General features: G+C 41.1%; 2 long non-coding RNA genes across 7 annotated transcripts in view; both read right to left on the reverse strand.

Annotated features, from left to right (window-relative positions):
* Window positions 1-855: 855 nt before the first annotated feature.
* On the reverse strand, window positions 856-59232 carry LOC149747463 (uncharacterized). Of its 4 annotated transcripts, none has more exons than XR_016387873.1 (4): window positions 57269-59232; window positions 44293-49768; window positions 43467-43706; window positions 856-42015 (listed from the first exon to the last, which is right to left on the reverse strand). It is a non-coding gene; the product is annotated as an uncharacterized LOC149747463 (long non-coding RNA). The 4 variants fall into 4 exon arrangements; XR_016387875.1 differs by having other exon boundaries at window positions 856-39086; window positions 40286-42015; window positions 43467-49768; window positions 57269-59231; XR_016387872.1 differs by having other exon boundaries at window positions 43467-49768; window positions 57269-59231.
* Window positions 59233-71741: 12509 nt separating this feature from the next.
* The window catches only part of LOC149747464 (uncharacterized), a 30601-nt gene continuing 30253 nt past the window's right edge, over window positions 71742-72089 (reverse strand). For all 3 annotated transcript variants that reach the window (XR_016387878.1, XR_016387877.1, XR_016387876.1), the window contains one exon: window positions 71742-72089. This exon is cut by the window's right edge and continues 7431 nt beyond it. This is a non-coding gene — a long non-coding RNA (uncharacterized LOC149747464).

The raw sequence follows: 72089 nt of genomic DNA on the forward strand, positions 1-72089 counted from the left end.
GGAACTTCCTAAGAGGCAAGAGACCATTGTTTCAGGGTGCGTGAGGAAAGGGGATTCAGAGCACCACCTAAACGAGCTCCAGAGATGGGCACAAGCTGTGGCTATCAGCGCAGACCCCAGAGATCAGCATGAGATGCTAAGGCTTCTGCTGCAGCCACCAAGAAGCCTGTGTGAAAGCACAGGTCCCTATCCACACCTCCCCTCCCGGGAGCCTGTGCAGCCCGCCACTGCCAGGGTCCTGGGATCCAGGAACAACAACCCCGGGAGAACGCACGGTGTGCCTCAGGCTGGTGAAATATCACGCTGGCCTCTGCCACTGCAGGCTCGCCCCAAACTCTTTACCCCTCTCTCCCCCTGGCCTGAGTGAGCCAGAGACCCCAAAACAGCTGCTCCTTTAACCCCGTCCTGTATGAGTGAAGAACAGATGCTCTCAGGTGACCTACACCCAGAGGTGGGTCCAAATACAAAGCTGACCCCCAGGAGCTGTGCGAACAAAGAACAGAAAGGGAAATTTCTCCCAGCAGCCTCAGGAGCAGCAGATTAAATCCCCACAATCAACTTGATGTACCCTGCGTCTGTGGAATATTTGAATAAACAATGAATCACCCCAAATTGAGGAGGTGGACTTTGGGAGCAATGATATATTTCTTTTCCCCATTTTTCTCTTTTTGTGAATGTGTATGTGTATGCTCCTGTGTGTGATTTTGTCTGTATAGCTTTGCTTTTACCATTTGTGCTAGGGTTCTGTCTATCCGTCTTTTTTTGTTTGTTTGGGTTTTGGTTTTAGTATAGTTTTCAGCACTTGTTATCATTGGTGGATTTGTTTTTTGGCTTGGTTGCTCTCTTCTTTCTTTCTTTTTCTTTTTTTATTACTTCTTAAAATTTTTTAATAATTATTTTTTTATTTTAATAAATTTATTTTACTTTTATTTTATTTTATCTTATTCTTTCTTTCTTTCTTGTTTTTCTCCCTTTTATTCTGAGCCATGTAGATGACAGCCTCTTGGTGCCCCAGCCAGGTGTCAGGTGCTCCAACAAATGCCTCTAAGGTGGGAGAGCCAAGTTCAGGACACTGGTCCACAAGACACCTCCCAGCTCCACGTAATATCAAACAATGGCAAAAATCTCCCAGAGATCTCCATCTCAACGCCAAGACCCAGCTCCACTCAATGACCAGCAAGCTACAGTGGTGGACACCCTATGACAAACAACTAGCAAGATAGGAACACAACCCCATCCATTAGTAGAGAGGCTGCCTAAAATCATAATAAGGCCACAGACACCCCAAAACACAGCACCAGACGTGGACCTTCCAACCAGAAAGACAAGATCCACCAGAACACAGGTACTAGTCCCCTCCAACAGGAAGCCTACACAACCCACTGAACCAACCTTAGCCACTGGGGACAAACACCAAAAACAACGGGAACTACGAACCTGCAGCCTGCAAAAAGGAGACCCCAAACACAGTAAGTTAAGCAAAATGAGAAGACAGAAAAACACACAGCAGGTGAAGGAGAAAGGCAAAAACCCACCAGACCTAACAAATGAAGAGGAAATAGGCAGTCTACCTGAAAAAGAATTCAGAATCATGATAGTAAAGATGATCCAAAATCTCGGAAATAGAATGGAGAAAATACAAGAAACTTTTAACAAGGACCTAAAAGAACTAAAGAGCAAACAACCAGTGATGAACAACATAATAAATGAAATTTAAAATTCTCTAGGAGGGATCAGTAGCAGAATAACTGAGGCAGAAGAACGAATAAGTGGCCTGGAAGATAAAATAATGGAAATAACTACTGCAGAGCAGAATAAAGAAAAAAAAGTGAAAAGAATTGAGGACAGTCTCAGAGACCTCCTGGACAACATTAAGCACACCATTCGAATTATAGGGGTCCCAGAAGAAGAAGACAAAAAGAAAGGGACTGAGAAAATATTTGAAGAGATTAAAGTTGAAAACTTCCCTAATATGAGAAAGGAAATAGTTAATCAAGTCCAAGAAGCACAGAGAGTCCCATACAGGATAAATCCAAGGAGAAACATGCCAAGACACATATTAATCAAACTATCAAAAATTAAATACAAGGAAAAATATTAAAAGCAGCAAGGGAAAAACAACAAAAAACACACAAGGGAATCCCCATAAGGTTAACAGGTGATCTTTCAGCCGAAACTCTGCAAGCCAGAAGGAGTGGCAGGACATATTTAAAGTGATGAATGAGAAAAACCTACAACAAAGATTACTCTACCCAGCAAGGATCTCATTCAGATTTGATGGAGAAATTAAAACCTTTACAGACCAGCAAAAGCTAAGAGAATTCAGCACCACCCAACCAGCTTTACAACAAATGCTAAAGGAACTTCTCTAGGGAGGAAACACAAGAGAAGGAAGAGACCTACAATAACAAACCCAAAACAATTAAGAAAATGGTAATAGGAACATACATATCTATAACTACCTTAAATGTAAATGGATTAAGTGCTCCAACCAAAAGAGATAGCCTAGCTGAATGGATACAAAAACAAAACCCGAATATATGCTCTCTCTACAAGAGACACACCTCAGACCTAGGATACATATAGACTGAAAGTGAGGGGATGGAAAAAGATATTCAATGAAAATGGAAACCAAAAGAAAGCTGGAGTAACAATTCTTATATGAGACAAAATAGACTTTAAAACAAAAACTATTACAAGAGACAAAGAAGGACACTACATAATGATCAAGGGATCAATCTAAGAAGAGGATATAACAATTGTAAATATTTATGCACCCAATATAGGAGCACCTCAATATATAAGGCAAATACTAACAGCCATAAAAGGGGAAATTGAGGGCTTCCCTGGTGGCACAGTGGTTGGGGATCTGCCAGCTGATGCGGGGGATGCGGGTTCGTGCCCCGGTCTGGGAGATTCCCGCATGCCGCAGAGCAGCTGGGCCCGTGGGCCATGGCCGCTGGGCCTGTGCGTCCAGAGCCCCTGTGCTCCGGGACGGGAGAGGCTGCAATGGTGGGAGGCCTGTGTATTGCAAAAAAAAAAGGGGGTGAAATTGACAGTAACACAATCATAATAGGGGAAATTAACACCCTACTTTCACCAATGGCCAGATCATCCAAAATGAAAATAAATAAGGAAACAAAAGCTTTAAATGATACATTAAACAAGATGGACTTAATTGATATTTATAGGACATTCCATCCAAAAACAACAGAATACACATTCTTCTCAAGTGCTCATGGAAAATTCTCCAGAATAGATCGTATCTTGGGTCACAAATCAAGCCTTGGTAAATTTAAGAAAATTGATATCATATCAAGTATCTTTTCTGACCACCACTCTATGAGACTAGATATCATTTACAGGAAAAAAACTTTAAAATATACAAACACATGGAGGCTAAACAATACACTGCTTAATAACCAAGAGATCACTGAAGAAATCAAAGAGGAAATCAAAAAATACCTAGAAATAAATGACAATGAAAACACGACAACCAAAAATCTATAGGATGCAGCAAAAGCAGTTCTAAGAGGGAATTTTATAGCAATACAATCCTACCTTAAGAAACAAGAAACATCGCAAATAAACAACCTAACTTACACTTAAAGCAATTAGAGAAAGAAGAAGAACAAAAAAAATCAAAGTTAGCAGAAGGAAAGAAATCATACAGATCAGATCAGAAATAAATGAGTAGAAATGAAGAAAATGACAGCAAAGGTCAATAAAACTAAAAGCTGGTTCTTTGAGAAGATAAACAAAATTCATAAACCATTAGCCAGACTCATCAAGAAAAAAAGGGAGAAGACTCAAATCAATAGAATTAGAAATGAAAAAGGAGAAGTAACAGCTGACACTGCAGAAATACAAAAGATCATGAGAGATTACTACAAGCAACTCTATGCCAATAAAATGGACAACCTGGAAAAAAAGGACAAATTCTTAGAAATGCACAACATTCTGAGGCTGAACCAGGAAAAAATAGAAAATATGAACAGATCAATCACAAGTACTGAAATTGAGACTGTGATTAAAATTCTTCCAAAAAACAAAAACCCAGACCAGATGGCTTGAAAGATGAATTCTATCAAACATTTAGAGAAGAGCTAACACCTATCCTTCTCAAACTCTTCCAAAATATAGCAGAGAGGAACACTCCCAAACTCATTCTACAAGGCCACCACCACCCTGATACCAAAAACAGACAAAGATGTCACAAAGAAAGAAAACTACAGGCCTATATCACTGATGAACATAGATGCAAAAATCCTCAACGAAATACTATCAAACAGAATCCAACAGCACATTAAAAGGATCGTACACCATGATCAAGTGGGGTTTATCCCAGGAATGCAAGGATTCTTCAATATATGCAAATCAATCAATATGATACACCATATCAACAAATTGAAGGAGAAAAACCATATGATCATCTCAATAGATGCAGAGAAAGCTTTTGACAAAATTCAACACCCATTTATATAAAAATCCTCCAGAAATGAGGCATAGAGGGAACTTCCTCAACATAATAAAGGCCATATATGACAAACACAGCCAACATCATCCTCAATGGTGCAGAACTGAAACCATTTCCACGAAGATCAGGAAAAAGACAAGGTTGCCCACTCTCACCACTCTTATTCAACATAGTTTTGGAAGTTTTAGCCACAGCAATCAGAGAAGAAAAGGAAATAAAAGGAATCCAAATTGGAAAAGAAGAAGTAAAGCTATCACTGTTTGCAGATGACATGATACTATACATAGAGAATCCTAAAAATGCAACCAGAAAACTACAAGAGCTAATCAATGAATTTGGTAAAGTAGCAGGATACAAAATTAATGCACAGAAATATCTGACATTCCTATACACTAAGGATGAAAAATGTGAAAGTGAAATTAAGAAAACACTCCCATTTACTTTTGCCGCAAAAAGAATAAAATATCTCAGAATAAACCTACATAAGGAGACAAAAGACCTGTATGCAGAAAATTATAAGACGCTGATGAAAGAAATTAAAGATGATACAAATAGATGGAGAGATATACCATGTTCTTGGATTGGAAGAATCAACATTGTGAAAATGACTCTACTACCCAAAGCAATCTACAGATTCAAGGCAATCCCTATCAAACTACCACTGGCATTTTTCACAGAACTAAAACAAAAAATTTCATAATTTGTATGGAAACACAAAAGACCCTGAATAGCCAAAGCAATCTTAAGAAAGAAAAGCGGAGCTGGAGGTACCAGGCTCCCTGACTTCAGACTATACTACAAAGCTACAGTAATCAAGACAGTATGATATTGGCACAAAAACAGAAATATAGATCAATGCAACAGGATAGAAAGCCCATAGATAAACCCACACACATATGATCACCTTATCTTAGATAAAGGATGCAAGAATATACAGTAGAGAAAAGACAGCCTCTTCAGTAAGTGGTGCTGGGAAACTGGACAGCTACATGTAAAAGAATGAAATTAGAACACTCCCTAATGCCACACACAAAAATAAACTCAAAATGGAGTAAAGACCTAAGTGTAAGGCCAGACACTAGAAAACTCTTAGAGGAAAACATAGGCAGAACACACTATGACATAAATCACAGCAAGATCCTTTTTGACCCACCTCCAAGAGAAATGGAAATGAAAACAAAAATGAACAGATGGGACCTAATGAAATGTAAAAGCTTTTGCACAGCCAAGGAAACCATAAACAGACGAAAAGAGAACCCTCAGAATGGGAGAAAATATTTGCAAATGAAGCAACTGAGAAAGGATTAATCTCCAAAATTAGAAGCAGTACATGCAGCTCAATATCAAAAAAACAAACAACCCATCCAAAAATGGGCAGAAGACCTAAATAGACATTTCTCCAAAGAAGATATACAGATTGCCAACAAACACATGAAAGCATGCTCAACATCAGTAATCATTAGAGAAATGCAAATCAAAACTACAATGAAATATCATCTCACACCAGTCAGAATCACCATCATCAAAAAATCTACAAACAGGGCTTCCCTGGTGGTGCAGTGGTTGAGAGTCCGCCTGCCAATGCAGGGGACATGGGTTCATGCCCCTGTCCAGGAAGATCCCATATGCCGCAGAGCAGCTAGGCCTTTGATCCATGGCCGCTAAGCCTGAGCGTCCGGAGCCTGTGCTCTGCAAAGGGAGAGGCCACAACAGTGAGAGGACCACGTACTGAAAAAAAAAAAAACAAAAAAAATCTACAAACAATGAATGCTGGAGAGGGTGTGGAGATAAGGGAACCCTCTTGCACTGTTGGTGGGAATGTAAATTGATACAGTCACTATGGAGAACAGTATGCAGGTTCCTTAAAAAACTAAAAATAGAACTACCATATGACCCAGCAATCCCACTACTGGGCATATACCCTGAGAAAACCATAATTCAAAAAGAGTCATGTACCAAAATATTCATTGTAGCTCTCTTTACAATAGCCAGGACATGGAAGCAACCTAAGTGTCCATCAACAGATGAATGGATAAAGAAGATGTGGCACATATATACAATGGAATATTACTCAGCCATAAAAAGAAATGAAACAGTTATTTGTAGTGAGGTGGATGGACTTAGAGTCTGTCATACTGAGTGAAGTAGGTCAGAAAGAGAAAAACAAATACCGTATGCTAATAATACATTTATATGAAATGTAAAAAAAAAAAACCATGAAATCTACACATAAATTTGGCAACTTAGAGTGAAATCGGCAAATTCCTTGAAAACCACAAACTACCACAAGTCACTCAATATGAAATGCATAATTTGAGTAGCCCTTTAACTGTTAACACAATTGAATTCACAATTTTAAAACTCCCAGAAATCTACAGACCCAGAGGATTTTCACTGTAGAGTTCTAGCCAATGTTTAAAGAAGAATTAACATCAATTTTAGACAATCTCTTCCAGAAAATAAAAGAGGAAGGAACATTTCCCAATTCATTTTATGGAGTTAGTATTACCCTAATACCAAAAGAAGACAAAGTATAAAAAAGAAGACAAAGTACAAAAAAGAACACTATGGATCAATATCCTTCATGAATATAAATGTAAATATCATGTTTAATGGTGAAAAACAAAGCTTTTCCACTAAGATGAGAAAGAAGGCAAGGATGTCTGCTCTCACCAGTGCTGTTGAACATAGTACTGGAAGATCTAACCAGCACAAAAAGGCAAGGAAAGGAAATAAAATACATACAGATTGGAAAGAAATAAATAAAACTGTCCTCTATTTGCAGATTACATGATTCCCTATGTAGAAAATCCCAAGGGATCTACAAAAAAACAAAACAAAAACAAAACAAACTTCCAGAACTAACAAATGAGTTCAGCAAGGTCACAGGATACAAAATCAACACACAAAAATCAATCATATTTCTTTCTTTTTAATCTCCATGCCCTTAGAGAATGTATTGGAAAAACAAAACATTTGCCCCTAAAAATATAGCAGACAGTATATGTGTATGTGGTAATTATCAAATGAATGGGATAGGTAGTAATTCTTGAGAAGTTCATGGAAGGGAAGATATTATGGGATATAGAAGTCAGAGAAGATTTCTTGGAAGAGATAGACAAAAAAAAAAAAAAAAGCAGTATTGTATAGGAGAAGAGAAAGCTGTCAGGCAACACATATAACCATCGGACTTTGAAGTCAGATAAGCCTGGGCTCAAATCCTTTTCCTTGAGCTCTGCCACCTATTAGCTGTGTGGCTCTAACCAAGTTTCTTAATTTCTCTAAGCCTTATCTGTAAAATGGTAATAATTGTTAGCACCTATATCATAAAGTTATCATTAATAATAGATGAGATAATGTTTTATAATATGATAAAGTGTATAGTACACTGGCTGATACAGAATCAGTATTCATTACTAGAATTGCTTAACTAAATGGATAGAGATGAGATATAAGAAGGATTGCCCAAAAATAATGATTAAGTTACTCAGACCTAAGCAAAACTTTGTGAAAAAGAGTAGTGAGGAAATACTAGAAAAAATTAAGACCAGATTGTGGGGGTCCCTGTGTGCCAGAATAACAAGTTTTCCCCAGTGACTTTCTATTTCTATTTGTAATTCAGAATCCTTTCTTGAAAAAAAGCTTATTTTCAATATTTAAAAAAGATACAAGTAGAACTGCTCTGGTTGGAACAGATGTGGAGAATCCAGAGCCCAATCTGCTCAACATCCCCACCATTCCCAACGTCCCTTGGAAGGAAACCCAGGTTGGAAACCATGTTTTCTTTTTTTACCTTTTGACCCCCTTCACCCACTTCTCCTATCACCTACTGCCCACCTCTGGACATTACCAATCTATTCTCCATATCTTTCAGTTTGGTTTTTTGTTTCGGTTTTGTTTTGCTTTTTTTTTTTTTTTTTTTTACATTCCACATATAAGAGAAATAATACAGTAATACAGTATTTGTCTTTCTCTATCTGACTTATTTCACCTAGCATAATGCCCTTGGGGTCCATCCATGTTGTTGCAAATGGCAGGAATTCATTGTTTGGTGGGGTTTTTTTTTAACATCTTTATTGGAGTATAATTGCCCCACAATGTTGTGCCAGTCTCCACTGCACAACAAACTGAATCAGCCACATGTATACATATATCCCCATATCCCTTCCCTCTTGTGTCTTCCTCCCACCCTCCCTATCCCACCCCTCTAGGTGGTCACAAAGCACTGAGCTGATCTCCCTGTGTTATGCAGCTGCTTCCCACTAGCTAGCTATTTTACATTTGGTAATGTATATATGTCAATGCCACCCTCTCACTCCGTCCTAGCTTACCGTTCCCCCTCCCCATGTCCTGAAGCCCATTCTCTACATCTGCGTCTTTATTCCTGTCCTGCCCCTAGGTTCTTCAGAACCTTTTTTTTTTAGATTCCATATGTATATATATGTGTGTGTTTTTCTCTTTCTGACTTACTTCACTCCGTATGACAGATGACAGACTCTAGGTCCATGCACCTCACTACAAATAGTTCAATTTCGTTTCTTTTCATGGTTGAGTAATATTCCATTATGTATATGTGCCACATATTCTTTATCCATTCATCTGTCGATGGACACTTAGATTGCTTCCATGCCCTGGCATTGTAAATAGTTTTGCAAACGAACATTGTGGTACATGTCTCTTTTTGAATTATGATTTCCTCAGGGTATATGCCCAGTAGTGGGATTGCCACATCATATGGTAGTTCTAATTTTTAGTTTTTTAAGGAACCTCCATACAGTTCTCCACAGTGGCTGTATCAATTTACATTCCCACCAACAGTGCAAGAGGGTTCTCTTTTCTCCATACCCTCTCCAGCATTCATTGTTTGTAGATTTTTTGATGACGACCATTCTGACTGGTGTGAGGTGAATGCCTCACTGTAGTTTTGATTTGCATCATTCTGTTTTATGGCTGAAAAATATTCCATTGTCTATAAATACCACAATTGCCTTATCCATTCATTTATAGATGGGCACTTAGGTTGTTTCCATATCTTGGTTATTGTAAATAGTGCTGCAACAAACATGGAGGTACATATATATCTTTTAAAGTTAGTGTTTTCATTTTCTTTGAATAAATAAATTGGATTTATTCAAAGAAAATGAACTTGGAATTGTTGGTTCCTATGATAGTTCTATTTTTAACTTTTTGAGGAGCCTCCCTAGTATTTTCCATAGTGGCTATACCAATTTACATTCCCACCAACAGTGCACAGTTGTTTCCTTTTTTCTGTATCCTTGCCAACACTTGTTATTTCTTGTCTTTTTGATAATAACCAATGTAACAGGTGTGAGGTGATATCTCATTGTGGTTTTGATTTGCATTTTCCTGGTGATTAATGATGTTGAGCATCTTTTCATGTGCTTGTTGGCCATCTGTATGTCTTCTTTGGAAAAATGTCTATTCAGGTCCTCTGCCCATTTTTCAGCAAGATTGTTTGGGCTTTTTTGCTTTTAGGCTATATAAATTCTTTATATATTTTGGAAATTAACCCCTTATGAGATATTGCAAATATTTTCTCTCATTCAGTAAGTTGCCTTTTTATTTTGTTGATGGTTCCCTATGCTGTGCAGAAGCTTTTTAGTTTGATATAGTCCCACTTGTTTGTTCTTGCTTTTGTTGCATTTACTTTTGGTGTCAGATTCAGAAAACATCACCAAGACCTATGTCAAGGAGCTTACTTCGTATGTTTTCTTCTAGAAGTTTTATGGTTTCAGGTCTTACATTCAAGTCTTTAATCCATTTTGAGTTAATTTTTGTGTATGGTGTATGAGAGTGGTACAGTTTCACTCTTCTGTGTGTGGCTGTCAATCATATTTCTATATATTAGCAATGGACATGTGGAAAACAAAATTTAAATGCAATATCATTTAATGAATTCAGTTAAGTTCCATGATACAAAAGCAATATATAAAAATTAGTTGCATTTCTATACCCTATCAATGAACTATTCAAAAACACAATTAAGAAAACAATCTCATTAACAATAGCATCAAAAAGAATAAAATACTTAGGAATAAGTTTAACCAAGGAAGTGGAAGATCTGTACACTGAAAACTATGACATCAATGAAAGAAACTGAAGAAGACACAAGTAAATGGAAATACATCCTATGTTCATTGTTAAAACGACCATTCTACCCAAAACAGTCTACAGATTTGAAGCAATCTCTATCATAATTCCAATGGCATTTTTCACAGAAATAGAAAAACAATCCTAAAATTTGTTTTGAACCATGAAACACCCCAAATAGCCAAGCAATCTTGAGAAAGAAGAACAAAGCTGGAGGCATCACACTCTCTGATTTCAAACAGAGCTGTAGTAATCAAAACAGTATAGTACTGGCATAAAAACAGATACATAGACCAATGGAACAGAATAAAGAGCCCAGAAATAAACCCACTCATATGCAGTCAACTAATCTTTGATAAGGATGCCAGGAATACACAATGGGTAAATGATAGTTTCTTCAATAAATAGTGTTGGAAAAACTGGATATCCACAGACATAAGAATGAAATTGGACCCTTATCTTATGCCATACATAAAAGTTAACTCAAAATAGATTAAAGACTTAAATGTAAGGCCTGTAACCATAAAATTCCTAGAAGAAAAAATAGGGAAGAAATCTCCTTGATATTGGTCTTGGCAATGATTTTCTGGATATGGCAACAAAAGCAAAAATAAACAAGTGGGACTACATCAAACTAAAAAGCTTCTGCAGAGCAAAGGAAACAATCAGCAAAATGAAAGGCAACATACAGAATGGGAGAAAATATTTGCAAACCATATATCTGATAAGAGGTTAATATCCAAAATACATAAGGAATTCATACAATGTAATATCAAAACAAAAACAACCCAATTTTTTAAAAAGGGCAAAAGGGCCTGAAGAGACATTTTCCCAAAAAAGTTATACAAATGACCAACAGGTATATGAAAATGTACTCATCACTAATCATCAGGAAAATGCAAATCAAAATCACAATGAGATATCACCTCACACCTATTAAGATGACTATTATAAAAAAATAATAAAGACAAGAGATAACAAGTATTGGCAAGGGTGTGGGGAAAATGGAAATTTTGTGCACTGTTGATGATAATGAAAATTGTTATAGCCACTATGGAAAACAGTGTGGAGTTTCCTCAAAAAGTTAAAAATTGAACTACCATACAACCCAGCAATCTCACTTCTGAGTATACATCCAAAGGATGTGAAATCTGTATCTCAAAGCGATAACTGCACTCCCGTGTTCATTGCAGCACTATTTACATAGTCAAGATACAGAAATAACCTAACTGTCCATTGACAAATGAATGGATTAAGAAAATGTGGTATTTATAAACAATGGGATATCAGTCAGCCATAAAAATGAAAGAAATCCTACCATTTGCAACATGAATGAAACTAGAAGACTTTATGCTAAGTGAAGTAAGCCAGACAGAGAAAGACAAACACTGTACTATCTAACTTAACAGGTAGAGTTTTAAAAAGTCAAACTCGGGCGTCCCTGGTGGCGCAGTGGTTGAGAATCTGCCTGCCAATGCAGGGGACGCGGGTTCGAGCCCTGGCCTGGGAAGATCCCACATGCCACGGAGCAACTGGGCCCGTGAGCCACAATTACTGAGCCTGCGCGTCTGGAACCTGTGCTCTGCAACAACAAGAGGCCACGATAGTGAGAGGCCCACACACCGCGATGAAGAGTGGTTCCTGTTTGCCGCAACTGGAGAAAGCCCAGGCACAGAAACGAAGACCCAACACAGCCATAAATAAATAAATTTAATAAGTCAAACTCATAGAACCAGAGAGTAGAAATGTGTTTGTCAGGGGGTATGGAGGGTAGAGATAGGCAATTTGGGAAGATGTTGGTCAAAGGATACAAACTTTCAGTAATAAGTTTAGTAAGTTCTGGGGATCTAATTTACAGCATGGTGATTATAGGTAGTAATACTGTATCGTATACTTGAAATTTGTTGAGAGTATATTCTAAATGTTCCCACCACACACAAAAAAACAGTAACTACATGAGGTGCTGGATGTGTTAATTAACTTGATTGTGGTAATTATGTCACAATGTATATGTATTATTAAAACATCATGTTGTACACCTTTAACAAATGTTGTACAACCTAAATACATACCATTTTTATTTGTCAATCATATCTCAATAAAGCTGAAAAATACAATACCATTTACAACTGCTAGGGGAAAAAATGAGATTTTTACATATAAATTTTTTTAAAAAACATGTACAGGGCTTGAATTTTTAAAACTACAAAACATTGACTGAAGAGGAAATCAAGAAAAACTAAATAAATGGAGAGAGATAATGTGTTCATGGACTGGAAAATTTACTATAGTAAAGAAGTCAATTGTCCACAGATTGATATATGAGTTTAATACAATTCCTATTAAAATCCTAGCAAGATGTTTTTTATGTAGACAAGATTATCCTCAAATTTATGTGGAAAGGAAATAACAATTTTGAAAAAGAATAATAAAGTGAGAAGAATCAATTCTACTCAATATTAAGGCCTGCTGTATCGCTACAGTAATCAAGAGAGTCTGTTACTGGTGGAGAGATAGACACATAGATCAATGGAACAGAATGGAGAAGCCAGAAATAGCCCCACATAAGCACTGCCAAGTGATCTGAGGTATTCAGTGGAGTCTTGTCAACACATGGTTCTAGAGCAATTGGATATTCATGGGCAAAAGTATGAACCTAGACCTGAACCTCACACTTAACACAAAAGAGTACCTCAAAATGGATCACAGATTTAAATGTAGAACTATAAAACTTTTAGAGGAGAAAATCATCAGGACCTAGGGCAGATGACTAAAGAGTTCTTAGATATGTCACTAAAATCATAATCCATAAAATCAATAAACTGGACTTCATCAAGATTTTTTCTCTGCAAAGGATGTAACAAAGGATACACACAAGAATCTATAAAAATTGCTCAAAACTCAAAAGTTAAGGGACTTCCCTGGTGGTCCAGTGGTTAAGACTCCATGCTCCCAATGCAGGGGGCCCAGGTTTGATCCCTGGTCAGGGAACTAGATCCCACGTGCATGCTGCAACCAAAAAAAAAAAAAAAAATCCCACATGCCACAACAAAGATCCTACACATGGCAATGAAGATTCCATTTGCAACAACTAAGACCCAGTGCAGCCAAATAAATAAAAATAAATAAATATTTTAAGAAACCTCAACAGTTGAAAAAACAAACATTTGAATTAGAAAATAGCAGAAGAGAGGTGGAGTCAAGATGGTGGTATGGGAAGATGTGGAGTTAGCATCTCCCCACAACTAGGGCGCACGCCAGCCACTGGTGAAGGACTCTGACACCCAAGGAGACGGGAGGAACCCCAAAGTGAATGGGTAGGATGCAGGGAGACTGAGGGGGGAGGGGAAGTGGAGGCCAGACAGGATTGGCGCCCCTGAGGCTGGGGAGATCAGGAGAGACAGGTGAGAGGGACTCTCCAGGAAGAGCTGGAGAGGAGTGGAGGGTAATCGCCTGGCCCACTCTGGCCAGGGAGTCTGCTGAGCTCCCAAGCTGGTACCCCACCCCTCCAAAGCCCCATCCATGTTGTGTGGGTCCAGGGACATAAGAAGGAGGCTGGGGAGATCAGGAGAGGCAGGCTGGAGGAGCCATCCAAGAGGAGCAGGAGAGGAGCAGAGGGCTATTGCTTAGCCCACTCGGCCCAGGGAGACTGCTGAGCTTCCAGGCCAGTCCCCTGCCCTCCAAACCCCCTCCAGACCACATGTGTCCTTGGGGGCATTGGAGGGAGGCTGAGGGGAGATCAGGAGAGTCAGGCAGGAGGGGCCCTCCCAGACTGGAGGAGCAGGAGAGGACAGGAGGTCATTTGCCCTGCCCACTCGAGCCCAAGAAGCCTGCTGGGCTCCCAGGTGAGGTCCCCTGCCCTCTAAGCCCAAGAAGCCTGCTGGGCTCCCAGGTGGGAGGCACGCCTGGGCCCCTTCTGTTCCTTGAGCCTAAGCCCCACCCCCCACAGCCCCCATGACCTTTTCCAGCCCTGTGGGTCCTGAGAATTGGTCCCGCCCACAGCCCAAACCTCGCCCTTGCTTAGGCCCCACCCTCCGCAGCCAAGGCCTTTACCCCACACACACCTTTTTTTTCTTTTCCCTCCTCCTCTTTTTTACTATTGTGGTACTGATGTACCTTCTGGTTATTCATCCATATTTTTATTTTTATATTCTTCCTAACATATCTGTTAGTTTCTTAGTATAATTTTATTTTTTACTTTGTTATTGTTCTTTTTTTTTTTTTTTTTTGCCACCCCAGGCAGCTTGTGGGATCTTGGTTCATGAGCCTCGGGTTGGGGCGATGCTCCTGTGGTGGGAACACTGAGTCTGAACCAATGGACTAACAGAGAACCTCAGACCCCAAGGAATATTCATCAGAGTGAGGTCTCACGGAGTTCCTCACCTCAGCACCAAGACCCAGCTCTACCCAGCAGCCTACAAACTCCAGTGTTGGAAGCCTCAGGTCAACCAACCAGTAAGACAGGAACACAATCCCACACATTAAAAGAAAAAACAATGAGATGGTAAAAAATATGTCACAGATGAAGGAGCAAGGTAAAAACTTACAAGACCAAATAAATGAAGAGGAAATAAGCAATCTACCCGAAAAAGAATTCAGAGTAATAATAGCAAAGATGATCCAGAATCTCAGAAATAGAATGGAGGCACAGATGGACAAAATACAAGAAATGTTTAACAAAGATCTAGAACTAAAGAATAAAAAACAAAAAACAGAGATGAACAACATGATAACTGAAATGAAAAATACACTAGAAGGAATCAGTAACAATAACTGAGGCAGAAGAACGAACAAGTGAGCTGGAAGACATAGTGGTGGAAATAACTGCCAAGGAGCAGAATAAAGAAAAAAGAATGAAAAGAATTGAAGACAATCTCAGAGACCTCTGGGACAATACTAAACACACCAACATTCAAATTATAGGGGTCCCAGAAGAAGAGAAAAAGAAAGGGTCTGAGAAAATATTTAAAGAGATTATACTTGAAAACTTCCCTCACATGGGAAAGGAAATAGTCATCCAAGTCCAGGAAGCACAGAGAGCCCCATACAGGATAAGCCCTAGGAAAAACACACCAAGACACATATTAATCAACCTAACAAAAATTAAATTCAAAGAAAAAATATTAAAAGCAGCAAGGGAAAAACAAGAAATAACATACAAAGGAATCCCCATAAGGTTATCAGCTGATTTTTCAGCGGAAACTCTGCAGGCCAGAAAGGACTGGCAGGATAAACTTAAAGTGATGAAAGGGGAAGACCTACAACCAAGATTACTCTACCCAGCAAGGATCTCATTCAGATTCAATAGAGAAGTCAAAAGCTTTTCAGACAAGCAAAAGCTAAGAAAATTCAGCACCACTAAACCAGCTTTTTTTTTCTTTTGAATTTTATTTTATTTATTTTTTTATACAGCAGGTTCTTATTAGACATCCATTTTACACACATTAGTGTATACATGTCAACCCCAAACTCCCAAATCATCACACCACTACCCCCGCCTCCCACTGCTTTCTCCCCTTGGTGTCCATACGTTTGTCCTCTACATCTGTGTCTCAATTTCTGCCCTGAGAAACAGTTCATCTGTACCATTCTTCTAGGTTCCACATATATGCATTAATATATGATACTTTTTTTCTCTTTCTGACTTACTTCGCTCTGTATGACAGTCTCTAGATCCATCCACGTCTCTACAAATGACCCAACTTCGTTCCTTTTTATGGCTGAGTAATATTCCATTGTATATACGTACCACATCTTCTTTATCCATTCATCTGTCGATAGGCATTTAGGTTGCTTCCATGACCTGGCTACTGTAAATATTGCTGTAATGAACATTGGGGTGCATGTGTCTTTGGAATTATGGTTTTCTTTGGGTATATGCCCAGTAGTGGGATTGCTGGGTCATATGGTAGTTCTATTTTTAGTTTTTTAAGGAACTTCCATACTGTTCTCCATAGTGGCTGTGTCAATTTACATTCCCACCAACAGTGAAAGAGGGCTCCCTTTTCTCCACATGCTCTCCGGCATTTATTGTTTGTAGATTTTTTGATAATGGTCATTCTGACCTGTGTGAGGTGATACCTCATTGTGATTTTGATTTGCATTTCTCTAATAATTAGTGATGTTGACCATCCTTTCATGTATTTGTTGGCAATCTGTATACCTTCTTTGTAGAAATGTCTATTTAGGCCGTCTGCCCATTATTGGATTGGGTTGTTTGTTTTCCTGATATTAAGCTGCGTGAGCTGCTTCAAAACTTTGGAGATTAATCCTTTGTCAGTCGCTTCATTTGCAAACATTTTCTCCCATTCTGAGGGTTGTCTTTTCCTTTTGTTTATGGTTTCCTTTGCTGTGTAAAAGCTTTTAAGTTTCATTAGGTCCCATTTGTTTATTTTTGGTTTTATTTCCATTACTCTAGGAGGTGGATCAAAAAAGATCTTGCTGTGATTTATGTCAAAGAGTGTTCTTCCTATGTTTTCCACTAAGAGTTTTATAGTGTCTGGTCTTACATTTAGGTCGCTAATCCATTTTGAGATTATTTTTGTGTATGGTGTTAGGGAGTGTTCTAATTTCATTCTTTTACATGTAGCTGTCCAGTTTTCCCAACACCACTTATTGAAGAGACTGTCTTTCCTCGCTTGTATATCCTTGCCTCCTTTGTCACAGACTAGTTGACCATATGTGCGTGGGTTTATTTCTGGGCTTTCTATATTGTTCCATTGATCTATATTTGTGTTTTTGTGCCAGTACCATATTGTCTTGATGACTGTAGCTTTGTGGTATAATCTGAAGTCAGGGAGTCTGATTCCTCCAGCTCCGTTTTTTTCCCTCAAGACTGCTTTGGCTGTTCGGGGTCTTTTCTGTCTCCATACAAATTTTAAGACTTTTTGTTCTAGTTCTATAAAAAATGCCATGGTAATTTGATAGGGATTGCATTGAATCTGTAGATTGCTTTGGGTAGTACAGTCATTTTCACAATATTGATTCTTCCAATCCAAGAACATGGTATATCTCTCCATCTGTTGGTATCATCTTTAATTTCTTCCACCAGTGTCTTATAGTTTTCTGCATATAGGTATTTCATCTCCCTAGGTAGGTTTATTCCTAGATATTTTATTTGTTTTGTTGCACTGGTAAATGGGAGTGTTTCCTTAATTTCTCTTTCAGAATTTTCATCATTAGTATATAGGAATGCAAGAAATTTTGGTGCATTAATTTTATATCCTGCAACCTTACCAAATTCATTGATTGGCTCTAGTAGTTTTCTGGTGGCATCTTTAGGATTCTCTATGTATAGCATCATGTCAGCTGCAACCAGTGACAGTTTTACATCTTCTTTTCCAATTTGTATTCCTTTTTTTTTTTTTTGTGGTACGTGGACCTCTCACTGTTGTGACCTCTCCCGTTGCAGAGCACAGGCTCCGGATGCACAGGCTCAGCAGCCATGGCTCACGGGCCTAGCCGCCCCATGGCATGTGGGATCTTCCTAGACCAGGGCACGAACCCATGTCCCCTGCATCGGCAGGCGGACTCTCAACCACTGCACCACCAGGGAAGCCCCTGTATTCCTTTTATTTCTTTTTCTTCTCTGATTCCCATGTCTAGGACTTCCAAAACTATGTTGAATAATAGTGGTGAAAGTGGACATCCTTGTCTTGTTCCTAACCTTAGAGGAAATGCTTTCAGTTTTTCACCATTGAGAATGATGTTTGCTGTGGGTTTGTCATATATGACCTTTATTATGTTGAGGTAAGTTCCCTCTATGCCAACTTTCTGGAGAGTTTTTATCATAAGTTGAATTTTGTCAAAAGCTTTTTCTGTGTATATTGAGATGATCATATGGTTTTTCTTCTTCAGTTTTTTAATATGGTGTATCACATTGATTGATTTGCATATATTGAAGAATCTTAGCATTCCTGGGATAAATCCCACTTGATCATGGTGTATGATCCTTTTAATATGTTGTTGGATTCTGTTTGCTAGTATTTTTTTGAGGATTTTTGCATCTATATTCATGAGTGATACTGGTCTGTAATTTTCTTTTTTTTGTAGTATCTTGTTCTGGTTTTGGTATCAGGGTGATGATGGCCTCATATAATGAGTTTCGGAGTGCTCCTTCCTCTGCAATTTTTTGGAAAAACTTGAGAAGGATGGGTGTTAGCTCTTCTCTAAATGTTTGATAGAATTCACCTGTGACGTCATCTGGTCCGGACTTTTGTTTGTTGGAAGATTTTTAATCACAGTTCAATCTCATTACTTGTGATTGGTCTGTTCATATTTTCTATTTCTTCCTGCTTCAGTTTTGGAAGGTTATACCTTTATAAGAATTTGTCCATTTCTTCCAGGTTATCCATTTTATTGGCATCGGGTTGCTTGTAGTAGCCTCTTAGGATGCTTTGTATTTCTGCAGTGTCTATTATAACTTCTCCTTTTTCATTTCTAATTTTATTGATTTGAGTCCTCTCCCTCTTTTTCTTCATGAGTTTGGCAAAAGGTTCATCAATTTTGCTTATTTTCTCAAAGATCCAGCTTTTAGTTTTATTGATCCTTGCTCTTGTTTTCTTTGCTTCTATTTCATTTATTTCTGCTCTGATCTTTATGACTTCTTTCCTTTTGCTAACTTTGGGTTTTGTTTGTTCTTCTTTCTCTAGTTCCTTTAGGTGTAAGGTTAGATTGTCTACTTGAGATTTTTCTTGTTTCTTGAGGTAGACTTGAATAGCTATAAACTTCCCTCCTAGAACTGCTTTTGCTGCACCCCATAGGTTTTGGATCATCGTGTTTTCATTGCCATTTGCCTCTAGGTATTTTTTGATTTCCTCTTTGATTTCTTCAGTGATCTCTTGGTTATTTAGTAACGTATTTTTTAGCCTCCATGTGTTTGTGATTTTTACATTTTTTCCCTGTTGATTTCTAATCTCATAGCATTGTGGTCAGAGAAGATGCTTGATATGATTTCAATTTTCTTAAAATTTACCAAGGCTTGATTTGTGACCCAAAATGTGATCAATCCTGGAAAATTCTCCATGTGCACTTGAGAAGAAAGTGTAATCTGGTGTTTTTGGATGGAATATGCTATAAATGTCAATTAAATCTATCTGCTGTATTGTGTCATTTAAAACTTGTGTTTCCTTATTAATTTTCTGTCTGGGTGATCTGTCCATTGGTGTAAGTGAGTTGTTAAAAGTCCCCCACTGTTATTGTCTTACTGTTGATTTCCTCTTTTATAGCTGTTAGCATTTGCCTTATGTATTGAGGTGCTCCTATGTTGGGTGCATATATATTTATAATTGTTATATCTTCTTCTTGGATTGATCCCTTCATCATTATGTACTGTCCTTCCTTCTCTCGTAGCATTCTTTATTTTAAAATCTATTTTATCTGATATGAGCATTGCTACTCCAGCTTTCTTTTGATTTCCTTTTGCATCGAATATCTTTTTCCATCCCCTCACTTTCAGTCTGTATGTGTCCCTAGGTCTGAAGTGGGTCTCTTGTAGACAGCATATATATGGGTCTTGTTTTTGTATCCATACAGCAAGCCTGTGTCTTTTGGTTGGAGCATTTAATCCATTCACGTTTAAGGTAATTATTGATATGTATGTTCCTCTTACCATTTTCTTAATTGTTTTGGGTTTGTTTTTGTAGGTCCTTTCCTTCTCTTGTGTTTCCCACTTAGAGAAGTTCCTTTAGCATTTGTTGTAGAGCTTGTTTGGTGATGCTGAATTCTCTTAGCGTTTGCTTGTCTGTAAAACTTTTGATTTCTCCATTGAATCTGAATGGTTTCTCCATTGAATCTGATCTTTTTGGAATCCTTGCCAGGTGGAGTAATCTTGGTTGTAGTTTCTTCCCTTTCATCACTTTAAGTATATCATGCCACTCTCTTCTGGCTTGTAGAGTTTCTGCTGAGAAATCAGCTGTTAATCTTATGGGAGTTCCCTTGTATGCTATTTGTTGTTTTTCCCTTACTGCTTTCAATAATTTTTCTTTGTCTTTAATATTTGTCAATTTGATTACTATGTGTCTCAGTGTGTTTCTCCTTGGGTTTATCTTGTATGGGACTCTCTGTGCTTCCTGGACTTGGGTGGCTATTTCCTTTCCCATGTTAGGGAAGTTTTCAACTATAATCTTTTCAAATATTTTCTCCAGTCCTTTCTCTCTCTCTTCTCCTTCTGGGACCCCTATAATGAGAATGTTCTTGTGTTTAATATTGTCCCAGAGATGTCTTAGGCTGTCTTTATTTCTTTTCATTCTTTTTTCTTTATTCTGTTCTGCAGCACTGAATTCCACCATTCTGTCTTCCAGGTCACTTATCCATTCTTCTGCCTCAGTAATTCTGCTATTGATGGCTACTAGTGTATTTTTCATTTCATTTATTGTATTGTGCATCTCTGTTTGTTCTTTAATTCTTCTAGGTCTTTGTTAAACATTTCTTGCATCTTCTCAATCTTTGCCTCCATTCTTTATCTGAGGTCCTGGATCATCTTCACTATCATTATTCTGAATTCTTTTTCTGGAAGGTTACCTATCTTCACTTCATTTACTTGTTTTTCTGGGGTTTTATCTTGTTCCTTCATCTGGTGCATAGCCCTCTGCCTTTTCATCTTGTCTATCTTTCTGTGCATGTAGCTTTTGTTCCACAGGCTGCAGGACTGTAGTTCTTCTTGCTTCTGCTGTCTGCCCTCTGTTGGATGAGGCCATCTATGAGGCTTATGCAAGTTTCCTGATGGAAGGGAATGGTTGTGGGTCACCAAACCAGCTTTACAACAAATGGTAAAGAAACTTTTCTAAGCAGGAGACACAAAAGAAGAAAAAGACCCACAAACATAAACCCAAAACAATTGAGAAAATGGTAAGAGGAACATACATATCGATAATAACCTTGAATGTAAATGGATTAAATGCTCCAGCCAAAAGACACACACTGGCTGAATGGATACAAAAACAAGACCCATATATATGCTGTCTGCAACAGACTCACTTCAGACCTAGGGACACATACAGACTGAAAGTGAGGGGATGGAAAAAGATATTTCATGCAAATGGAAATCAAAAGAAAGCTAGAGTAGCCATACTCATATCATATAAAATAGACTTAAAATAAAGACTGTTACAAGAGATGAGGAGGGACACTAGATAATGATCAAAAGATTAATCCAAGAAGAAGACATAGCAATTATAAATGTTTATTCACCCAACATAAGAGCACCTCAATACATAAGGGAAATGCTAACAACCATGAAAGGAGAAATTGACAGTAACACAATAAAAGTAGGGGAATTTAACACTCCACATATACCAATGGACAGATCATCCAAACACAAAATAAATAAGGAAACACAAGCTTTAAATGACACAATAAACCATATAGATCTAATTGATATTTATAGAACATTCCACCCAAAAGTGGCAGAATACACTTTCTTCTCAAGTGCACATGGAACATTCTCCAGGATAGATAACATCTTGGGTCACAAATCGAGCCTCAGAAAATTAAAGAATATTGAAATCGTATCAAGCACCTTTTCTGAATACAATGCTTTCAGACTGGAAATCAATTACAGGAAAAAAACTAAAAAATCACAAATACATGGAAGCTAAACAGTGTACTACTAAATAACCAAGAGATCACTGAAGAAATCAAAGAAGAAATTTAAAAATACATAGAAACAAATGACAATGAAAACACAGCTACTCAAAATCTATGGGATGCAGAAAAAGCAGTTATAAGAGGGTACTCTATAGCAATACAATCTCACCTAAAGACACACAAAAAAATCTCAAATAAACAATCTAACCCTACACTTAAAACAACTAGAGAAAGAAGAACAAAGAAAACCCAAAGTCAGTAGAAGGAAAGAAATCCTAAAGATCAGAGCGGAAATAAATGAAATAGAAAAGAAGAAAACAATAGCAAAGATCAATAAAACTAAAAGCTGGTTCTTTGAGAAGATAAACAAAATTGATAAACCCTTAGGCAGTCCCATCAAGAAAAAAAAAGGGAGAGGACACAAATCAATTAAATTAGAAATGAAAAGGGAGAAGTTACAACGGACACCACAGAAATACAAAGCACCCTAAGAGACTACTACAAACAACTCTATGCCAATAAAATGGACAACCTGGAAGAAATGGACAAATTCTTGGAAAGCTACAATTTTCCAATACTGAAACAGGAAGTATTAGAAAATATAAACAGACCTATCAAAAGTGATGAAATTGAAACAGTAATTAAAAATCTTCCAACAAACAAAAGTCCAGGACCAGATGGCTTCACAGGTGAATTCTATCAAACATTTAGAGAAGAGCTAACACCCATCCTTCTTAAACTCTTCCCAAAATTTGCAGAGGGAGAAACACTCCCAAATTCATTCCATGAAGCCACCATCACCTTGATACCAAAACCAGAAAAGATATTACAAAAAAAGAAAATTATAGACCAATATCACTGATGAACATAGATGCAAAAATCCTGAACAAAATATTAGAAAACAGAATCCAACAGCACATTAGAAGGATCATACACCATGATCAAGTGGGGTTTATTCCAGGAATGAAAGGATTCTTCAATATACACAAATCAATCAATGTGATAAACCATATTAACAAATTGAAGGAGAAAAACCATATGATCATCTCAATAGATGCAGAGAAAGCTTTTGACAAAATTCAACACCCATTTATGATAAAAACACTGCAGAAAGTAGGCATAGAGGGAACTTTCCTCAACATAATAGAGGCCATATATGACAAACCCACAGCCAACATCATCCTCAATGGTGAAAAACTGAAAGCATTTCCACTAAGATCAGGAACAAGACAAGGTTGCCCACTCTCACCACTCTTATTCAACATAGTTTTGGAAGTTTTAGCCACAGCAATCAGAGAAGAAAAGGAAATAAAAGGAATCCAAATCAGAAAAGAAGAAGTAAAGATGTCACTGTTTGCAGATGACATGACACTATACATAGAGAATCCTAAAGATAATACCAGAAAACTACTAGAGCTAATCAATGAATTTGGTAAAGTAGCAGGATACAAAGTTAATGCACAGAAATCTCTGGCATTCCTATATACTAATGATGAAAAATCTGAAAGTGAAATCAAGAAAACACTCCCATTTACCATGGCAACAAAAAGAATAAAATATCTAGGAATACCCTACCTAAGGAGATAAAAGACCTGTATGGAAAAAAATTATAAGACCCTGATGAAAGAAATTAAAGATGATACAAATAGATGGAGAGATATACCATGTTCTTGGATTGGAAGAATCAACACTGTGAAAATGACTCTACTACCCAAAGCAATCTACAGATTCAATGCAATTCCTATCAAACTACCACTGGCATTTTTCACAGAACTAGAACAAAAAATTTCACAATTTGTATGGAAACACAAAAGACCCCGAATAGCCAAAGCAATCTTGAGAACGAAAAACGGAGATGGAGGAATCAGGCTCCCTGACTTCAGACTATACTACAAAGCTACAGTAATCAAGACAGTATGGTACTGGCACAAAAACAGAAAGATAGATCAATGGAACAGGATAGAAAGCCCAGAGATAAACCCACGCACATATGGTCACCTTATCTTTGATAAAGGAGGTAGGAATGTACAGTGGAGAAAGGACAGCCTCTTCAATAAGTGGTGCTGGGAAAACTGGACAGGTACATGTAAAAGTATGAGATTAGATCACTCCCTAACACCATACACAAAAATAAACTCAAAATGGATTAAAGACCTAAATGCAAGGCCAGAAACTATCAAACTCTTAGAGGAAAACATAGGCAGAGCACTCTGTGACATAAATCACAGCAAGATCCTTTTTGACCCACCTCCTAGAGAAATGGAAATAAAAACAAAAATAAACAAATGGGACCTAATGAAACTTCAAAGCTTTTGTACAGCAAAGGAAACCATAAACAAGACCAAAAGACAACCCTCAGAATGGGAGAAAATATTTGCAAATGAAGCAACTGACAAAGGATTAATCTCCAAAATTTATAAGCAGCTCATGCAGCTCAATAACAAACAACCCAATCCAAAACTGGGCAGAAGACCTAAATGGACATTTCTCCAAAGAAGATATACAGACTGCCAACAAACACATGAAAGAATGCTCAACATTATTAATCATTAGAGAAATGCAAATCAAAACTACAATGAGATATCATCTCACACCAGTCAGAATGGCCATCATCAAAAAATCTAGAAACAATAAATGCTGGAGAGGGTGTGGAGAGAAGGGAACACTCTTTCACTGCTGGTGGGAATGTGAATTGGTACAGTCACTATGGAGAACAGTATGGAGGTTCCTTAAAAAACTACAAATAGAACTACCATATGACCCAGCAATCCCACTACTGGAAATATACCCTGAGATAACCATAATTCAAAAAGAGTCATGTACCAAAATGCTCATTGCAGCTCTATTTACAATAGCCCAGAGATGGAAACAACCTAAGTGTCCATCATCAGATGACTGGATAAAGAAGTTGTGGCACATATATACAATGGAATATTACTCAGCCATAAAAAGAAACATAATTGAGCTTGTAATAAGCTGTATGGACCTAGAGTCTGTCATACAGAGTGAAGTAAGTCAGAAAGCGGAAGACAAATACCATATGCTAACACATATATATATGGAATTTAAGAAAAAGAAATGTCATGAAGAACCTAGCGGTAAGACAGGAATAAAGACACAGACCTACTAGGGAATGGACTTGAGGATATGGGGAGGGGGAAGGGTAAGCTGTGACAAAGTGAGAGAGAGGCATGGACATATATACACTACCAAACGTAAGGTAGATAGCTAGTGGGAAGCAGCCACATAGCACAGGTAGATCAGCTCAGTGCTTTGTGACCGCCTGGAGGGGTGGGATAGGGAGGGTAGGAGGGAGGGAGGGAGACGCAAGAGGGAGGAGATAGGGGAACATATGTATATGTATAACTGATTCACTTTGTTATAAAGCAGAAACTAACATACCATTGTAAAGCAATTATACTCCAATAAAGATGTAAAAAAAAATCAATGTGATACACCACATTAACAAATTAAGGAATAAAAACCATATAATCATCTCAATAGATGCAGAAAAAAGTTTTGACAAAATTCAAAACCCATTTATGATAAAAACTCTCCAGAAAATGGGCATAGAGGGACTTACCTCAACATAATAAAGGCCATATATGACAAAACCACAGCAAGGAGCATACTCAATGTTGAAAAACTGAAAGAATTTCCACTAAGATGAGGAACAAGGCAAGGATGTCCACGCTTGCCTCTCTTATTCAACATAGTTTTGGAAGTCCTAGCCATAGCAATCAGAGAAGAAAAATAAATAAAATAATACAAATTGGAAAAGAAGAAGTAAAAGTGTCATTGTTTGCTGATGACAAGATACTATACATAGAAAATCCTAGAGATGCCACCAGAAAACTATCAGAACTAATCAATGAATTTGGTAAGGCTGCAGGATACAAAATTAATGCACAGAAATCTCTGGCATTCATATACATCAACAATGAAAAATCAGAAAGAGAAATTAAGGAAACACTCCCACTTTCCATTGCAACAAAAAGAATAAAATACCTAGGAATAAACCTGACTCAGGAGGTATAAGACTTGTACTCAGAAAACTATAAAACACTGATAAAAGATATCAAAGATGACATAAACAGGTGGAGAAATATACCATGTTCTTGGATTGGAAGAATCAATATTTTGAAAACGACTATATTACCCAAAGCAATCTACAGATTCAATGCAATTCCTATCAAATTGCCAATCGCATTCTTCACAGAATTAGAACAAAAAATTTTACAATTTGTATGGAAACACAAAAGACTCCAAATAGCTAAAGCAATTTTGAGAAAGAAAAACGGAGTTGGAGGAATCAGGCTCCCTGACTTCAAACTATACCACAAAGCTCCACTAATCAAGACAGTATGGTACTGGCACAAAAATAAATATAGATCAGTGGTACAGGATAGAATGCCCAGAGATAAACCCACGTACATATGGCCACCTAATTTATGACAAAAGAGGCAAGAACATACAATGGAGAAAAGACAACCTCTTCAATAAGAGATGCTGGGATAATTGGACAGCTACAGGTAAAAGAATGAAATTAAAACACTACCTAGCACCATACACAAAAATAAACTCCAAATGGATTAAAGACTTAAATGTAAGGCCAGACACTGTAAATCTCTTAGAGGAAAACACCCTTTGACATAAACCACAGCAAGATCTTTTCTGACCCACCTTCTAGAGTAACGGAAATAAAAACAAAAATAAACAAATGGGACTTAATTAAACTTAAAAGCTTTTGTACAGCAAAGGAAACGATAAACAAGATGAAAAGACAACCCTCAGAATGGGTGAAAATATTTGCAAACAAAGCAACTGACAAAGGATTAATCTCCAAAATATACAAGCAGCTCATGCAGCTCAATATCAAGAAAACAAACAATCCAGTTAAAAAATGGGCAGAAGACCTAAATAGACATTTCACCAAGGAGGACATACAGATGGCCAAGAGGCACATGAAAAGATGCTCAACATCAGTAATTATTAGAGAAATGCAAATCAAAACTAAAATGAGGTATCACCTCACACTGGTCAGAACGGCCATCAAAATATCTACAAACAATAAATGCTGGAAAGGGTGTGATGAAAAGAGAACCCTCCTGCACTGTTGGTGGGAATGTAAATTGATACAACCCCTATGTAAAACAGTATGGTGGTTCCTTAGAAAACTAAAAATAGAACTACCATATGACCCAGCAATCCCACTACTGGGCATATACCCTGAGAAAACCATAATTTAAAAGGAGTCATGTATCATAATGTTCATTGCAGCACTATTTACAATAGCCAGGACATGGTAGCAACCTAAGTGTCCATCGACAGATGAATGGATAAAGAAGATGTGGCACATATATACAATGGAAAATTACTCAGCCATAAAAAGAAATGAAATTGAGTTATTTGCAGTGAGTTGGATGGACCTAGAGACTGTCATACAGAGTGAAGTAAGTCAGAAAGAGAAAAACAAAACAGTATGCTAACTCATATATATGGAATCTAAAAAAAAAAAAAAAAAGGTTCTGAAGAACCTAGGGGCAGGACAGGAATAAAGATGCAGATGTAGAGAATGGACTTGAGGACAAGGGGAGGGGTAAGCTGGGATGAAGTGAGAGAGTGGCATTTATATATATACACTACCAAATGTAAAATAGATAGCTGGTGGGAAGCAGCCTCATGGCACAGGGAGATCGGCTCAGTGCTTTGCGATGACCTAGACGGGTGGGATACGGAGGATGGGAGGGAGGCTCAAGAGGGAGGGGATATGGGGACATATGTATGCACGTGGCTGATTCGCTTTGTTGTGCAACAGAAACTAACACAGTATTGTGAAGCAATTATACCCCGATAAAGTTCTATTAAAAAAAAAAGAAAATAGCAAAAGACATGAAAGGCATTTCACCAAAGAGGATATACATTATGGCAAATAAGCACATGTAAAGATGCTCAACATCATTAGCCTTTAGAGAATTGCAAATTAAGACCATGATGGATATCATTACACACCTATCAGAACAGCTAAAATAAAAAATAGTGACAACACCAAATACTTGGGAGGATGCAGAGAATCTGGATCTCTTGTACATTGCTAGTGGGAATATGAAATGGTAGATCCACTCTAAAAAGCAGTTTGGCAGTTTCATAAAAATTGATATATACACTTAGCATACAACCAAGCAATTGCATTCCTGGGCATTTATCCCAGAGAAGTAGTTATGTCCACCCAAAAATCTGTCAGCAATCATTCATTGCAGCTTTATTTATAATAGCAAAAACTGGAAACAATCAAAATGCCCTAAAGCAAGTGAATGGTTGAACAGACTGTGGTAATCCAAACATGGATTACTACTCAAAAAATGAAACTATTGATACGTGGAACAACCTGGATGGATCTCAAGGGCATGATTCTGTGTAGTAAGAAAAAATGCAAAAGGTGACATACCATATGCTTCCATTTATATAACGTTCTCAAAATGACAAAAATATGGAGGTGAAGCACACATTAGTGGTTGCAAAGGGTTAAGGATGGTGGGGAGAGGAATGAGTGTGACTATAAAGGAGTAGCAGATGGGGGATCTTTGCAGTGATGGAATAGTTCTGTATCTTAACAGTGGTGGTGATTACACAAATCTACACAAGTGATAAGATAACACAGAACTGTACAGAGTGTATCAATGTCAATTTCCCAGTTTTGATACTGCACTATAGTTAGGTAAGATGTAACCATTGGGGGAAACTGGATAAGGGGTACTATATTTGCAACTCTCTGTTAATCTATAATAATTTGAAAATTAAGTTTTTTTTAAAATTAATATATGAAAGTTCACAGTGGCGAGAACCTGGGTTAGACTGGGTTGGGTTTGAATTTCTGGAATGGGAAAGGAGCAAGCACGTATTTTTGGTGTGTGAGGAGAGGGGGAGGGCAATTGGAACAGACATATGAATTTCAGAAGAAGTGGCTTACAATATTTCTTCCCTCTTGGTGGCAGGAAGTGCCTGGGAGGCTGCAAAATCCTGGAAAGCCTTAGGCTCCAAGTATTGCTTACACTGTAGTTCCTGGACCCTAGGTTTTCCCCCACCCCACCATAGGGTTACTCTCTAACCAGAGTGCAGCCAGCCCCTCAGTGCTGTGATACCCTAGAAATTAATCTGTGCTGGTCCTTGGCAAGTCTCTAGACCAACTTCTCCTTTGACAAATGGGGAGCTGAGGCTCAGAGAGGGGCAGCAACTTTCCCAGTGTTACACAGGTAAAGTAGTGCCTCAGGGTGGGGGATGCAAATAACCCTGACATCTGTGTGCAGATTGGTATTGACAATGGAATGGTGGGAGGATAGTAAGACAGGGTGCAGGGAGACCAGTTAAGGGCTATGGAAATAGTCAAGGTGTTGGAACAAGAGGACTCAGGATTTAGAGCTAGATTGCTTCAGGGGGCATGAGAGTAAGGGAGGTGTCCAGACTGATCTCAGCCTTCTGGCTTATGCACTAGTTGGATGGAGCCACCATTTTACTGTGACATGGGGTGGGGACAGGGACTACTCAAAATAACTGAATTTTGGAAACTATGGATTTCATCTCAGATATGCTCAGTTTGAGGTCCCTGGGAGACATTCAGGGGTTGTCAAGGAGACCCTGGCCTACTTGACTCTGGAGCGCCAAGAAGAGGTTTGTGTTGGTCACTGGAATAACCTTAGAACCAGGCAAATACATGAAAAGATGTCAAATTCCGTAATGCATAATGAGAACAGCTAAACCTAGTTGGTAAAGAAACACAAAAGGAGGAATTGTTTACAAAATTCCAAAATAGATGATCAGGTTAGAAAGAGGTAGCCAAAGAATTGGGCAGGGGAGTTATTAAAGTAACATTGATTCCTGCTGACACGTTAATAGAGTAGAGGTAGAAAACTGAGAGTCAAAGCCACCCTCTAGTAAACATACAATCAATAAAAAGTGTGTAGTTCTCGGGTCAGTTCAGTGACTCTCTACAGTCTCCCATTTTCCCAGCCAGATTGCGCCCTGACCCCAGTGTCTCCTTTATAGAAATTCTGGAGCTGTACCACCTCTTCTCACATCCAGCAGGGAACCAAGATTCAGGGCTGGGCAAACTGGCACAGGAACCCTTTGGTCCATCCAAGTCCACTGTCCCAGGTCCCAAGTCTGCTTTTATAGATCCATTTGCATGCTAATTTACATTGCTCTGCAAACCCTGGCTTCTTTAAAAGGCTAGTGCCTCTTTTTCTCTACCATTCTCTTCTCTTCACTCATACCCTTAAGCAATGCAGGCTCTAAAGATGAAACAAGGGATCCTCTTGTCTTTGGGGTCCCTAAGCTTCTGTATTTATTCAAAATTTATTTGTTGAGGTCTGAAATTCATTACGGAAGCAAGGCTACCCTTAAGGACTGGAGGTTATATCTTATTTTCCTGCCTCCATCCCCTTACACAGCCCATAAAAATGGGGAGGGGGGCACAAGCCACCTTCACAAGGGTTCCAGGCTAGAAGTTGAGCTGGTGGGGTAGGGGGAGAAAGATTGGGGTCCAAGAACTTATATATTCAGCCTAGGACCTAGCTTCCTAAGGAGGAGCCCAGCAATCAGAACTCTCTGCAAGTCTGTTGGAGTTACCTGTTTATTAGAAAACATGGCTGGATAATAGAGGTCCTTAACTGGTAGAGGATGTGTCCTTCTCCCCAACCTGGAGGTCAGGAGAGGCCTCATGGAACAACGATTTGGGGACTGACACACCCCTGGCTTTGTGGCACAGATGAGAAACAATTCATACATCTCCTGCCCTGCTGGGGAGACCTCAGGATAAGGAAAAGGCAAGCCCTCAGGTTTGGAGATGCCTCTTCATCAAAGTGCTTCTATATCCACTCTTTGCTTAAACCTGATGCACCAGCTGAGAGGCTACCTTGAGAGTCCTGAACCCTTATTTCAATGCATATTTTAAAATGGAGACCAGGTGATCCCTCTGTTCCCTCCCATTAGGTCTAATCAACCTGCACTAAACCACACTGCACACTGGGGCTGCCTCCTGAGACAAGATCATGTTCACTCAGGGACTCACACATTCCACTCCAGCTCCTCTGCACAGCCTCTTGCTGAGCACTGCTGTCTTTTTCTTCTGCTGCTGCTGCTCTTGTTGCTGATGTGGCTCCATTGGAATCGAAGCTCCCATACATACCCACCCCAGGGATACTCAAGACTCATACTAGAATCTCAGGGTGCCAAAGGTGTATGTGTTGTTCTGTACGGAACAGAGGAGGCATGACTGCATTAATACCTGTTGTCACCAGCCTCCAAGATGGCCCCCAGTGATGGTCCCCTCCTGGTATTCAAGACCTTGTGTCATCTCTCCAACATTGGATAGAGCTGGCCAAGTAGTCAGTAGGCTATTTCAGAAGTGTCAGTATGTCTTCCAAGGCTAGGTCATAAAAGACATTGCAGATTCTGCCTTGCTCTTTTGGATCACTTGTTCTCAGGGAAGCTAGCTGCCATGTGATAAGAACACTCAAGCAGCCCTACAGGAGGTCCATGTGGAAAAGAACTGAAGCCTCTCACTGACATTCAGCACTAACTTGTCAAGTGTGTGAGTGAGCCATCTTGGGAACAAATCTTCCAGTTCCATCAAACCTTCCTATTGGCCAGCCACAATATTGACTGCAACTTGCTGAAAGACCTCCATCCAGAGCCAGCCAACAAAGCTGTTCCTGGATTTCTGATCCAAAGAAACTGTGAAGATGATAAATATTTATTGTTCTTTTAAGCTGCTAAGTTTTGGCATAATTTAGTACACAGGAGTAGATAATTAATACAGTATGTTTTCACTTCTCTTTGGTAAATACCTAGCAGTAGAATTGCTAGGTCATATGAAAAGTGTATGTTAACTTCATAAGAAGCTACCAAACTGTTTTCCAAAGTGGTTGTCCCATTTTACCTCCTACCTACACCATATGCCAGTTCTAGTTCCTTTTTCCTAAGACCCACCTCACCAGAGATAAATAACCTTGCCTTTGATTATAGGACACAGGAAGGTGTATGACCCCAGTTGCACCAAGCTGTTATACCTTCCTGCCTATCTCCCCTTCTTTATGAACCAACCAGTGGGCCATTGCCAGGGTTGGGGTGAATCTCTGGTCTTTCCACAGGGCAGGGAACTACCTCCCAACTGATCATGTTCATGGCCTTGGGAATCATCCAGTACTTTAGAGTTGACAAAGCTCTTTTCCATACGTGACCAGAGTTCCTCCAGGCCTCACCAGCCCAGGCACACAAATGAGACTGCATTAATAGGAAAAACACACATTTCATGGACTTTTACCCTCACCTGCAGACCACGGGTGCTCCAGGGCCCCTCAGCTTGCCCCAGTTACTTCTGAAATTCCGCAGACTATCCCACATGAGCCTAGCACTAAAAAGCCAAGTCCTTAGAAGTCACATGGGGGCAGCACCTGTCCACTGCCCCTGTCATAGTGCCCTAAGGATCATAACTTTGGTTTCTCCTAAGTTCCATCTCTTCATCCTCTTCACTCCCCAGGTTGCCAACCCCATACCATGGTAGGTCTGAGTATCCTGCAGAATTTTGGAGAGGACCCTTGAGATAGATTCTATTGGTGCCCTTCCCAGATCCCCTTTCTCAGGCCAGTGTAAGTGTCCAGCAACTGCTGCAAAGGCTGTTCCCTTCTCCTGAGAATTGCCCTTGACTGATGTGTGACCCTGGGGGGTTATACTCCCTACCCTCCTCTCAACAACTGATTGGCACAGGGGGTAAAAGCCTGCCCTGCTTCCCTCAGAGTGGGACAACTCTCTGTCCATTCACGCCCCCAGAGTTCCCTGTGGGATCAGGGTGAGGCTAGACTCCAGCTAAGACTCTTTCCTTGTTGAGCATCTTCCCCTGCCCTGTCCTGCTTCCCTCCCTTCCTTTTATTCTTCTCTGAGAGCATGCCCTCAGTAAATCAGCCTCTTACTCTAGGAAAAAACACATGCTTCTCCCAACTTTGGGTTCAGAATCCTGTCCCAACAGTACTTAGGCCCCAGAACCTCACAAAGACCCTCATGAAATCAGCTCCTGCATCTGCCTCTCTGTGCACCTGAGGGGCAGCCCATGGGCCTGGCAAGAGTATAGATACCACACCATCCTTCTCCCTCTACTCTTCCTCATGCTGCTCCATCTCTCCCCCAGAAGCCCACCAACCAGCCACTATGATTCCGCCTTTGAATCATTTCTTGCAACACTGGCTTCCTGCTAGATTCCACCCACTAGGATGCCCACTGTGTATGGTGTACTCATTTGACCTTCAAAACAGTCCTTTTCAATCGCTATTATTAACTTTCCTATTCCACCAGTGAGGAAGCCAGAAGCAATTCACCACAAAGCTAATGAAGCTTAAGCTCACTAGCCAGAGCCCCTTCCAAAGTCCTGCAATTTTGTAATCACAGTTTTATATTCTTCTGCTTAAAGAGGGTTCCCAACTTGTAACTGCTCCAGGATCCACGAAACCTAACTCTGCTCTTGGAGAAACTGAGGCTCTGAATGGTGAGGCACTTGCTCCAGGACAGAGACTTGATGAACAACTGAAACAGAACTTGACCAAAGTTTGCTGCCTCCCAAGTTCTTTTCCTGTACCCCATCCTACAATGAATCCCTGAAGCTCCCCCAGGTCCACAGAGGTGATCTCCAGGACCCAACCCTTGGCCTCAGCATCCCCTTCTGCTCTGACACATTATTGTGGGAGCCTGACAGGCTAGAATGTGCTTGGGCAGAGATACATTTAAATATCAGGGTGGAAGAGTATCTACACACATGCCTTCAATGATACAGACACCCACAGGGCCTTACAAAGCCTGAAATAGGCCCTCTGTCTGCCTGTGTCTTCCCCATCAGCCCAGGTGACAGGCTGATAGAATACCTGGGATGGAGGGGTACGGGAGCACTGCAGAAGTTGGACTGTGTATCAGTTATATTTTCCTGTGTAGCAAACCACTCCAAAACTTTGTGGCCTAAAACATAACTATTTCGCTCACAGTTCTGTGGGTCAGCACTTTGGGCTGGGCTTTGCTGGGCAATTTGCTGTTGGCTCGGCTCCCACGTACATATGCAGTCAGCTGCTAGGTTGGGTGGGACCTGGCATCAGCTGGCACGAATCATCTCTCTTCTACTTGGTCTCTCTTATCCTCCAGCAGCCAGCCCGAGATTGTTCCCTGGCAGCTGGGCAGAATTCCAAGACAGTGAGTGGAATTGATCAAAACCTCTTGAGGCCTAGGCTCAGGACTTAACACACCATCACTTTTACCACATTCTATGGCCCAAAGCAAGTGAAAGACCAGCTATGATGGTTAATTTTTGTGTCAAATTGGCTGGGTCACTGTGCCCAGATAGTTGGTCAAACATTATTCTGGATGTTTCTGTGAAGGTATTTTTTTGGATGAGATTAACATTTAAGTCGGTGGGCCTTGAGTGAAGCAGATTGCTCTCTACAATGAGGGTGGGTCTTATCCAATCAGTTGAAAGCTAACCCCCTACCCTACCCCCCTACTCTCCCTTACTTCTTCCCCATGCCCTACCCCACAAGCAAGAAGGAATTCTGCCAGCAGACTGCTTTGGGCCTCAAATGCAACTCTTCCCTGAGTTTCCAGCTTGCAGCCTACCTGGCAGATTTTTGGACTCACCAAGTCTCCACAAGAATGTGAGCCAATTACTTTAAATCTCTCCTCAATCTCTCTCTATATAGATGGATAGATAGATAGATAGATAGATAGATAGATAGATAGATAGATAGATGATAGATAGATAGATGATAGATAGATAGATGATAGATAGATAGATAGATGATAGATAGATAGATGATAGATAGATGATTGATAGATAGATGATAGATAGATAGATGATAGATAGATAGATGATTGATAGATAGATGATAGATGATTGATAGATAGATGATAGATAGATAATAGATAGATAGATGATTGATAGATAGATGATAGATAGATAGATAATAGATAGATAGATAGATATGGAGAGAGAGAATGAGAGAGAGAAAGAGAGAGAGATCAACCTCCTGTTGGTTCTTTTTCTTTAGAGAACTCTGACTAATGCACCAGCCCAGATTCAAGGGATGAGGAATAGATTCCTTATGGGAGAAGCTGCAAAGCCACATTGCAAAGGGAGGGAAATGTTACAGCCATCTGTGCTGATTATCTATCTCAGTCTGGGTTTAGGAATGGGATAGATTGCATGGGGGTTCTGCTGGGCCAGTCAGGTGGAGCTTCCAGTCACCCCCCACCCCTAATTGGGTATCAAAGACTTCAGGAGCAAAACTATTTTCTAAGCCTCCCTGAGCAGGGAGCGACTCCACACTTGGATTTTGGAGTATGTCCCCCTGCTCAGACTAGGGGCTCCCTGAGGGCTGTGCTGTCTTTTACCATTTAACTCAGGACTCAAGGTAGAATGGAGAGTTCAGGTGGAAGAAAACTGTCCTACTCCCCCTGAAGGATGCAACAGGTTCTGAAAGCAGCCAATAGCCTGATTCCTTCAAAAGTCCCCCAAGGTGGTTGGCACCATAGCTAGGATATACAGGGCCCTGTAAGTGATCCTCAAGGGAATGAACAACTGAATGACTGGATTATTCTTTATTCTGAACCATGCAGCCTTCAGTGCTGAAGCCTGAGACATCTGCTCCCAGTTATGCAAAGTGTCCCAGGTCCCAAGTGACCAGGACAAGGAACACAGGGCTCAAACCTGCCCAGCCCACTTTGCAGTCCCTTTGAGTGCCCTCCACACTGACTCTGTCCTGTCTGCCTCTCCTCAGCACACCCTGCCCCCTCAGCTTGACCAGTGGACTACCTCCCAACTCCTGACCCCAGTCTGTCTCCTGCTTACCCCTTTCCAGGCTCTGCAAGCCACATATAGGCCCTTGGTAAGGAAGCCAAGTACTGCCGTATGTGCATGTCCTGCAGGCTCCCCCTTCCTCCAGACATGGCTCTGGGCTCTGGGTAGACTTGGGAAGTGGGGAGTATTCAGAGGAGTGAATGCAGCAGGTGGGCAGGTGGAACAAGTCAACCTATGAGACACCGAGGCAGGGCCTCTCCTGCCCAGAAGTCCCATGACAACAGGGACTGGCTAAAAACTAGTGGAAGACACTGGACCCACAAGCTCTGAGTTTCAGGCTCCCATTTGTCACAAACATGTTGTATGATTTGGGGGTATCACTTTGCTTCTGAGTTTCCCCATGTGTTGAGTGGAGAGGATAGCCATCTATAGCAGGTTTTATAGGTACCCTGCTCACTTCTTTGGGATCTTACCACTTCAAGAAGCTCCAGATGCCTCCCAACTGCAAGTCTGAACTGGAGAGCTTTCATGCCCAAGCTGCAGAAAGCCAGGTAGCAGGCTGCAAGTGCCAGGGAATTAACATCCCTTGGAGAAGCCCCCCATCTGTGACTTGCAGGAATTGGTGGATAAATACCCTAGCTCCCTCGCCCTTCAGACAGGATAATCTGTGGCATGTGTTCTACCCTGAAAGCCAGAGCTCCCCAGCAGGTTTAAGTTCCAGTTGCCCACAGCTGTAACTGGCTCCATAACACATTCTGTATGGACTGCTTTCCTCCCCTGTCTCACTTCCCTACTCCCTCCCAGTGCAATGAACTGCTTGCACTCAAATTCTTATCTCTTCTTTTGGGGGAGCCCTAACTAAGACAACATCCCAGCCCTGTCTGTGCTACAGTCAGCCTGTGATCAAGATGATGGCAGAGACTACCAGAATGTGTCTGACCTAGGACTAGGTAAGGGACTTCCCAGCTCTCATCTCTACTCTGGACCCAAATGCCACAGGGAGGTATCACAGAATGTTAGTGGGATGTCATCTGTCATTCAGGAATGGCAACCAAGGCCTGAAACTGAAAACAGGAGATGCTTAGTACCCATATTCTGAAATGAGCCACCAGTGAGTCACCAACAGCTGGGCAGCCAACTTCTGACTTACTAAGAGGCAGTACAACCTGCTCTTCCACTGTTCTACCTAAAGAGAGTGGGTGGGGTGGGGTGGGGTGGGGGTACACAGGGAAGTACACTGCCAGCATGACAGGATTTCTTCTCACTCCCTAAAGCAAGAGAGGGAGGGGTTCCAAGACAATCAGAATAGTCAATGTGCCAGTTTGAAAATTTCTCCAGACCCGGCCCAGCCCCTCTGTTCAGACCAGCTATTCTACATTCTGTCCATTTTACATCTCCAACTCATCCTTTCTCTCCACCACCATGATCCCCATTTGGGCTCCCGCCATCTCCTGCCCAGCATCTTCAGCAGCCTTCTTTCTGGCCTCTCTGTCTCCTCTCTCAGCTTCATGCCCACCCCAATCCATCCTTCTAAAGTGGATCTTTCTGAAACAGGCCATCAAACTACTATGGGCCAAAGGCTGCCTGTGGCCTGTTTTTGCACAGCCTGTGAGCTAAAAATGGTTTCTACATTTTTACATGTTTTTTAAACAAAAAGAAAAAAACTATGTGACAAAGATATTTCCAACCTCTGTTCTAAAGCATAAATCTCATCCCACTTAAAGGAGTAGTCTCATTCCACACACTCATCCCTACACGCCCTATGCCTGCTTTCTGTGCCTGAAACATCCACACTTCCTCTCCTGTTTGTCTGGTCAACTAGGTAGTTCAAGTCTCATTCTAAGTGTCCCTTTCACTGGACCTTGACCTATTGGCCTCGGACCATGCTTGACTTCTCCTGCTCTATTCCATATGATAGGGGTTGGCTCCTACAGCCTCCTGTATATATTGGATCACAGCTGGGTTTGGCCAATGAAGAGAAGATAGGAAGGCAAGAAGAAGGAAGATTCCAACGGTATTTCTTCCCAGGGTCTCCAACCATGGCTGGGTCTTCTCCACGGCTCCAGCTCCCACTGGCTGACCTGAACCTCAATAATACCATCTCCCAATTTCTCCTCTTCTCCAAGGTGGTAGCAGCTTCTTGCTGTTGCTAATCTCTGAGTTGCCCCTGGTAGACTTCTCAGCTCTTCCATTAACTGTGTAGCCAATTCCTTGCATTTAATTACCTCGGTTTAAAGCCTCGTATTAGTTTTCCTGGTAGGACTCTAACCAATACACCATTCCTCCAGGCACCACTGAGCCCAGGGGCCCAGGCGCCTGATACTACTCAAATAACACCCTTCACTCATTGCTTCAACAAGGAACTATTGGATGCCTGCAGTGTTCTAGAATGGGGGTCAGCAAACCACGGCCTGCTGGCCAAATCCAGCCCACTGCCTATTTTGGAAATAAATTTTTATCAGAACACAGCCATGTCCATTCATTTACATATTGTCTACGGCTGCTTTCAAAGGCAGAGTTGAATAGCTGCAAGACAGACTATGTGTCCCACAAAGCGGAAAATATTTACTGTCTCGTTCTTTCACAGAAAATGCTTTGCAGGTCCTTGCTACTCAAAATATGGTCCTGGGACCAGCAGTCTCAGCTTCACCTGGGAGCTTGTTAGAACTGCACCATCTCAGACCCTGCCCCAGACCTGCTGAGTCAGAATCTGTATATCAACAAGATCCTCGGGTTGATGCATGAGCACATTAAAGTTTGAGTAGCACTGTTTTAAGAAGTCACCCCCTTATCATAACACGCCTCATGCTTATCAGGAATTATTGACTAATTAACTGTCTTTCCTACTAGAGGGAAGCATAGGGATTATTCATGCATTGTTTTCCTTTGGATTCCCAGCACCTGATAAGGTACCTGGCCCATAGAAGATGAATGCAATGATTCTATGACAAATATAGTTGAAGAGAACCATGGAAACTAAAGGAGGAGAGAGCTTCAAAAAGAGCAGTTATTGGGACTTCCCTTGTGGTCCAGTGGTTAGAACTCGGCGCTTTCACTGCCGTTAGTTCCTGCAAGCCTCTGGAGCTGCCAAAAACAAACAAACAAACAAACAAAAAGAGCGGTTATTTTTTATACACCAAATTGAAAAATATCAGAAAGTTTGTTAACATGTGGCATTGAGAGAATAAGAGAAATAGGCCCTCTCTCACATTGTTAGCACAGCTCCTCTGGGGAGGTCAGTTTGACAATATTCATCAAAATTACAAATGCATGTATCCTTTGACCCTACATTTCCACTTGCAGACCTTTATCTTCCAGATAGACTCACACCCGGGAGAAGTAATAGGATACTAAGGTATTCATTGCACCACTAGCAGCAAGAGCAAAAGATTGGACATAATTAAGTGTCAGTCAAAAGGGATTTGCCCAGTCAGCTATTGTATATAATGAAATTGTGTGACTTTAATAAAAGAAAGGAGAAACTAGAGTGATGTCTAAGGTATGTTGTTAAGGAAAAAAAGCAAAACGCAAAACAGTATATATCAGACAAGATCGGGCATGTTCAGGGTGCTATGGCCATAGACCAAAACAGTATATAACAGGTAATATCCAAAATAGGGCAAGTAGAGAGAAGAAAATATATATACTTGCTTGAATATTCATAAAATATCTCTGGAAGGACATATGCAGAAACCAACAACACTGGTTGGCCATGGGAAGGGATACAGATGTGACCTCCAGGTGTGGCCTGGAGCAGATCCAGGCAGATCAAGGATGCAGAGGCAGTAGCCAACCTCCTGGCTTTTCTTCCTTCCTCCTTCTCTAATGGAGCCTACCCAATGTTCTCCATCCCCTGCCTTCCTTCCACCTGGTCAGGGTACCAGGTACCTACAGGCACCAGTGGATGGATAAATAAATACCAGCTATGAACAAACCTGGTTGCTGGGGACAGAAGTAGGAGATTTTTCACTGTCTACTCTTTAGTATTTTGTGAACTTAAAAAAACAAAACCAAAAAAAAGAAAAATCAGGAAAACCTACAGAAAAAAAGAAGTGTCAAAAAGTTTAGACATGTTTTAGATGTCCAGTCTAGAACCTTGCTACTCAAAATATGGTCTACACGCCAGCAGCTTCAGAATCACCTGAGAGCTAGTCAGAAATGCAGAATCCCAGGTCTCACCCCACATGGACTGAATCAGAATCTGCATTTGAATAAGAGCTTTAGGGAATTCAAGCACATGGTACACTCTGATACCCACTTGTCCAGGCAACCAGAGAACTCACTTCTAGCAGCACCACCTGGGTTGGTAGCATGGTCTGCTACTAATGAAAGAGCTGCATTTTCCCCCTAACTGGGGCTCCATCCTGGTGAGACAGCAGGGCCCAGGCTGTCCGCATTAAGAGGGAAGATTTCAGCAGCTCCTTCCAGGCCCTGGCTGGCCCTGAGCCCAGTGCCCTGGCGGCTCCCCAGCCAAGGAAGCAACTCACTTCCTCCTCCAAGAGCCACAGGGAGTGCTCAGAAGGGAAACATTTGACAGTTTTCCACTCCCCCAGTTATAAGCTCTTTCCAACACGAATAAAGATGCATCTGTCTGGCTCAGGTTTATTCATAAGTGGTATTTATTTATCCGTCCACTGATGCCTCTAGGTACCTGGTACCCTGACCAGGTGGAAGGAAGGCAGGGGATGGAGAGCACTGTGTAGGCTCCATTAGAGAAGGAGGGAGGAAGAAAAGCCAGGAGGTTGGCTACTGCCTCTGCATCCTTAATCTGCCTGGAACTGCTCCAGGCCACATCTGGAGGTCACATCTGGAAGCAGTGATGCCACTGGACTTTTCAGAGCAGCAGGCATAAGGAGGGAGAGAAGAGGAGGGAGCCGTACTGACCTCGGTCCAGACCACCCAGGAGTTTGCCTTTGGAAGATTAAGCATGGAGACTAACTTCTCCCACCACACTGCCCCCACTCTGACTCCCAACTCTCTGAGCCCAACATCTGAGCAAGCACAGAACAGCCATGAGTGAATGCCCCACAATGTGGCTCTCCTGAGGCTTCCCCAGCCCCAAGTTGTAGGGACTCTGGGCAGGCCATGCTCTCTCCCTCTGGGTCCTTTTTTTTCTCCCACCCCCTAATAGCAGCTCTTTCCCTCAAACCCTGAGTCTTCCTCTTTGCCCTTCATGCTCCCTCCTAGTGAGACAGGAGGGAAGGGGGCAGGGAACAACCTTTAAAGGAATGACAGAGCCATTGAGAATATGATAAAAACTTGTTAGAACCAAGTAGGACCAAAATGGTGGAAGATTCCACCTCCAGGAGAGCTTGAGGCTCATAATGCGCTCATTGTAATATATTATCATGCTAAATGACACACCTACCAGCACCATGACAGTTCCAAGGCCATAAAAGGGTAAAAAGTGTGCAGTGGCCCAGTTCCTGGAAATTCCTGTCCCTTCCCCAAAGTAGTTGGAATAATCCTCCCACTCTTTGCCTATGATATTACCCAGCCAATAAAAACTATCCATCCTATATTTCCAGGCCACTCTCACCTTCTGAGAGGGCTCATACTCTGTGGAGTGTGTATCTCCCAGGGCCGCTCTCACCTTTTCAGACAGACCATGCTCTACCTATGGAATGTGTTTCTTTGCTTTCACTTTACTATGGCTCACTCTTGAATTCTTTCCTGTGAGAAGCCAAGGACCCTCACTTGGCAGCTCATCCCAGGAACTTGCTCAAGATCTGGGATATGACCATCCTCTCACTCCCCATTTTCCTGCAACCTCTTTACAAAGGGTATTAATAAATCTATCTACTTCTTACCTTTGCCTCTCACTGAATTCCTTCTTTGCTGAGACATAAAGAACCTGAGCTTCATTAAGCCCTGAGACAAGTTGTGCAGTTTCAGTTGGAAGATTGAGGGTTCGAGTCCCATCTGAGGTGCAACTGGGTTCGAGTGAGTCCCATCTCTGAGGTGCATTTCCACTAGGTCCCTCCTAGCCACCATCCCTAGATGGCTAACATCTCTTAAATTAAAAATAAAACCAAGCCATAAAACCACTAATAAGTGTTCATCCAAAAGAGTTTACAAAATGCTTCCACATACTGTGCCTCTCAATTTATCGTCTAACAGCCCTACAATGTTAGAATTCCTCTTCCTACTCTATAGAGGGGAACATCAAGGCCAGGAAATGTTAAAGGGCTTAACAAGATCTCCCAGCCTATAGACAGCAGGACCCAATGCACACCTAAGCTGGCATCACCCCAAACCTTCAAGGCCCTTCCAGAGTAGGGCTCCAAATCAGACAGGTCTTTCACCAGCAGTCACCTGCTGACATCCTAGCTCTGTGAATGGTTTTCTCCCTTGCCTGGCCCAGTCAGGCCCCAAATTCAGAGATTTCTTCATTTCCTCTATTGTCCCCCATCCAGGTCTACCCAATCTTAGAGTCTGGGCAAACATCCTATCCTTCTCTTCCCAGTCACTACTGTGATTGCTTTCCAGCCAGCCTCCCTGCCCTTGGGGCTTTTCTCTTACTGTTTCTACCAACCACCCTCAAACTCTCTGTGATAAATTAATTGCAAACATGGCCACAATTATTATCTTCCTGTATCAACACCGTTTGCAATGTGACTTTGTACCTCCTCCCATCAAGAGGCAGAATCTATTTCCCCACTCCCTGAATTGAGGCTGGCCTTGTGAATTGCTTTGGTCAATAGAATATGGTAGAAGTGACAAAGTGCCAATTCTGAGTAGGCTTCAAGAGGCCATGTGCATTTCCACTTCTCCTGGAAATCTGTCCAACCACCACGTGAACAAACCCAGGCTAGCCTTCTGATGGATGAGAAACCAAGTGGCCCAGGACCCCCATTGGCCCAGCCAATAGCTAGCCAAATGCCAACCATATGATGAGGCCATCCTGAATCAAGCAGTCCCTAGCCAACTCATTAGGTGACCTAATATGCATGAGGGAACCACCATAATCAGCTAAGCAGCCCAGACCAGAAGAACCATCTAGCTGATGGATAGATTAGTGAGAAATAATCATCGTGGTATTAAGCCACTAAATTCTGGCTTACACAGCAAAAGCAAACTGATATACCATTTGTCACCTGCTCACTGACTCTCAGGAACTTCCCAGACCAAACTCCTCATCCAGGTATTCAAAGCCTTCCTAATGAAGTTGATACCTCAGTTTCATTTACCACAATTTCTCCAAAGCCTGGTCTCCACAGTGTCCCCTGATATTTCCTGCTCTTTCCATCCTTGAACCTCTCACCCTTACCCCTCCACATACACCCTGAATACCATTTCGTCATCCTTTCTCCATCTCTCAAAATTATGTCCTTCCGTCAATACCTCACTATGGACTCTTCCATGTTAGTGTTTCTTGTTGTTCTAATGCCTTTTGCACTTTTATTCTCAAACTTTGCTCTAATTTGCTGTGCTTGCCAAAGAAGCACTTAATCATATCCTTACCTTGCCTTGCTTTATTCCTCATTGGCTCATATAGTTCATTACAGACCAGGAAGAACAGATAAACTTGGCCTCATATGTCTGCACGGATCAGTCAGTAGAAGATGACTGCAGAGGCATCTGCTGGAAAGATTGCTGTGATTGATTAGTTATGTCTGCCATTGGTGCAGCCAAGAGGGCTCCCAGCATACAGGTGAATATTGGCCTTTCATGGTCTAGTACAGGGACTCTTGAACTTTTTGTCTGATGAAATGTATAAAATAAAATACATCAGATTACAAAGGAAGCCAAATATATTGAAATACTTTTATCAAAATATTTTAAAATATATAATACGTGCTTCATCTTTGATATACTATACAACAAGATCTAGTGGTGGGGGGACAGTGTCTAATAACTACTGTAATTTTGAAGTCTAAATGATCTTTCAAAATATTTATAACTGTACTGTGATGTGAAAATATTTGTAGCTTCTCTTGGGAACAAAGACTCAACTGTATAATTTGTTGTCTACACCCATAAATAAAGGAAACTTTTGATTTAATTTATAGCAAAATATAGATGTAATTTTTTTCTAGCTATGTTTCATGGATCCCCTAAATTTTATCCAAGGACCCTAAATTAAGAACCCCTGGTCTAGCCTGTAATATACATAAAAGGCAGGGGCTGCTTTCAAATTGACTTATATCCCTGAGAGGGATCAAAGCTAGATATATGGTGGATTATCACCATGTATAATGTTGTAAAAGAAGACAACCCACTGTTATCATGTAAGACATATAGGGGCCTGACACCAGGCTAAGGACTGCGGTCTGGATTTCCAGTGTACCTTTTCTGCTCCATATTGTGGCTTCATCAGTTTCCTTCCCCTCATAGGAGCAAGGCCTCAGGCACCTATTAGGACACACTTCCCTTCACTCCTGGCCCAGGGAATCCCACCAGGGGATTCCTCTTTGTCTCCTAGAACCCACTGCATTCCCCACTGTCTTGCTGGGGGCTCTCTGCCTAGCCCTGATGAACCAACATGGCAGAGCCCCTCTTCGCTCAACAACCTTTCAGGCTTGCCCTGGGCCTTGGCCCTCCCTTAGTCCCACACTCTGGAGTAAGAGGGGGCAGGTCTGCCATAGCCCTTGCACTTCTCAGGTCCCCAACCCAGGTCATTTATTATCTAGGTGTGGAATTCAACCCAATCCTTGCAGCATTCCCTTATCATTGTAAAGATGAGTGTGTCGAGCACTCTTTGTGTACCACCTCAAAAACCTTTTGGCCAAACCTCTCCCTCCAGTCAGTGCTGAGCTGACCTGTTTCAGGAAGCCTTCAACCTAACCTGAGTATTCTCCAGTACAGCCGAATGAGACCTCAAGGGAGCCTGCCTGGCTCTCATGCATGATCAGTACAGAAATATGGGGAAGTATGAGTCAGTGGGGTTTCCCTTGACCAATGGGAGGTAAGAGCCAATGGATGTATGACTCTCCCTTTTGTTCCTCAGCAGACAGTTCTGAGACACTTTCAGAAGGCTCCTCGAAATGTCATGGTGGCATCAAGACACTCATAGCATTGACCAACCTGGTGACACATCTTGTATTGGCTCTTCTACCTTCCCTGTTGCACTCCTCCTCTCTCTCCTTCCTGCTACCTAGGATCACATCCCCAAGGAAACTATCTGCTCCCAAGACTTTGTCTCAGGTTTTACTTAGGGGGACCCAGGTTAAGACAACAGAGAACAAAGGGTCAGAGACGTTGTCACTTGTTCAAGGTCACACAGCTTATAAGTGGCCAAACCTGATCTGTCTGATGAAGTAGTAAATACGCATTCGATTTGGCTTGATTGATTGATTGATGTCTCTCTTAACACAGCTCTGAAGATCCCAACAGGAAGGGTGTGAGGATGTGTAAAAAAATTGTATTTAATTTTTAATTATCCAGGTTATACTAGAACACATTCTCCATGTGAAGAATTGAAAACATTACAGATAAGTCCCTTTGGCTGTCTCCCACTCTAATTCCTAATTCCAGTACTGGCTGCTAGTAACATGAGGGGTTTCCATTTGTAAAATTTCACTTATGATATGTGCACTTTTTGCATGTATGTTACCCTAGGTAGACAGCCTGTCATCATTGTTTATTCAGTCTCTTCAAGAAGCTCCGAGTCTAGAGGGGAGATGGGGAGGTAAATAAATTGGATACTAAATGGTGACAAGACTAAACCAAAAGCCTGAACAACATCAGTAGGAACTAAAAGGAAAATGGTCTGTCCTCCTTTAGGGGAAAGAAAAGGCTTCCCAGAATGGGTGACTGATAGATGAGCCCCAAAAGATAGCTTGGTGTTCACCGGGTGAACAGGAGGAGAAAAGAGAACAGGGAAGTGGAACAGGCAGTGCAGTCAGAGAAAACTGAGTAAGGCATGGGGTGTAAAACAGTCTGACATATTAGGGGTCTTAACTATCAACATCACTGGAATCCTGGGTGTGAGGTGAGATGGCAGGAAGGAATGATGGTAGGGATAGAATAAGATACTTAAATAGTTAGTTGAGGAATCCAACTAGGGGGAATAAAGACAGAAAGGGAATTTTAAGGGAGTTTGGAAGACTGTTGTAACCTAATGACCACTCAAGAAAAGAATCCAGTAACCTAGCAACAACCTACAGTACCTTGAAGGAAGACCAGGTACATTCAAGCACCAGGCACACTCAAGCCACAAGTCTTGATAGTTAAAACACAAGACAATAAATATGGGGTCTGAATCTTGTTGCATGAAGTCAGGGAGTTAATAGTTCTGAAGAGTAGCATTTCCGCATGTAGCCAAGACAGAAACATAGGAGAAAGAGGAAAGAAACTAGGTGAAAGGGGACATTATATGCAAACTTGAAATGAATTACCATATTTTAGTCTATGTCACCACACTTCTGCTAATATACATATGATTTAAATAGTGCCATGACAGTCCTGGTTAGACCATATAGGGTCAAAGGAGGAACTAATGATGTAAGCTTTGATGTCCACCCAAGAATGAGGAAGAATGTGGTCTCCTCCTCTCCCCACTTTTTCTTTGATTACAAAAATGTAACCCTCTTTGTTCTCAGGGATGCACTCCCCTGCTAGCCCACTTGTATCTCTCACTAGCTTCCTAAGCTAATAAATTCACTCTTTGCCTGTCACTTTGCCTCATGTTGAATTCTTTCTGCAGTGAGACAAAAGAACATGAGCTTCAGTAAGTCCTGACACCAGGTGAGTGGTTTCAATTAAAAGATAATGGGTTTAAGTCCTCTCCTAAATCAGGGATCATGGGTTCAAGTCCTAATCTGAACTCTGGCTGGGTTCAAGTCCCAGCCTGTGGGTTCAAGTCCCAATCTGAGTTTTGGCTGGGTTTGACTCCCATCTGAGAAGGAGTGTGGTTTCAACGATGCTGGAGAGGTTGGCATAGCTGGCATGATGAAAGTAGACCAAAACACAGGGCTTAGAGATTATCCTAAGAGTAACGGGAAGCCATTGAAGAGTTAAGTCAGAGGAGGGCATGATTGGATTGGGGATCAAGAAAAATAGTTCTGACTACAGAATAACATGGGTTATGTTGGAGATAGAATGACCAAGACTAGGGATGGGGAGTAGGAGTGGGAAGCTATTGCATTAATTCAGGCAAGAGCAAGAGATGATGAATATCGGAACAAAGGCAGTGGCAACAAGGTTGGAGGAAAAGAAACAATGCTAGCAATACTCAGGAGGTAAAATTAACATGGCTTGATGATGGATTGGGTGACTGAAGTGAGGGATAGGGAAGTTAAAGCCTAAGTTCTGGCCTAGGTGCCCCACCCATACCCCAGACATGGGGGGTTAGGGGACTAAATTACATCTATTAAAATTCAAAATGTGCATCCCCTCTGACCCAGCACTTATGCATCTAGCTATGTACCCAGGAATCATAAACAAGGGTATTCACAGCAAGATTGGCTAAAACACTAAAAAATTGAAAAAAAACCCTGAAATCCCATTGAGAGGACAATGACTAAATAAACCAAAACATGAATATGTGTAGTATTAAATACTAAGCATCAGTGAAAAGAATAAAGTGGAGAAAAGAAGACAAGAGAAAAGGGGTGACATGGAAGAACATCCAAAACACATCATTAAGGAGAAAAAATCAAGTTTCAACAGAGTGTGTACAGCATGACCATACTTGCATTTAATAAAGGACAGCACACAAAACTGCTTCCATATGTCCTGTATGTAAAAGCCTTTGAAAATCTGATTTTGGAGGTGGGGACTTCCCTGTCAGTCCAGTGGTTGACTCTGCTCTTCCAATGCAGGGGTTCCGTTGACTCCCGGAACATCCTGGCAGAGGTCAGACCTTGCTTTGCTTAGGCAAGTCAGCTGCACTCTTGTCTCCCCAGAGATTGGCTTAGGTAGGGATGCTTCATTCTTGTCTGTCCAGAGATATTGTAGGTTTGCTTTATTGAAGAATAAGTTCCCTTCCACGGATATACTTTAGCGTTAAAGAAAAAACAACCTAAAAATAACCAAAGTCTAGTCTGGGATTGATGATGGATATTGGTATAACTACCATGGGTGGAAAGTGTTCGGACCTCTCCCTCCAAACCCTGCTGGGTCAGCACAAGGAGTGGCGATGGCGATGGCCTTCCTGGGAGGCAGACTTTCAGAGACTCTGTCCAAGGTGTTAACCCCTCATATCTCACCTAAGCAGCACTACCCCACACCAGCCCATGATGTCTTGCTGTCCTTTGCCTACCCAACTCCACCTACACTCACAGGCCTGGTTCCATCTCACCATTTCCAAAAGCCTATTCCAATCTCTGAGCCTGCACTGGACTCATCACATAGGCTGTGAGACTGTGGGGGCTTGGACCACAAAGTGAGCTAAATCTCTGAGGGGGCACAGAAAGCCCAAAGGATGTTCTTATCACTTTCTTAAAGTATCCAACACCCAAATTGTGAGCTCAAGGTGGAAGACACCTAACTTGATTCTCTCTTTTCATGTGTGCTCTAGGCCACTCTGTGTCTCTTAACTGTTGCCTAGGACATGGCTGATGATGCTCATGCACCAGGGACACAAGTACAAACTGACAAAGTCCCTGCCCTTATGGAACTGACATGCTGATGGGGAAGACAAACAACAAACACGTAAACCAGTAAATAGACTGTAACAGATGTGGTAAGAGCTGTAGAGAAAAATAGAGCTGGTAAAGTTAATAGGTCTGAAGGAAAGTAAAGGAGGGAACCATGTGGAAATCTAGGGGAAGAGCTCTCTGTTCAGGGAGAACAGTCAATGAAAAGTCCACAGGCAGGAACATCCTTGACATATTAAAGGAATAAGCACAGTGTGACTGTAAAGGAGAAAAGGAAGGGGACGATGGGAGAGAAGTAGCATGGGGAGATCATGAGGGCTTTGTTATTGCAATGTCTACATTGTAATAACTGTGGCTTTTGCTTAGAGTGGGGTGAGAGCCATGGGAGGGTTTTGGGTGAAGGCAGAACATGTTCTCACTTAGCCTCTGAAGGCTTGCTCTGGCTTCTGTGGTAAGAATCACCCAGGGGTGGGAGGTGAGGGTGGGAGAGAGAAACTAGAGTGAAGGCAGAGGAGAGGACACTGCAGTGTTCCAGGTAACAGGTGATGGTGGTCCAGAACAGCTAGTGGCCATGGAAGAAATAAGTGGTCAGGTGTTTTGATGGCACACATGATGGGGTTACTGATGGCTGGGTTGAAAGATGTGAGCAAAGAGAGCAGTCAGGTTTCTGGCTGGAGCAACACAATGAGGTGGCGAAGACTCCAGAAGGAGCAGATTTAGGGGCATAGATGAAAAGTTCTATCTTGGGTATGAATAGTGACTGCATGGGAGAAAAAACTCATCTGTCTTTCTAGCTGAGGGAAACTTCCCCACTAATTTGGTGGGGAAGTTTCTCAGTGAAGCAGGACAGTAAATCAAAACTCTGGGGGGAAATAATGTTTGACCACAGAAAGACTTGTACATGAATGTGCACAGTTTAATTCATAAGAACCAAAAACTAGAGACAATCCAAATGTCTATCAACAACAGAATGGATAAGCAAATTATGGCCCACTCATACAATGGAATACTACTCAGCAAGAAAAAGGAACCAACTACTAATACATGCAGCAACCTGGATAGATCTATAGTGTATTATGCTGAGCAAAAGAAACCTTACACAAAAGAGTACAAACTTGGACTTCCCTGGCGGTCCAGTGGTTAAGACTCCACGCTCCCAATTCAGGGGGCGCGGGTTTGATCCTTGGTAGGGGAACTAAGACCCCACGTGCCGCAGGGCAAGGCCTAAAACAAAAACAAAACAAAGAGTACAAACTGTACGGTTCTTTTTATATGAAGTTCAAGAATAGGCAAAATAAACTAAAATCAGAATGGTTACTTCCTCTGTAGAGGAAGATAAGATTGACCAGGGAGGCACAAACGACCCTTCTGGAGTGATGGAAATGTTCTCTGTTTTGATCTGAGTGGTGGTTACACAAGTATATAAACAGGTTTTTTAAATTCATTGAGCTGAATCCTTAAGATATATGCATTTTCCTATGTATAAATTAAACTTCATTTTTTTTAATGGCACAATGAAAAGAAAGTGTTGGAGTTGGGCTCTATTTGGAGCACCAAGTTCCTTATAACAGACCCTAAGAGGATGGAGTGGTATGGGTGCTTATCACCCTTCTTTTGGCTGCCCAACATCTGAACCCCCCTCCTTACATTTGGAGAAACTCAATATTGTGGACTTGCCTTTTCTGGTGACAAGGGAGCAGCCCAGATCCAATCCCAGTCTCTCAGTAATATTTCCCAGAACTCTGAGTCTGGGATAAGGCCACAGAAAGCTGAGACAGTTGAGAACACAGCCATAGCCAGCAGCAGAAACGCCCAGCCACATTCCTCCCATGGTCAGTCCTTCTGATCAATCCCATAAGTTACCTGTAATCTTCTAATAAATTCCTCTTCTGCTTAGGCCATTAAAAGCTATATCTGTGGTTTGAGACCAGATGCCCCCTGACAGGTAAATGCTGTGTGGAAAGAGCCCACGACTGAGTGTTAGATCTGGTGGTGCCCTAAGTCACGCTGGTTCATCAAGTCCCACCAGAGGGTGATCAGCTAGCCAGAGGGAGCTTGTCCCAGGACCAGCCCCGTTCACAAGGGAAAGCTGTAGGACAGAGAAAGCCCCTGGAAGGGCAGGGAAAGCTGCTGAGGGCAGCTGCCAAGCAAGCCAGCCCAGCCAGGAATTCTAGTTTTAGCTCTGTAGGTGGGAGGCTGCAGTGTACCAGACTTGCTGGACTTGCTGCCCTGGGGGGTAGGGCAGAGAAGTTTATGAGGTTGACCTGAACCCACAGAGCTGCATCCTCACAACCTAGGCTGAGCATTAGGCAGGAGCAACTTTCCAGGAATGAGGGGCCAGGTCCCTGTCTAAGGAAAGTCTCTTGGGGACAAAGCACAGCCTGGGCCTCAGGGAGTCCTCAGCAAAAGGAGGAGACTGAACCTAAGATGTGAAATGTACCTTAGAGCTCACAGGCGCACACACACACACCACACACGTGCGCAAGTGCACACACACAGATTAGCGTCAAAGAAGAATACAGTAAAAAGATGGGAGAGTGCCAAGGCAGTCCCACTGATATGGACGAAGCCAAATCAAGATCTGGCCATAAGGGAACCTCTGTGGAAGCCTTGGTGAGGCCAGAGGCTGCTATTGTGTGTTAGGTCAGACTGAGTGTTAATTTGGGGCAAAGGAAGGAGGATTGACCCCTGAGATTTGGGTGTATCAGTTAGCTACTGCAGTGTAACAAATCCCTCCAAAGCTCAGTGGTTTACAATAATAAGTATTTATTATTGTTCATGAGTCCTGGGTCAGCTGGGCAGCTCTTGCATTGTCTGGGATCACTGTTGGGTCTACAGTCAGCTATGGGTTGAATAGGTGCCTTTGCTGATCTTGGCTGGACTCTGAGACATGTTTGGGTGGAGCTAGTGGCTAGTGTAAGATGGCCTCAGCTAGGAAGCTTGTCTCTGCTCCATGTGGTCTCTTGTCCTCCAGTAGACTAGTCTGAGCTTGTTCACATTGTCATCATGGTCATGGTGTATTCAAGACAGCAAACAAAAACAGACAATGCCCTTTCAGGCCTAGGCTCAGAAAGGGCTCAACATCACTTCCACCACCTTTTTCTGGCCAGAGCAAGTCACAAGTCCAGACAAGAATCAAGGGGTGTGGGAACAGACTCCACCTCTCAGTAGGAGGAGGCTATGAGATCACATCATAAAGTGTGTAGATTTAGGGAGAGGTGGAGAATTGGGGCCATTTTTACAATCACACTGCTACATAGGGCAATTGTGATCCTAGCACAGAATCTGCTAAACCCCAGGTCTTCAAGAAAATCCCTCAAGCATTCACGGGCTCCTTAGCCTCTAGCCCTTTTCTCCATAAAAGCTCCTCCCTCACTTGATCTAGACCAGAAAGAAACATGAAGACAATTTGCTGGGAGCCCTGGAGGTCTGTCCTCACCTCTGATTCTGAGTGGGGACCAGAAGGGAAGGTGGGGCAGGAAGGCCAAATGGGGGAAAAGAGTGCAAGGCTAGACATGCCCTTTCTGGTGACAGGGACCCTCCAGCAGAGGATGAGGAACAGGGGACAATTTTAGCACCTCTTACCTCCTTTCCTCCCTTGCCAGATTCTCCTGAGCACCAATCTCCCACCAACCCTCCATAGACAGAATGGCTTAAACAACAATTACTTATTTCTCACAGTTCTGGAGGCTAGGAACTCCAAGATCAAGATGCTGGCAGATTTGGTGTCTTATAAGGGCCCACTTGCTGGTATGCAGAAGGCCATCTTCTTTTTGTATTATCACATAATGGAGAACAGACAGAGGAAGAAATTTCTCTTGTGTCTCTTCTTATAAGGGAACCAATCATATTCATGTGGGCTTCACCATCATGACCTAATTACCTTCCAAAGACCCTACCTTCTAATACCTTTGCATAGGGGATTAGGATTTCAACGTATAAATTTTGGAGGGACAGAAGCATTCAGTCCATAACACTGTTTGTGTGAATTTGGGCAAGCTACTTAACCTCTCTGAACTTCAGAGATAATAATAGTACTTGTTTCACAGGGTTATTATGACAATTAAATTAGATCATGATTATAAAGCAATTACCAGAGCACCTAGTCTATAGTAAGTATGAAATAAATGTTTACTATTTTAATCATCAGGGTTCTGGTCATTCAGTCCAGAACAGGGACTATGTATGCTATGCCCCTAGGGGTGGGGCAGGTTGGGGCAGGGTGAGGCAGCTGGAATTTTCAAGAGAACACCATACTAGGAAAGATTAGGCAGCCCTGATTTTCAATGAATAGACTCACTTGAGCTCCTTGGGATTTTCAGTCCACATGAATAGTAGATACTGCTTTTGGCATTTACCACTTCCAGCTGCCAGTACCTGTAATTTTTTTGCCTGAGAGTTTTCTCTGGCCACTTGATGCCATCTTGTCCACCTGTAACCAGGGAGTTAACATCCTACCCCAGTAGCCCTCAACTAATGACTGATGGCAGTTGGTGTATACATAACCCTGCTCCCTCGCTCCTCAGATGCCATAACTCAGATTTGTGTTCTGCACTATCTCCCAGGCTTCCTCAGTAGGATTAAGCTCCAGTCACCCACAGTAATAACCTACTTTAAAATGCACCTTGCATTGACTTCCTTCTCTTCCCTGTCTCATTTCCTGAATCTCCTACCAGAGGCCTTGGAATCACTTCTCAGTTAAGCTACTTGAACTTGAATCCTTGTTTCAGGGTCTGCTCCTGTGGGGAGGCAGTCTAAGAGTACATCTTTGGTGAGGCCAGCCTTGCCAAGCTAATGGTTATCTGGAAGGTCTACACCAAGCCTGACCTCTGCTCAGTAGCTCAAGCTGCTTGAAAATGGTAGAACCTGTAGGCTGCTCAATTACAAACCAACTCCATCCCCAGGCATTCAAGTTAGAAGAAGGCAATTTTTCTTTCCTTTAAATTCCTCTTCATATATTCAAGGACTCCTCCACGATGGCTGTCAAGGCCATCTTGTCCTGAGACCAGGGATGACACATAGGTTCCATCTCAAGTGCCACCTCCAATCAATTAACAGAAGCTACCTGGAGGCTCTATCGAGGATTAAGGTGTGCAGCTATAATTAATGATGTCTGCCTCGAGCATTTGAATGGGTAAGTAGTGGCCTTATGCCCACTGCCCTGGCTCTAGAAGCAAATTGGTGAAGCTGGCTGAATTTTTCTTTAGCATTCCTAGTCCACCAAGCCTATCTCTGTCTCTTGCTGAGCTATTCCCTTCATCTGACTTGCCCCATGCCAGACAATAACCCTGTGCACTAAGCATGGCCACCCATTTTCTGGATGAGAAAACTGAGGCTCTGAAATATTGAGTGACTTTCCCAGCATCACAAAATCTATAATGATAGAACAGAGGTTTTTAATCAGGTCTACCCGACACCATAGTTTCCACACTATATCCTTTCACATAGAAGGCAGTAGTAAAGGTCTTTAACCAGAGAGAACAGCCTAACACTCCTCTTTTTGTTAAGAGAAGTCTTCTGCCAACAGGTGCCCCATCCTTTCTTGTCTTCTCCAGCCAGATGGAGTAGAAGGCTCTTTGGGGGCCAGCATGGAGTCCATCCTCCACTGCACAGCCATCCACAGCAATTCCTCTGCCAGGCTTTGGCTCCACCCTCTCAGGTCCAGACTCTTTCATCTCACCTATTTGTTATCCTTAAGCAGCTGTCTCTTGGAGAGTCTGGAGGCCACCTGGTAAAGCCAGAAGCAAACTTCTAACTGGAGCAGTGGTGACTGGAACAGTTCCAAACCTCCAAGTTATGGAAAAACTGATGGCAGAGGCCTTCCCAGGGTGGTGACTCAGCATTCCCACAGGCAGGGGGGCTATAAGTGGAGGCCTCAGACCACAGCCTAGGCCTGGAGCCTGCTGACCAGGAGGCCAGCCTGCCTGGGTTGGCTCATACTCTCTCCCAAGGAGCAGCTCAGGATTTTGAGTCCATTGCTTTTGCTGCCTGAAAGCTGAGACTCAGCTCTTAGAAGATTTGAGGATAGGACTCCAGACCCCCAGTCTCTGTCAAGTGTAACCTTCAACTTGCCCCTGTGAAGGTACATAACTGCACAACTTGTTGCTGGTGCTGTGTCTTATGGAAATGAGACACCAGCTAGGGGCGAGCAAGCAAGAGAGGGAGTGACAAAGCCACCAAGACCTTCCTAAAAGCTACGTCTCTTCTCTTCTCCTCAGCTAATACCCCAGCCCCCCAAGGATGCATACATGCCTGCCAGCTTACCATCCCCAGCTATGGACAATGCAGGGGTTCAGTGGGCCAATGCTCAAGCTAGCTAGAATTGGCTTTGAATTCCTCACTAACAGGAATTTAAACCCCATTCCCTACAATCAGAGGCTGAGATAGATTCCTGAGCACATGTTTTAACTGAGGAAATGATCTCAAGAGAAAGGGAGGAAGGGAAGTAGGACAGGACAGGGGAAAATGCTCAGCAAAGGATGGGGTCTCAGCTGGAGTCTAACCTCAGCCTGATCCCATGTGGAGCTCTGGGGGGCATGATGAATGGGCCAGAGCTATCCCCCTTTGAGGTAGGTAAGCAGGACCGTCTCTTATACTCCTGTGTCAATCAGTCATTGTCCACCCCTGGAGGATAGCGGGTGGGGATGGGAGAGGGGGACAAAAGTTCTCAGGAGGTTCTGGACAAGGACATCAGCCACAGGCAATCACCCAGAGAAGGTCTCAGATGCAAGCTTTTAGCCACTGTACTGGCAACAGGTGGGGGAGGGGTCACTGGATGGGAAAAGAGATCCAACTGGGGTTCCAACATTGGCTTTCACAATGAGTAAGATTCAGTTGACTCCTCTGTGAAACAAGCATAACACTTATCACATGGGTGAGTAAGGAAGTAAGCACAAGGTTGCCAACACAAAGTAAGTCCTCAGTGGCAGGGAGCTACAATTCCTATTGCTTGGTGAAGTCATTTTAGTAAGGAGGTTAATTTTATGTGTCAGTTTGGCTGGCCTGTGGGGTGCCCAGATATTTGGACAAGCATTATTCTGAACATTTCTGTGAGGGTACTTTTGGATGAGATTAACATTCAAATCAGTGAGCTCTGAGTAAAGCAGTGGATTTGAGTAAAGTGGATTGCCTTCCATAATGTGAATAGGCCTCATTCAATTAGTTGAATAGAGAAGAAACTTTACCTTCCCTGAACAAGAGGAAATTATGCCAGCACATGGCCTTTGGACCTGAACCGCAACATCATCTCTTCTTTGGGTCTCCAGCCTGGTGGCCCATTCTGCAGATTTTGGACTTACCAGCCTCCATAACCATGGGAGCCAATATATATAATATACATATATATTTATACTTGTATTTTATATATTAAGATATACACACACACACATACACACACGAGAGAGAGAGAGAGAGAGTCGTCCTTCGGTATCCACAGGGGATTGGTTCCAGGATCCTCCGTGAATACAAAAACCCATGGATGCTTAAGTCCCTTATATAAAATTGTATAATGCAATGAATACAGTCAGCCCTCCATATCTGTAGGTTGCATATCTGCAGATTCAACCAACCCAGGATCAATTGGTTGAATCCTTGGATGCAAAACCTGTGGATATGGAGGGCTAACTAGATATAGCTATAAATATATAAATATATATGGATATAGATATAGATCATATTGTCTCTATTTCTAGAAACCGGACAAATGCAGATGGAAAGGAGAGCAGGAGATGGGCAGCCCAGAGCTCAATGACATTGTTCCAAGGGCATGGCCCTATGTACCACCCAACCACGCTTGTAGGAAGCTCAGACACTCCAAATTCCCACATATTCTGAGGCTGAATTTTTTGGAGTCAAGACAGAACCCTGCACTCCCAGCCTGCCTGGCATCCACTGAGTCAGCTCCCCAAGCAGCCCCTTCAGGCAGATACCTTGCTCCTCAGGTCTTTCCTACCAGTCCCCACCAGTCCTGCCTCCAGCTTCTCCATACCCCATACCTCTAGCCTAATGTGAGAGGGACATGGGTGGAGGGGTGAGTCCCTGGAACAGGGAGAGGCAGATCAAGAAGAGGCGGCACTTGCCAGAGTTCACTCCTTCCACCCACACCTGGTGAACTCACCAGGAGGCTGAGGCCCCAGGGCCATCTCAAGGGGACAAGAGGAGATGTGAGGATCCCCAAATATCCTCCCCAATTAGCTTAGGCTCCATAATGCTCCCTCCTTTCTTCCTGCAATGAGGGCTCCCAACCCTTCCATATGTTATCAGGACTGACAAATGAATTATTGTGCCCTGCCCTTGGCCTCCACAGAAAAGTTCACAACTTAGGCAAGGGGGCAATGGTGACCCCCCCACAGGAGGACTCACCCTAGAGCCTTGGAGAGAGTGTGGCCCTGTTGGCACCTTGATTTTGGACTTGTAGCTTCCAGAACTATGAGAGAATAAATTTCTGTTAAAGTCCCCTAATTTGTGGTGCTTTGTTATGGCAGTCCTAGGAAACTAATACAGTGAATTTAGTAGATACTGCCCAACAGTTTGCCAAAATGCCAATCTCTAAATTTCTGAGAAAATTTGAAGATTAGAGTCCAGAAACTGGTGGCCACACCCAGGTACTTCCCTCCTCAAGGATCTGTCAGAGCAACCAGCTGCATTTCTCCAGGCCAATCCTCCACCTTGAAACAACCACCATTGCCCTCACCTGGAAACAAAGGCTCAGGGAGGATTACTTACTTGTCTAAGGTTACACAGCTGGCAAGTGTTGGGACCAAGATTTCAACTCAGACTGATTCTAAAGTCCAGGTTTTTGTGACAATTAGGCTCCAAAGTGCATTCCCACCTGACGCCACATAGGCAGGCCACCAGGCAAGTTCCTCCTCAGAGCTCCACCCTTCTAGCTCACCTCACAGATGTCTCATGTTGTGAGTCAGTGCAGCTGGAGCGTTTATGAGCCCTCTAATGTACTAACTAACTGCTAAGCTGATTTTGCAAAAAAGCCACATGTGAAACGCCCACCCTCATAACTACATGATTTATAAGGAAATTAGTCTACCTTTTCCTGGGGCCTTTGCCTGCCAGCCCTTCATGAGGGCTCAAAACTATCAAAAAAGTTTTAAAACACAACAGGATTACAGGTCACTGTGAAAGAATACTTATTCATTTAACCAAAGTCACGAAAAGATTTCAGAAAAACAAATATAGATCACTTAAGAGCAAAGAAACTCACACAATCTGTTATCAAAAAGGAGCACTCTAAGAAACATCATTCTCCTAACAGAGAGAGAAATCAAATTCCAGTCTTGTACTAGATTACTTAACAACAAAATCCATTCACTTAATTAACTTCAATCTAAATTTAGTTAATCCTGACCATGCATGAAACTTCTTTTCCTCAGAGTTCCTTTCCACAACTTTTCATCACTTTCTATATCCGTATCAGTTTGTCCCTTATTTTTCCATTGGAAACAACCAGCTCTAAGACATTTTTTCTTTTCCCTCAATAAAATTTAATTCCATTCCCTATACCTTCTTTACTGAAAACACACATTCTAAATTTCCTACTGTATACTGAAATGCTTCATTATTATTTCTATTAGCTTTAATTACATGTTTAAATTAGAATCCTCAACTCTTAAAAACCTTAATTTCTAATGAAAACTAAGAAATAAGCAATTATGAACTGTCTTTTACATTAGCATTCTGAATATTAGTGAACATAAATTACTAGTGACAATTTCTAAAAACATCTCAGGGTGACACCAAACATTTATTAATAGTCCTAAATACTTTAGTTTCTCTGTTCAGTAATTGGAGTCTCAGTATCTTATTTTATTTGGGAGTGACCGAGATATTCAATAAGTTTCCATCACTTCAATTAGCACAACTCTAGAACTTTGTTACCAAATATCTGGAGAGATCATTTTAAGTAAACATTTCTAAAATATAATTATTCTTAAAGAGTTTACCCAAAAGCTCTTATCTCATTTACATTTACCTTAAAGTTTCAGCATATCAAGTTATTTTCTTTGCAACAGATATAATAAGGTCTTATTTGACTTCTATTAAACCTAGATACAATAAAGTATTATACTTAATGTTGATGACTCTAAAGACATGTATATATTAATTAGATCAACAAAACTTTAATACCAGGTATCAACATAATATTGAATATTTCCTAATTCACATGAACCTGAAAGTCATTTTGGCTGGTTTCTTTTATATTTAATTTGTAACCACTTACTTTCAAATTAAATTGAGCTCTTTATAAATTCAATTTTGGTAATACTTTCCAGAGGTAGAGATATTTCATATGTATAATGTGTACACAGACATATAAACAGGCAAAACTAGAGCTCTCATGGTTTCCCTTTAGAAAAAAAACTTAGTTATGAATCAGGTATTACAATATAAACTTACTTTTTTACAAAAATCAGTTGGAATACATTAAAGTTGCTTGCTCTGAAGACTAAGTGTTTACTATTTGTAAAGCTTGGCTGAGGGAGCATTCTCAGCAGTTTGAATTTTAAAACTGCCACTTTGTCATTTTCTTTTCCCTTGGTTTCAGGTTCTTCCTGATTAAGCTAATTAGGTTCAGCCTCAGGTCCCTGTGGCCTGTATTTACATTTCTGGTTTGTAGAGATTTGCAAGAGAAAGGCAGTTGCTTTAAGTTCCCCAAAGGCCTGTCACCTAGATGATGTTAAAAGATTGACTTGCCCAACTATATATCAGTGAGAAGGTTTCTAACTAAACTGAAATTTACAAGTTCTATGTTCTAGAACTTTAGAGTTTAAATTATCACGCCTTCAAAATCTTGTATAGGACATTCAGCAAAGAACTTCTTTTTGAGTTTACAAGCTAAACCCAGAGCAAAATCACTAATTTTATTTTTATTAACCCCTGAACGTTAGTTCCCAGTTTTTACTTATTTGTGTGGCTCAGGTAACCCTACTGGTTTCCATTAGTATGTTTAGTTAATACTTTCTGAGGGGCAGATCTATGTGCCTTGTCATAATACCATGCAGGGGAAGCACTCCACAGTGAAATGTGTCTATCCCACAACATAATTAAACAAAAGAGAGATAGCCATCTTATATATATATATACATCTTTATATACTTTATCCCAATCCTATCAACTTTCATACCTTTAGCTTTCATTAGGATCCAATCAACAAGTTCTGATCTTACAGGAGTAGTTCTAGAGGTTTTTCTTTCTTTTATTCCCTGTCCATTTTATCTATTTTTCTATAAAATGCTCTGGGAGCCCCAGAGGGAGCTTGAGCCAAGGAACTCAGACCCGTGGCCTAACTGTTGCCCCAAGTAATTGCTCGTCAGCTATCTCAGTGTAAAAAATTTTTTTCCAGCCCCTTAAATATATCTTTTTAAAACTGGGGTAAACAGTGGACTTGTTTGGCTTTAATGATGGAGACTAGTAGGGGGTCCTTTTTGGCCCATTTAATCTTAGGTAGTGTAATATCAAAACCTTGTGTTTTAATCACATATGTGTCCATTTTATTTATCCCATTTTAAATATCCATCTGAAGATTTCTTTATTCATTTGAGATAACTCCTTTTTAAAATTTCTACCTTGTTCCAACAAGTATCTAGACATTCCTTACAGGGTTTTTTTCCTGTTAACATTATTCTAATGTTTTTATTAGCATCTGTAAAGCCCATTGAGGGGAAGCAAAGACCACAAATAAATCTTCCCAAACCAGTTTTTCTTACTTGTTTTAAAGAAAAGAAGTTCTTAGGTTAACCATTATATATATTTCTTTTATCTGCCTTTGATTTTTTAATATAGGTACCAATAAAACAGCTGTTTATAATGAGAGCTCTCTAAAAATTTACTATTTAGAAGTTTCTCCAATTTAAAGGAGCCATTATTTGGCTTTTAATGATATATATATATTGGACACGCAGGCCCAGCGGCCATGGCTCACGGGCCCAGCCGCTCCGCGGCATGTGGGATCTTCCCAGACCGAGGCACGAACCCGCATCCCCTGCATCGGCAGGCGGACCCTCAACCACTGCGCCACCAGGGAAGCCCAATGAGATATATATTAAACCATTAAGACACAAGCGGATTTCCCATAAGAGAATAGGGGAGGATGTCACCTAAATAAAAGATCCAGAAGGTTTACTCCCAAAAATAGTATGGCAGAGATCAAGTTTTCAAAACACATACACACACACACACACACACACACACACACACACACAAAATGCCCTAAGAAGATCAGGTAGAACATTTACTTCTCAAAGACACAGGAAGAGAAATGCAAGTTCTCCCTAGAAGACCTTTGTTTAAAGTCAGAATTCTGAAAAGATATTCTTATCAAGCTGGCTTTTTAGACTTAACTGTGTATACAGTAAAAGAGCCCCCTCATTTTTAGGACAAGATTTCCTTTAATTCCAAATTAAGTACTTGTAAACTTTTTACATTCATAAACCTTGCTGGGGTATTAGTTGGGGACTGGCAATATGTCGTTCCTTTTTCTTCTGTTTTGAAAGCTTTTATTCCCCCATTCAAAGGTCAGTTTGTCAAAATAATATCGCTAGTGTAGACAATTCAAGGAAAAACAACAGGCCAGCTTCCCCTTAATTACCCAGTCCAATACTACTCAGTCTTTTAAGTGAGCAAAGTCTTCCCAGTCCTTCAGCTGAAGATAAACAACTCAGTGTCTAAACTGAGCCCCAGTGTTTTTCAACTGGGCTCCCCAAATATCTTTCAATTAGGGGGGATCACTCCCCAATATCTTTCAACTGGGGAGCCAGGTACCTGTTAGACACTGCCATATAAAACTCAGGATCATCAACCAAAACTTGGGAGATCTGAGAACCAGGAGAGACTCACCAATTCGTCTGGACTCTCTGAGGAGGCAGGTGGGCATAAGAGACCTCTGCTGGTACCAAGGCTCTGGATCCTCGTTGAGTTCAGGCAAAGGAGAGAAGTCTGCTCTCAGCCCTTCGTGGTCTCCATAACTATCGACTAAAAACAAATGCACAACATAAAAGTTGAGAGTTATGTTTTATTCAGGGGACATTCTTAGGACTTCAAGGCTGGGAGACATCCTCTCAGAAAAATTCTGAGAAAACTGTTCCAAAGAGGAAGGGCTGGGGCAGTTGGGGGGGTGGGTGGGCGGGAAACCAAGGTATATAGGAGTTTTTGCAACAACACCATGTAGTCAGAACAAAAGGTTACTCTTTCATTTTTGGTTTGTTTGTTTTTTGAGAATAATTTACTTTCTGTAATCAAACTCATGTGGATAAGACCTTACATACTTAATATTGTACGTTACCCTTGTACAAAAGGAAAAAATTATGTTTAACATTTCTAGACCAATATGGCTATTAATTTCTGTACAATGCCAACCCAACATGGTACAACTGGGATATTTTTCCAAAGTTGACAGCACAGCTAAAGTTTCCAAAAATTCAAATTATATCTAGATATATAGATTTATTTATTCACATAAAAAGACCAATAACAGTATGTTACGCAGCAGTAGCAGCAACAGCCTTTCCAGGTTCTGCAGTCATCTAAACAAAATTATAGAGACATCCAGCACACTCCATTAAAAAAAAAAAAAAGTAAAAAACAGAACTCCAGAAAACAGCAAAGTTCTGTTACTGTTGTGGTACCTGGCATCATTTTTTTTATTAGTTTTTTAATCATCATCTGGAAAGAAAAAATTCTAAAATAATGTCATTAAAAACAGCTGTGGTAAAACACAGTCAATACTATGTATCATAAAGCAGGTATAAGATATTTTATTAATACATTCACAGAGGTATAATATAGTACTGTTTTCCATCTATAATACTAGAGGATACAATTTAAAAGGCGTTATTTGAGACTTGATTCTACTTTTCCATCAGAGGGCCCAAAGGATGGTTAATGACCCAGCTCTGGCTACTATTAATAAAAGAAAACTACATATCTCAAGTTAAGGAATTTAGCACTTTTCTATGTGTGGGGAGATGCCAGAGTCTGGGCTCACTGAAGTCATTCCTTTGATATGACTTCAGCTATCTGGGGCCAGTATCCTGTGTTTTCTCATCCTGAGTTTCCTCAGGCTGCACCTTCGGTGGTGGCTACAGTCTGATGGCTGCTAGATGGTTGGCATTCCTTGTTTACATCCTGAACTCCCTCAGGGCTCACCGTTGAGGGTGGCTGCAATCACTGATGACTGCGACATTCTTTGTTTTCTGATATGGTGGCAATATTTTATTTCTCACTGTCCACCCCCCCCCCTTTAACAATCTCTTCCTCTGGCTTTCAGGGTGACGGCTCCTCATTTTTTTTATTCTCTCTGACCTCTGTCTCCTTCACTGCTTCTTCCTTCCCTTCCTGTGCATCCCAGGAGTGTTCCTCATGTTCCAGGCATGTCGCTAGGGACATTGCAATGAGCAAGACCACATAGTCCCTGCTTCCTCCAGTCTATATTTGAGTCTTCCATCTTCTTCCTATTGCCTAAATGCTGGTGCTCCTTGAGGCCCAGTCTGCAGCACTCTACTTTTCCTCTCTCTGCAAGACTCTCCCACATGCAAACGTTTCTCTAGGGTATATGACTGGATGTGGGAGTACTGGGTCATAGGGCACATGTGTCTTCCACTCTGTAAGATATTATCAAATTGCTCTCCAAAGTCTTATACCAATGTGCATTCCCTCGAGCCGAGAGTAAGATTATCTGCTACTTTACATCCTTTTTTTGTGGATGCTGTTGGTGCCTCACACAGATCCCCTTTACTGATGGATACACCCTAGCCCAGCTTCTGTGTGTGTTGGCTGCTAATGGCTCCCAGATGTCCCTTTGCTGGAGAATTGCCCTTGGCAATGGGAGTCTCACATCTTGTAAGCCCTGCATGATTCCAGGCCCAGTGGGCCTCTATTCATCTTTGTTTTTTGAATTGGGTCAAAGACAGAAAGAAAAGATGGAAGCAAGAGAAGGAAGTCACTGTCACTGTCTCCTCCAGCCTTGGTCCTCTCAAACTCCAGGATAAAGGAAGACATGGGAAGAGGAAGGGGAAGAAAATAGGAAAGGACTCCAAGGGGGAGGAGAGTGAGGAACGTCTGCTTAAAGCTGCTCCCCAGGCCAGATGGGTTGGAGGGTGGAAGCTGGGCAATACTCCACTTGCAGGTACCAAGGATACTGAAAACTCCATATCATCTCCTTCCAAGAAAAGCCTTTTCTGCCTCTGTCATCCACTCCTCCACTCCCTCATACATACACTTGTCTTTCTCTTTCTTTTGTAGCTAATTCCCTGAGTCCATTCACTCACAGTTTCACTCACAGTCCATTTGCTCACAGTTTCTGTCTCCAGTGCAGAGAACATTGCTTAGTGCCTAGCAGCCGCTCAATATTTGTTACATGAATTCGTGAATGAATCTCATGTGATATGCACAGAAGATTTTTAATAGGGAACAAATTTTTTATAGCAGTTGCAAATGTATAATTCTTCCTCAACCTGTTACTAAACCCTACACTTACTCATCACACACAGACACTTCCAAATATGAAACCACAGCCCTATTTCCCATAACAAACCTAGTTTCTCTTTCTTTTTCCCCTCCCTGGTCTCAGAGCCCTGCCTTTTCCTCTCTCTCTGCAACTATGGACACATGGGGTAGGCTCCACCCACCATCTGATCTGCCTGGAGCCACAGACCACACGCCCTTCCTCTATTTTTACCTCTTGTGCACCTTCTTGGTGGCCTTTAAAACTTCTTTCTGTACAAGGGCTGTTCATGTCCCAGGCCTGAGCCCCGCCTCTGCCAAAACCTCCCCTGGCTATGCAGGTCCTGGTGGACCTGAGCATGCCCGCCACCAAAGCCTTCACAGGCCGCCCCTGACAGGGCCTCCTCTGACCACGTGGGTCCAGGTGGGAGGGGAACCACCCCCCCTCCAATGCCTCCTCCAGCTTCACTAGCCCCTGCGGGGCATACCCATGGAGGCCTGTGCTCTGGGCCAGCTTCAGGAGCAGACACTGGTGAAAGTAACACACACAGAGTGGGGGCTGGCGCAGCAGGTCCAGAGACCTACCTAGTGTCCCTAGAGGGGCTCCTGGGGAGGCAGGGATGCATGTAGCTCACCATGGGGGCAAGGACACAGATAGCAGAGGCACCAGGGAATTTTTTTTTTAATATTCAATTTTTATTAAAAATTTTTTTTGTACTGTTGTGTTTTGTTTTGTTGTTTCATTTTTATTTTTCTAATATACTTTTTATTTTTCTAATTTTTATTTTTTATTCTTTGTTATTATCTGCTCTTTTTTGTTTGTTGTCTGTTTTTTGGTTTTGTTTTTGTTTGTTTTGTTTTCTGTTGGTTTGTTCTTTTGCTATTTTCATATTGTTTTGTTTTCTTGTGTTCTTTATTTTGTTTCACCTTGGTTTTATCTTCTTTTTTATTTCTTTTGTATTTGTTTTTGTCATTTTTGTGTGTTTGCCTTTTGTTCTTTTAGTTTTTCTTTTACTTTGTTTTTTGATTTTGTTTTATTTTTGTTTTCTGTTTAGGTTAGTTTTGTTTTTATTTTTGGTTTTGGTTTCTGGGCTATCTTGTTTGTTTGGGTGTCTCCTGTTTTTTTTGCTTTCCTTGTGGTTTTGTTGTTGTCATTGTTGTCATTTGCTTGTTGGTTTGTTTTTTGTTTGCCTGGATTTGTTTTTATTATTTGTCTTGGGCTTTGTCTTTTATTTTTTTGTTTTTGCCATGCTGCACAGCTTGTGGGGCCTTGGTCTCCAGGCCAGGGGTCAGGCCTGAGCCCCTGTGGTTAGAGAGCCGAGTCCAAGCTTCTGGACTAACAGAGAACTTCAGGCCCCAGGGAATAATAATCAGTGTGAACTCTCCTGGAGGTCCTCATCTAGGCACAAAGACCTGGCTCCACCCAACTGCCAGCAAACTCCAGTGCTGGATGCCTCATACCAAACAACCAGCAAGACAGGACCAAAGCCCCACACATTAACAAAAAATGGGAGGACAAAAAATTATGTTACAGAAGAAGGAGCAAGGTAAAAACCTACCAAACCAAATAAATGAAGAGGAAATAGGCAATATATCAGAAAAGAATTCAGAATAATTATAGTAAAGATGATCCAAAATCTCAGAAATAGAATGGAGGCATGGATGGAGAAAATACAAGAAATGTTTAAAAAGGACTCTAGAACTAAAGAATAAACAAACAGTGATGAACAACACAGTAACTGAAAGGAAAACTACACTGGAAGGAATCAATAGTAGAACAACTGAGGCAGAAGAACGAATAAGCTGGAAGACAGAATTGTGGAAATAACTGTCAAGGAGCAGAATAAAGAAAAAAGAATGAAAAGAAATGAGGACAGTCTCAGAGACGTCTGGGACAATATTAAATACACCAACATTTGAATTATAGGGGTCCCAGAAGAAGAAGAGAAAGAGAAAGGGTCTGAGAAAGTATTTGAAGAGATTATAGTCAAAAGCTTCCCTAACATGGAAAAGGAAATAACCACCCAAGTCCAGGAAGAACAGAGAGTGCCATACAGGATAAACCCAAGGAGAAACATGACAAGACACATATTAATCAAACTAACAAAACTTAAATTCAAAGAAAAAATATTAAAAGCAACAAGGGAAAAGCAATAAATAACATACAAGGGAATCCCCATAAGGTTATCAGCTGATTTTTCAGCAGAAACTCGGCAGGCCAGAAGGGAGTGGCAGGATATATTTAAAGTGATGAAAGGGGAAAACCTACAACCAAGATTACTCTACCCAGCAAGGATCTCATTCAGATTCAACAAGGTAATAAAAAGCTTTACAGACAAGCAAAAGCTAAGAGAATTCAGCACCACCATTCCAGCTTTACAACAAATGCTAAAGGAACTTCTCTAGGTGGGAAACACAGAAGAAGCAAAAGACCCACAAAAACAAACCAAAAACAATTAAGAAAATGGTAATAGGAACATACATATCGATAATTACCTTAAATGTTGATGGACTGGATGTTCCAACCAAGAGACACAGACCGGCTCAATGGATACAAAAGCAAGACCCATATACATGCTGTCTACAAGAGACCCACTTCAGACCTAGGGACACATACAGTCTGAAAGTGAGGGGATGAAAAAAGTTATTCTATACAAATGGAAATCCAAAGAAAGCTGGAGTAGCAATACTCGTATCAGACAAAATAGACTTTAAAATAAAGACTGTTACAAGAGACAAGGAAGGACACTGCATAATGATCAAGGGATCAATCCAAGAAGAAGATATAGCAAGAATAAATATTTATACACCCAAAATAGGAGCACCTCAAAACATAAGGCAAATGCTAACAGCCATAAAAGGGGAAATCGACAGTAACACAATAATAGTGGGAGCCTTTAACACTCCACTTACACCAATGGACAGATCATCCACACAGAAAATTAATAAGGAAATCACAAGCTTTAAATGATACAATAGACCAGATAATCTTAATAGATATTTATAAGACATTCCATCCGAAAGCAGCAGAATACACTTTCTTCTCAAGTGCACATGGAACATTCTTCAGGATAGATCAAATCGTGGGTCACAAATAAATCCTTGGTAAATTTAACAAAACTGAAAACGTATCAAGCATCTTTTCCGACCACAACGCTATTATATTAGAAATCAATTACTGTAATCCCCCCCAAAAAAATCACACAAACACATGGAGGCTAAACAATATGCTACTAAATAATGAAGAGATCACTGAGGAAATCAAAAAATACATAGAAACAAATGACAACAAAAACACAACAACCTAAAACCTATGGGATGCAGCAAAAGCAGTTCTAAGAGGGAAGTTTACAGTAATATAATCCTACCTCAAGAAGCAACAAAAATCACAAATAAACAACCTAACTTTATAGCTAAAGTAACTAGAGAAAGAAGAACAAACAAAACCCAAAGTTAGTAGAAGGAAAGAAATTATAAAAATCAGAGCAGAAATAAAGGAAATAGAGATGAAGAAAACAATAGCAAAGATCAATGAAACTAAAAGCTGGTTCTTTGAGAAGATAAACAAAATTGATAAACCTTTAGCCAGACTCATCAAGAGAAAAAGGGAGAGGACTCAAATCAATAAAATTAGAAATGAAAAAGGAGAAATAACTGACACCACAGATATACAAAAGATCATAAGAGACTACTGCAAGCAACTATATGCCAATGAAATGGACAAATTCTTAGAAAAGTACAACCTTCCAAGACTGAACCAGGAAGAAATAGAAAATATAAACATACAAATCACAAGTAATGAAATTGAAACTGTGATTAAAAATCTTCCAACAAGCAAAAGTCCAGGACCAGATGGCTTCACAGGAGAATTCTATCAAACATGTAGAGAAGAGCTAACACCCATCTTTCTCAAACTCTTCCAAAAAATTACAGAGGAAGGAACATTCCCAATCTCATTCTATGAGGCCACCATCACCCTGATACCAAAACCAGACAAAGATATCACACAAAAAAGAAAATTACAGACCAATATCACTGATGAAAATAGATGCAAAAATTCTCAACAAAATACTAGCAAACAGACCCCAACAACACATTAAAAGGATCATACACCATGATCAAGTGGGATTTATCCCAGGGATGCAAGGATTCTTCAATATATGCAAATCAATCAATGTGATAAACCGTATTAACAAATTGAAGAATAAAAACTATATGGTCATCTCAATAGATGCAGAAAAAGCTTTTAACAAAATTCAGCACCCATTTATAATACAAAATCTCCAGAAAGTGGACATAGAGGGAACCTACCTCAACATAATAAAGGCTATATATGACAAACCCACAGCAAACATCATTCTCAATGGTGAAAAACTGAAAGCATTTTCTCTAAGATCAGGAACAAGATAAGGATGTCCATTCTCACCACTATTATTCAACATAGTTTTGGATGTCCTAGCCACAGCAATAAGAGAAGAAAAATAAATAAAAGGGAATCCAAATTGGAAAAGAAGAAGTAAAACTGTCACTGTTTGCAGATGACATGATACTATACATAGAAAATCCTAAAGATGCCATCAGAAGACTACTCGTGTTAATCAATGAATTTGGTAAATTTGCAGCAAACAAAATTAATGCAAAGAAGCAACGAAAGATCAGAAAGAGAAATTAAGGAAACAATCCCATTTACCATTGCAACAAAAGAATAAACTATCTAGGAATAAACCTACCAAAGGAGGCAAAAGACCTGTACTCAGAAAACAATAGTAAACTGATGAAAGAAATTGAAGATGACACAAACAGATAGAAATATATAATGCCTTCTTGGATTGGAAGAATCAGTATTGTTAAAATGACCATACTACCCAAAGCAATCTACAGACTCAATGCAATCCCTATCAAATAACCAGTGGCATTTTTTACAGAACTGGAACAAAAAGTTTGTTTGGAAACACAAAAGACCTCGAATAGCCAAAGCAATCCTGAGGAAGAAAAATGGAGCGTGAGAAATCAGGCTCCCTGACTTCAGACTATAGTACAAAGCTTCAGTAATCAAGACAGTATGGTACTGGCACAAAAACAGAAATATAGATCAATGGAACAGGATAGAAAGCCCAGAGATAGAAAATTCACACGCCTATGGTCTCCTAATCTACAACAAAGGAGGCAAGAATATACAATGAAGAGGAGACAGTCTCTTCAATAAGTGGTGCTGGGAAAACTGGACAGCTACATGAGAAAGAATGAAAATAGAACATTCCCTAACACCATACACAAAAATATACTCAAAATGGATTAAAGACCTAAATGTAAGACGGGACACTATAAAACTCTTAGAGCAAAATATAGGCAGAAGACTCTTTGACATAAATCACAGCAAATCTTTTATTTCTTTTTTTTTTAAATTTATTTTTGGCTGTGTTGGGTCTTCATTGCTGCGCACAGGCTTTCTCAAGTTGAGGCGAGCAGGGGCTACTCTTCATTGTGGTGCGCGGGCTTCTCACTGTGGTGGCTTCTCTTGTTGCAGAGCACAGGCTCTAGGCATGCAGGCTTTAGTAGTTGTGGCATGTGGGCTCAGTAGTCGTGGCTTGGGGGCTCTAGAGTGCAGGCTCAGTAGTTGTGGTGCACGGGCTCAGTAGTAGTGGTGCACGGGCTTAGCTGCTCCACGGCATGTGGGATCTTCCCGGACCAGGGCTTGAACCCGTATCCCCTGCAATGGCAGGCGGATTCTTAACAACTGCGCCACCAGGGAAGCCCAGCAAGTTCTTTTTTTTTTTTAAGATCTTTTTTGGTTCACCACCTAGAGTAATGAAAATAAAAACAAAAATAAACAAATGGGACCTAATTAAACTTAAAAGCTTTTACACAGCAAAGGAAACCATAACAAGACAAAAAGACAACCCTCAGAATGGGAGAAAATATTTGCAAATGAGCAAGTGACAAGGGATTAATCTCCAAAATATACAAACAGCTCATGCAGCTCAATATGAAAAAAAACAAACAACCCAATTTAAAATGGGCAGAAGACCTAAATAGACATTTCTCCAAAGAAGACATACAGATGGCCAAAGAGCACATGAAAAGATGCTCAACATCATTAGTTATTAGAGAAATGCAAATCAAAACTACAATGAGGTATTACCTCACACTGGTCAGAATGGCCATAATCAAAAACTCTACAAACAATAAATGCTAGAGAGGATGTAGAGAAGAGGGAACCCTTTTACAATGTTGGTGGGAATTTAAATTGATACAGCCACTATGGAGAACAGTATGGAGGTTCCTTTAAAAACTAAAAATAGAACTACCATATGACCCAGCAATCCCATTCCTGGGCATATATCTGGAGAAAATCATAATTCCATAAGATACATGCACCCCATTGTTCATTTCAGCACTATTTACAATAGCCAGGACATGGAAGCAACCCAAATGTCCATGAACAGAGGAATGGATGAAGAAGATGTGGTACATATATACAATGGAATATTACTCAGCCATAAAAGGAAATAAATTGTGCCATTTGCAGAGACGTGGATGGACCTAGAAACTATCTTACAGAGTGAAGTAAGTCAGAAAGAGAAAAACAAATATCATACATTAATGCTTAGATGTGGAATCCAGAAAAATTGTACAGATGAACCTATATGCAAAGCAGAAATAGAGACACAGATGTATGTAGAGAACAAACGTATGGAGACCAAGGCAGGAAAGGTGGGGTGGGATGAATTGGGAGATTGGGATTGACATATATACACTACTATGTATAAAACAGATAGCAAATGAGAATAGACTGTATAGTACAGGGAACACTTCAGTGCTCTTTGGTGAACTAAATGGGAAGGAAATCCGAAAAAGAAGGGATATATGTATAACATATAGCTGATTCACTTCACTGTACAGCAAAAACTAACACAACATAATAAGGCAACTATACCCGAATTAAAAAACAACAACGACAACAAAAAACTTCTCTCTGTAAAATCCACTGATTTCACCTCTCTGCAGCCTTACCTCAGACAGGGCCAGTTCCTCAGAAGTAGACCCACCCTACCTATTTCCTTCTTACAGTTCCTCTTGTTCCTTCCAGACCCTATCACTATTTCACTAGGCTCACTTCCTCCACCTCACTCCCCTAAGGCACACACACACACACACACACACACACACACACACACACACTCTCTCTCTCTCTCTCTCTCTCTCCTCTCTCTCTCTGTGTATATATAATATATATACATATTATTTATTTATTTATATACTGATAATTTGTTGATAATATACATTACATATAAATTGTATAAATATATATTATATGTATATACATATAAAACAACAGAAATATGTCTTCCTCTATGTATCTCTCCATTTTATATCATAACCCTTTTTGCCGACTTCCCCTACCTCACAGTGCTTTCTCTGCACTGTGCATTCTCTCACACACTCTTTATTCTGGACCCTTAACCATATATGCTGTGATAGGCAGAATAATGGCCCCCCAAGAAATCTACGTCCTAATCTGAACCTGGGAATATGTTACCTTATATGGCATAAAGGTCTTTGTGATGTAATTAAATTAAGGAACTTGAGATAAGGAGATTATTCTGGATTATCCAGGTGAGTCCAATGTAATCACAAGCGTCCTTGCAAAGGAAGGAGGGAGGCAGGAGAGTCAGAGAAGGAGATGTAATGGTGGAAACAGAGGAGAGAAAGAGAAAGAAATATTAAGGTATTACACTGCTGACTTTGAAGATGGAGAAAGGGGCCACAAATCAAGGAATACAGGAAGCCTCAAGAGGTTGAAAAAGGCAAGGAAATAGATCCTCTCCTAGTCAGTGGCTCTGAAATGATCACAGAGCTGCCAATACCTTGATTTTAGTGCAGTGAAACACATTTTGAACTTCTGACCTCCAGAACTGCAAGATAACAAATTTGTACTGTTTTAAGCTACTTTGTTACAGCAGCAATGTGAAACTAATATAAGCATCAATTTGTACAACTCCAGTAATTGTATAGTACACCATCTGAGTGTACTATACAGTTCCTGGCAGCCCATGCATAATGTCTTTGCTAGTTGCAATCTCTCTGTGAC

Source organism: Delphinapterus leucas, chromosome 15 (genome assembly GCF_059928025.1).
Source record: "Delphinapterus leucas isolate spDelLeu-1000000601 "Yukka" chromosome 15, BTC_Dleu_Yukka2, whole genome shotgun sequence".
Lineage (NCBI taxonomy): Eukaryota > Metazoa > Chordata > Mammalia > Artiodactyla > Monodontidae > Delphinapterus > Delphinapterus leucas.